Genomic DNA, 61297 nt, shown 5'->3' on the forward strand with positions numbered 1-61297 from the left:
CTGCAGTTCCCTGCTGCCTGGCAGGCTCACAGAGGGGTGCTTTGACTTGTTTGGGGGCTTGAGGGGTGGCTCCCCTGATGCTGGTGTGGAGGGAAGGTGTCCTTACCTCAGGATGTCCCCTCTTCCTCAGAGAACTCATGTCACAGGTGGCAATCAGCATCTGCATGTTCACCTACACATCCAGACAGTTCAGCAGCACACACAGAATCGCTGTAGTTCAGGAGTTTTCTTAATTGGAAGAAAACATTATGACATATTCAAGGCATCTGACAGATCTACCAGGAGAAATCTCTGTACCCTGTTGCTGCCAGGAATGCCCAATCAATGACAGGGACAGGCTCACTACCCTACCAAAGGGAGGAGAGGAGGTTTCTCCCTGAATCCAGCTGTTGATAACGCTCATTCCCAGGAGCAGAATGATTGATAACCCAGTTATTTGGAACCCACTAGTGGGTGTATTCTTAGAAACTAGAACCTCGTTTTCTCATGCTGCAAAATGTCATTTCCTAGGACTGGCTGCACAGAAATTGGATTTTGTTCCCTGCCTTCAGACCTAAACAGCACAACAGACTGATAAATATTGATTTTGCTTTTATATTTTAATTTTTTTTGGTGAAGCACCCTAACCTGATAATTGTTTGATTACAAATACATTAGAGTTGATCAGAGAGAGCAGCAGGACAGACTTTTATGATGGTGTAAGGCAAATCCCTTAGATGAAGGGGACCCTGTGGGAGGTTAAAAGCCCCACACCTGGATTTGCCCAGCTTCTTGACTGTGGCCATTTTTGTGTCTCTCCAGCACAGTAACCTTCATTCACACTTGCATTTGCTGGAAAAGTCCTGGGTATAGCTGCAGGGTGGCTCATTACATGGCTCATTACCGATACTATCCCTGGCACACAACCCCATGTGCTGTGCTGGGGGTATCCCTGCTGGAAGGATCTCCGGCCGTGTTCTGCTGAGCTGCTCCAGGACATTGTTTCACCTGATGGCTGTTGTCCAGTGTTGGGATGTATGGCTGTACATTGTAATGGTATATGGGGGTTTGTCTGCTCATTCAGCGATGCGTGTGCCCTGGAACAAGTTTTCCAAGAGACAGAGGTCTAGGGAGAGGTTTTCTCTGTGGAATCTGGAAGCCACGAGCTGTCTTGGAACATGCATCTGGGGCAGACACCAAATCCTTCTCCCTCACCCAGAGGTTCAGTGGGGCTTGGAGCAACCTGGTCTAGTGAAAGGTGAACCTGTCCATGGCCTGGGTTGGAACCAGGTGGTGGTTCAGGTGCCTTCCAACCCTTCTGTGATTCTGTGACCCCCACGTCCTTGTGCGGCAGTCAGGGTGCACATCCTGGGTCCTGTGTGTCACCAAGACGTTGGTGATTCCAGTACAAAGGTGTGTCAGCTCTGGGTGAAGGATCCTTGTAGCTGGCCACTGTCCCGGCTGGCCCAGGCTAAGGGACCACTGGCTTGTGCTCCAGCTGGGCAACTCGACCCAGAGAGCACCCATCACCCCTCACCTGTGCACCCACAGAAACCCCCATTGCATCACAGCCACCAAAAGGCCAAGGCACACTGTTTGCCCTAAACCACTGCTCTGTTCACTGTCTGGTAAAAGGGCCCTAAAGCAGGAACAGCCTTGTCTCCCCGTGCCTCTCCACCCCACACAGCATGCGCAGCCCTCTTGGTGAGCCAGGTTCCTGGGTAAGCCTTTAGACAGAGCCATTGCCTTTGCATGCAAGAGCTGTCAGGATGGAGATGTGTCAGTGGTGGTGAGCAGGCACCAGGCCCAGCCCACAGTGGTGGGAGAGGCTCTGGAGCCGGCTTGGCAGGCACATGGGCAGCACTGCTGCTGGAGCCAGGGGGGCTCTTCAGCCAGGGATGGGATGGGATGGGACGGGACAGGACGGGGTGGGATGGGATGGGATGGGATGGGATGGGATGGGATGGGATGGGATGGGATGGGATGGAGTTGCAGCAGGTGGAAGTGTCCAGAGGCACGGAGCAACCCAACCTGCAGTGCTGGGGTCTGCACCAAGGTGGGTCCTTGAGGCATTGCCAGTGCTGCACATCTGCATTTGGAAGCGCATCAGTTGTTAAAGACACTGAGAGCATTTGGCAGGATTTCAACCCAAAACTTCAAGCCAGTGTCAGTTTGCAGGGTGACGATTTGCTGGCTGGAAGCAGAGCCATCCCTCAGTGCTCTGCAGGTGCCCGTGGGGGGGGGACAAGCCCCAGCACTCCGGGGACATCCCTGGCAGCTCCTGCGCTGCGAGCGGAGCCTCCCAGCCAGCAGCGGGTCTGCTCCTGCCAGGGGCTCTGCCGGGGGCTTCGCCAGCCAGAGCTCTATTCCATCCTTTCCCTGGTCCATTCACCATGCCTCCCGCCTCCTCCCCCTCTCCCCGTCCCTCCCACCCTGCCTGCTGGATCCCCAGCAGTCTCTTGACACCTTGGGGGAAGGCTGGGAGGTGTAACCATCGCCAGCGAGCGAGGAAGAGCAGGAGAGAAGGGAGAAGGAAGCCAATAACAGGGAGGTCTAGGAAGGTGGTGAAGGGGGAGGGACGGGGCCACTCCTCCATCGGTGGGACTGCAGATTATTTTGCATGGATTGTTGAAGAGAAAAGGGAGCTGCATTTGTGAAGGGACCAAAAAATAAACAGCTCACTGCTCGGGTAAGTGCCAATGCAAGCTCCCCGGCTCTCATTGTCATGCTGTACATCGATCCCCCCTCCCATTTTGCTTCGTTATAATGGGTTTGATTCTTATTAGGATTATTTGATGCATCAGCTGTATGCTTCAGTTGCTGGAGACTGAGCCTCCCCGGTACGTGTGTGTGTGTGTGTGTGTGTGTGTGTGTGTGCATGCGCGTGCATGTGGGAAGATGCCCATTCTCTGGATATACATTGACACATTTTTCCAGCTCTCAGTGTGGTGTCTCATTCGCAGTGTTACCCCAAAGCGTGCTGTGCACACACACACAAATGGTGTTGGCTGCTCCTGCCTTTAAAATCCACTCACACACACAATTATTGATGCTGAAAATTAAACGGGGGGCTCTTAAATCACAGTCCTCAGTGGCAGGGGGCTACTTCTCTTTATCCTGAGCCTGACACGTTCAGTATTATGTTTTATAGCAAAGCTACATTTAAAGATCAATTCGGCAGTAGTTATTGCATCCAAATTACATGGTTGTCATGGAGATGGTACAGAGAAGCTGAAGTGATATGACTGCATCTGGACTGGAGTGGGGCTTCGCTGCCGAGTGAGATCCTGCCTTGCCTCCTGTGTCTTTTTGTCTCTGCTGGGTTACAATTTCTTTTAATCTTGAATGAAGCGGTGCCGTATTAGAGGATTTAGAGGTCGAGCTGCCGGGAAGGGCGTGTGTTACCCCCACTCAGCACTGGGTTATTATCATAATTGTTCTATTAACATCTGCATCTCCCTGAATTTCTTCCACAAGTCTGGGAAAGAGGAAGGCGTCAGAAGGACAGATAGTTTTCTGAACACAGCTAGGGCTGGGAGTACTTTCTAAACGGATACCTGCCATGCCCACACCTCCCTGCCGGCTCCCACACCTTGGGGGACAAAAGGGAAAGGATGCTCTGATTTTAGCCATGTTTATCTTCCATTTTGCTGCCTCAACTTTGAGGATTCAAGGAGCCAGTCACCTGCTCATCACTGTCAGGGGAATGGCTTTTTTCTTTTGTTTTGTTTTTTGTTATTATATTTGTTTGCTTTGCAACTGGTAATATGGATGTGTTGGCAGTTGGGAAAGAAAATCCATAATTTATGAGAATGAAATTTTCCTGCCTAAGGCTAGCTAGAATACAAAGAGTATATCTGTGGGAAGGGCATGTTATATGTTACAGATGTGTATTTCTCTAGCGGCTGGGAGTAAATCACACTATTGTGCTCATCTTCATTATTTTGGGTGTTAGGCTGGCTTTAGTCAATATTTAATCTAAGCTCATTGTGTGCTCACACAATAAACGTGCAATTTGGAGCCTAACTTTGCATCTCTAAAATGCTTTGGGAATGCATGTGGCATTGTCTCCATAAATGCAATTTCACCCTTTTCTGCGAGACCAAGCCTATTGTGGCATGTAAATATAGTAAAAGGCACTGGTGGAAGCAAGCCCATCAGAATGGCAGTGTTTCTCTAATTGTATCACTAAACATAAGACAGAATTAATTACTAGGATAAACAGAGCTTTGTAGCTCTTGGATCAGGATAATATTTGCATGGAGTTCCAGGCCTGCATTATAGTAGCTGGCATTATGGCTTAAATTCCCCCCATGCCAGTAGATAATGTTTTTAGCCAGGAGTGGAGCATATTATCATTATATACTTTTGCATTAAAAATATGTTAAATCCCCATGTCCTTGTCAAATTGTCCATTGCAACTGTTCCAAAGTCTGTGATTCAACCAGGATTTTCCTTAATGTGATTTTTCCCATGCAAGTCCAAACGAACAATGGATAAAGTCTGGAAGTGGGCAGCCAAGTCCAGAGGGGATGGCTAATTCACAAAATGGATGGTCCTCATTTTGTGTCTCTTTTCCCCCTAAAAGTTAGGCACAAGTGGAGGTGAAGTGGGTAGTTTTCCCTGGGGATCCCCTTGGATGTGTGAGGCTGGAAGCCAAGTAGTTCTGCATTAATACTGAGTTCACTCCTGTCTCAGCTCCTTATCACTCTTCAGCCCACCCTAGGATGTAGCTGAGTTATTCTCTGGGGAAACTGAGGCTTGGCATGGTCAAGCGACTTGTCAAGGTGACAGTGCCAGCATTGGGCAGGGGACACAGGAGCTCTGCCAGGAAGAACCTCTGTGTGACCACCAGGCCTGTTCAGTGCCCGGATGGTCCTGCTTGCACTGGAGAGGTGGTGATGGGAAGCAGTAACTCCAGGTCATGGAGACCAGGTGGCTGGGGTGAGGGTGTGTTTGCTGAGGCCACTCATGAGAGCTTCACAGAGGGTGGCAAGGGGGAGTCAAGCAGTTTCAGACCAGCTTCTGAGGTGCCCAAGAAGAGGACTTGCTTTTCTGACCTCAGGGTGTTCTACTTATGTGGCCCATCACGTGGCTCTTCACATGAAGCACTCACAGGTGTCTTGGCTTTCTGCTCTCCCCACTGGTGCTGCTCACCTCTCATCTCTTTGCTGAAATACTCTGTATTGCTCTTCTGGACTTCAGCCTACAGTACCATCACTTCTCTGCACTCCATCCCATCACCCAAAACCTTTTTGTCCTCTTCCTCCATGGGTTTTCCCACCAGTGAAGCTCCCTCCATCCAGCAGTGCCACAAGTTTCCATGCCATGGTCTGTATGTTCTGTGCCTGTCCTGAGGCACACAGCGCTGGGTATGTCGGGCCACCATGTCAGAGGGACTGAAGTGAAAATTCTCCTTTGAAATCTGAAGTTGCCGCATGTGGTGTCTGTGGTTTTGCACAAAGCTGGAGCTGGTGCTTGTTGCCAGAAGGAAATGGAATTCCCTGTTCAGCACAGGCATCTGTGCACGGCCCTGCTGACTCGCACAGGTTGGTGGAGTTGCCAGAAGGATGTTCCCTGGGCTGGGAGGGAGCTGTGGCTACTGCCAGCAAAGTGCTGGCTATGGGCGGAGCGATTCCTGCTGAGGGAAAAGCTTCCTTGGAGGTTGTGTGCGAGCAGTCCCTGGAGTGGTTGATCTCCTGGTGGAAGTGGCCACATCCCTTGTGGGTGCTGCTTGCTCTGCTGCCTGGCAGTCTCTGCTGTGGACACACCTCTTTGCCAGATTTGCTGGGGGTGAAAACATCCTCCTCGCCCTTTTGTCAGGGAAATGCCTTTCCCAGGGACGTGCTGGGACAGGGTTCATGGGAGGCTCAGTGCATCCAGGCTCTCAGTGGCGGGATGGAGCCACAAGAGTGGCTCAGGGGTATATTGTGCTCAGGAGGCTTGGGGTACTTCCCTGTGGGGGTTACAGTGTGAGAGGGACAAGGTCAGCTCTGGCTCCCTCCCTGTTTCCTGTGACCCTGGGGAGGTGACTGGCAGGCTGGGCTCACTGGGGAGAGGCACCTGTCCAACCTGGACATAACCACCTCTCCCTTTGTCCTCACAGCTGTCCTTTGTGTTCCCGCAGGACCTCCAGAGGTGGCTGAGATGCTCAGGGAGATCCTTCCCTGCAGTCCATAGCCCGACCTTCCTGACCCTGGGCAGCACCCAGCTCTGCTCGGGTCCCAGGTAGGGACACGGGTGATTCCTTTAGAGCAAACACTTCCCATCACTGAATCAGCCCCAGTGCTCCCTCACTTACACCAGGCAGGGCCAGAGAGAGTGAGGAGCTGCAGGTAGCCCCAGCAGAGATGCTGCAGCTGAGCCCAAGCCCCTTCTTGTGCTCTCCATGCTTTTTCTGGGCTCTGGGCCTCAGCCTGGCACTGGGCACATGGTTTGTCACCTACCTCTTCACCACTGCTGCTTATATTTCCTCCACTCCTTTCTCTTCCTCCTTCTCATCACCTCCCCTCGTGGTTTCTCAGCTCAGTGGTTTTGAAGGGCCTGGCTGGTGGCTGTGGAAGAGGCAGGGCTGGCAGGTGGCTAAGGCTGTCTGCTGTTGGGTTTTTTGAAGGAATAGTGTGTCCCCATGTCCACATGTCCTGGCCAGGAGCTGTGCTCACACTGGATCCCAAAAGAGGAGACCACACCTGAAGGGATCTTCCCAGCACCACTCTGAGGGGCGCCACGGGAGCTGGTCAGGGTGTCACCTCTGTGGTGCCACCAGCCTTGCCTCATCTCCTGCTATGTCCTCTTCTTCTCTGAGACCTCCTGGTTGGCTCCCGGCAAAGGTGGTGTTGGTGGGGTGCCCTGACATTGCTGGCTGCTGTAAGACACCTCATCAGGCCCAGGAAAGGCTTCCTTTCAAGCAGGATGAGCCCCGGAGTCATCCCAGGACTTTCTGCTTTCCTCTACAGCATGGGACATGAACTGGTTCTGAGGATAATCTCGCGAAGCCCCAGTCTGGCAAAACCTTGTGCACTGGTTTTGTGTCTTCCTCTCTCCAGCTCTGACACCTCCACTCTGCAGAGGCCCCCAGTGTCTCAGGGAGCTTTTCCTGCATTGTGGTCATGGCAGAGACCATGCTGAGGACAGGGCCACTCTGAGATCTTCTGGATGAAGTGTTTTCTGGGCTGGGGGGCTCGCAGCTGGATTTGGTGTCTTGTGCGGTCACTGCCCATCCTTGTCTCCCCTCCAGGCGATACAGCTGAGCCCCTCGTGTCGCTGCAGCCTTTCTGTGGCTCTGGGATGGAGAACTGAATTCCCCCTCAAAAGACAAAACCTAGGAGAGCAAATCCCAGTGATGTCCCCTTTCTGGGGGTTAGAGCATGTGCCTCTGAGCTCTCCTGATCCACATCAAGTGGGAAAACTGACATCAGACCCAGTGACTGGTACGCTTACGGTTCACCAACCGTACTGAAAAGCCAAGGGAAAATGATGTGAGCTCAGTCTCCTCTCTGGCTTCTCCTCCCCCGTGTGCAGTTGTCTCTCTATTATTTTCTTGATATGGAAAAACAAATTTGACCCAAATATCTTTTTCTTTTAAATCTTTAAAAATTTGTGAGGTAGTAGGAAAATGCTGTGATACCAAACTAAATTGAAGGGTTGCATTTTTTGTTTTCTGTATTTGCTTACATGCTCCAAAGTCAAGGCATAAAGCTCAGTTCTTGCAACTTTTTTTTTTTTTTTAAATCCAGCTCTTCAGTGGTTTCAGCACAAGTGCATCACAACTCTAGGTAAGGTTTAGCTGACCTATAATCCCAATTTTCAGCAAGTGAACAATTTTTCCAAAAAATTTCACACAGTCCTGGGCAAAAGCCTCATAGAGGTGGAGAGGGAGTTCCCTGTGGTACCTTCCAGCCTTCCTCCAGCACCTGATCCAGAACTGGCTGGTCTGAGGCTGGCTCAGGGAAGCATCCAGGTGCTGCCATATACAGAGCAGGACTGCATCCTCCTCCACAGCAGGGCCTGGGCACGCTCACAGAGATCTCTGCCCACTCTGTGCACGGCCGATTGCTGTTGGCTGGTGCTGGACACAGAAGGAAAGGATGGTCCTGGTCTAGTGGCAGGTGACCCTGCCCATGGCAGGGGTTTGGAATGAGATGATCTTTAAGGTCCCTTCCAACCAAGCCATTTTGGGGTTCTGTGGCACCTTCTCCAGTCCACCCACAGCCTCTCCCGTTGCTTGTCCTAAAGCAGCGTCTCCTCACCGCACATCCTGGCAGTTCAATGAGTGTTTGGACAACACTCTGAGGCACAGGGTGGGACTGTTGGGCTGTCCTGTGCAAGGCCAGGCGTTGGACTCGATGATTCTTGTGAGTCCCTTCCAACTCAGGGTATTCCATGGAGGACAGACCTTGCAGACTTGGATGAGTGCTGCGCTCAGTGTGACATGAGGCACCACTCCCAGCACTGAGCTCACCTTGTGTGGGGCTCTGCTCCTTCCCAGATTCTGCATATTTGCTCCTCAAACAGGCACTGGTGCTCAGACTGTGGGAGTGATGGCACTGAACTGGGACCCTGGAGCTTTGGACACTTCCTAGGAACAAAAGCAAGCAGGCTGTGGATGCAGCCTGCCCAAGCAGGACACAGGCACAGGGGGAACAGAAGGGGTTTCTGGCCAGAAGGGGATACACGATGCAGGGAGATTCTGCTAAATTAAAAATATATATTTGTCTTTGCTGGTACAACAGAAGCTAGGGGAGCAGGCAAGAGGAAAGCGAGAAAGCTTTATTTAATTAGATTATAAGGCCCCAAAGGCTTCAGACTCATAAAAAAAATGAATTGATTTTTGTAATTGAGGATGGGGTTTCTGCCAAGTGCTGCCTTAATGAGTATTTAGGTTTTGCCTCCTAAGTTAGCAGCACCAGGCAAGGGCAGCTATTCAAGCCACTCCTCTCCAGAGTCTTGAGTTTGGAAATAGGAGCTGCCTGCCTGCAGTTGGGAGTCTTAACCTGCCTTTCCAGGAAAGGACATTATGTGTCCTTTCAAGGCAGTTTATCCAGGTCTCTTGGTATTCTCTCAACATGAAATCCCTCCCTCTTCCCCAGACCCCAGGAGGCAGCTTTCTCCATGCATGGGTGTGGAAACTGAGGCAGCAGATAATCACAGGGTTGTTTTTCCTCCCAGAAGTAGAAAGAATTAATTTGCTGCAGCAGCTGAGGCAGTTTCCTTTGGTGGCTCCTTCCTAGGCACTGGTGGAACAGGTGTGGGGCACTGGAAGCCCATCCTGTGCCACCCCTGCCTGGGAAGGTGCCTCTCCTGCAGGTGATCCTTAAAGCACAGCACCTGAGCACGATGAAAGGGTGTTTGGTGCATGCACAGCTGGGACCTGCCTCTGCAGGACACCAGGGAGGGCATTATCCCTCAGCCCAAACCATAGGACTGTCTGGAAAGAACAAGAGATTTTTATCTCAGGCTTTTGGACCTACCTCCTTTCTCCCCTACACTCTTCCTCCACAGTCTTTCCATTTTTGCACCCAAGAATCGGGAGAGTTCTGTGTGCAGAGGTGGCTTCAGGATTTCCTGTGTGCCCTCATTGTGAGAGCTGGGAGAAGTCCAAGAGGAGGTGACTCCAAAATGCCTGTCAGGAATGTTGGCCCAGAGCTGCCTGGGGATCAGGAGCAGAGTAACAAGCCCAGGTGAAAGGCAGGAGGTTTGGATGTGCAGCAGGATCACAGCTTGATAGCAACACCTAAACTGCAGATGTGTTACTATTACTGCCATCAGAGCAGGGGAGCAGAAAAGTGGCCACAAAATTCCAGCAGCTCCTGGTAGATGTAGGGAAAGATCCTGTAGGAGAAGCCTGTGCCTTATGACCTGGATGCTTCCTGAACGCAGAAGGGCAGGGAATCCACTGCTCTCCAGATAACAGCAAACTGCAAGGGGTACACCTTGGGTCCTTGGGACCTTGGGGACACTGTCCCTTTAATTCTGCACACCAAACCAATCAGAGATTCCCAGTGTCAGACACATGGCTGCAGTTTGCACACTTGTCTCAGGCTGCATCCCCCACAGCAAACCCAGCTGCCACTCCTCATGTGCCACTATGTCATTGGGTCACCGCTGAACCAGGCTGAGCAGCTCTCACCTCCTGAACCTATTTCATCTTTACAGCACACTTATTTCTGGCAGGCCCCTCTGGCCTCGCTGTGCTTCAGGGAAGTCTCAGTCCAGCACATGATTCATCAGTTCCCCACATCATTGTCTGATGCCCAAATGTAGTGATGTCTAAGAAGCAGGAGAAAAGCCCTGAGAACATCTAAAACAGTCTGCTAAGAGGCATAATGACCCTACTGCAGGCGGGTGTAGCAGCTCTGCTCTGTAGTGCAGGGCATCTTGGAAGTCGAGAGAGCCTTTTGGTCCCAGAGCAGGTGTAGTTAAAACACTGTCCTGGTGCAATTACGTCATCCTGATGTGCTTTTTGCTCTTTTTGTAATTCCCCTGAGGAGAAGCAGCATCCTTTTCTCTATAAAGCACCTTTACATCAGTTTAGGAGAGTGCCTGTTGGAGTCCTTCATCGGAAACGCCACTCCTCTCACCATGCTTATCCAGCACATCCATTAAGGGCAGATCCAGCCTCTGCACAGGAACTGCAAAATGGCTCCACAAGGGTTTCACTTGCACTTTCTGGACAACTTGCTCTGTTTTCAAAACAAGTCAGCTTCGACATTTCAGGCTGCTCAGAGCCATTCATGCTTAGGGAGGCCAGATCTGGCCATGTCACAGTAAGACGTTCCTGTGGAAGTGTTTGCAGCCCAAACATGTTTGGGAGGGCTGGGCAGGAGCTTTATGTTTTTAATGTGGGTGTTTGCAGCAGAAGCCTCAGAGCTGGGGCTGCTGTCCCAGGCTGGGGGTAGAGAGCAGCAGGGTGAATTCTTCTGCTTGTGACACAAACTTCTAATGCAGATCAGACACAGCATTTCTGCTGACTCTGAACCCTGGGGGCTGAGCTCAGCTGGAGATGTCTACACTTGGGTGAGCTGAGTCTCACTCAAAGTGCTTTTCCATGTATTCAAGCAAGTTCTGGTATATCCAAGTTCTGAGCAGCATTTCCTGTACTGTGTTAAAGATAATGATAACTCAACACATCCTAAAGGAGCAGCGAAATCCTGCTTTTCCTCTAGTGGTTCCATCCTGGTCTGTAAGTTCTGAAAATAAATATGCAGTCATATTTTCTGCCATTTCTACACCCTGCTGACTGCAGCCTGGGAGACTGAGCAGACAGCACATCACTACAAAGGTGTGAGGGACCCACCAAAAATGTAGGTGTGCTCCAGGCCATTTTTCCTTGAGTGAAAGATGCTGAAGAAATGAGAGAATGGTCATGCTACCTGCAAAACAGACACCCTTTCCAGAGAACAAAATGAGTGTGACTCCTCCAACATGGAAGAATGATGAACTGGTGATGCCTCCTTGGTTTTGTACAGCTGACAGGCTATTTTCAGAAGGTCAGTGATCATCTGTTTGCCTTTGGAAGAGGAAGATTTACTTAGCCCACACTTATTTATAGGAATGTTTTCTGCAGTTTTGAAAGGCAAAGTGGAAATTTTGGGCTAAACCACATTAAAAATGGCACATTAAAGAGTATTCACTAAGAAAAGGGCTGATGTTCACATCCTAGTCTGAGAGGTGGCGAGTTTCCTACAGTGTTGTCCTGTCTGTTCCCCTGTAGTGGCTTCCTCTCTCCACTTTGCCTCTCAAATGTCTTGGTTTGGTCCTGGTGACGTATTGAAGTCCCTTCATATTAGATCTCATGTTCCCAGGCTGTTCCTTGCAGCTCCTCTGGGCAGACAGCTTTATGCCCAAGTGGAGCTGCTGACTTTAGTGGAATTGCCATGTTTCGTGCCCTGACACCCTCTAATTTCAGGCAGGGAAGTTTCAGCCCTGTTGGCTGTCAGCAAATCTTGGCTGAGTCTGTGTTTTCAAGCCAAATTAGTGCATCTCAGTCTGATTTGGGTGAGGGAGGCTGTTCTTCCTTTCCTTCACTAAGATGAAAATAGAAAGTCCCCACTGGTGTGACAGTTACCCAGCTGTTCCCCTCACAGATGGATGACTCGCCTCAGGTCCGAAGTGGACACTGGTTGATCCCATGTTATGCTTTGCTTGCTGAAATCAGTTGGAGCAATAAGTCCTATCTGGACTCTCCAGCAGCATTTTCTGGACTCAATGCCTTCTGGGCCTGAACATCTTCAGCAGTCACGGTCTCTGCTACCTATCCATGGGTGCCTTGTACCAATGCTCCTGGTTTGGAGGCCAGCTGGAATTGCAAGGCTGACATGGTGACACTCAGGAGCATCCAAGAGTCTTGAAGTAGGTGTTTGTCTCAAGTCTCGAGGATGTGGGGACCATCATGATGTGCACAGAGCTGTGTTGGCAAGCAGAAATCATGCTTAACTGATGGGCAGGGAGAGCCCTTTGGAGAGCAGGGCTGAGTCTCTGCTGGGCAAAACAAGGACCTTTCCTCTCTGCCAAGGGAGCCTCCTCACAGAGACTGAAGTTACTCCTTTTTACCTGGAGATGGTGCAGGGTGGAAAGGCAGACCTTTTGAGGTGTCTGTAGATGTGTATAATGACATCCACAATGCTTGCTCTTCTCTTTGTCAAAGGAGGATCCCCTCCTTCATCCTCCAGCTTCCAGCGTGACTGTGTCATTCACACTGATGCCATCAGGTTGTTGCTGGTGGTTCCCTGTGGATGAAGGAGTGCTGTGTGGAGAGAATGGGAGATTTCACACTCTCACTGACAAGTGAGGAGTTATCTGGTGTTGCAGGTTGCTGCACGTCAGCTTTGGACACCATCAGCTGGCTCCAAACCAGCTGTCTCTGATGTCAGCACCCACAAAAGTCTATTTGCTGTCTTCTGCCTCTCCTGACAGCTTTGGGGAGTGTTCAGGAAGACCTTGCTCCCTGCTCTCCAGGTCACACTGAGCTCCCAAGGAGCCCAAAGCCAGTGCCCAGCCATCTCTGCACGTTCTGGGCATCTGGACTCATGGTCCTCACATCCCTTGGGCTGGAGGCCATCTGTCTGCACACAGCTTATCTACCAGCTTCTGTGGTCAGACCATCGCCATAAAAGCCTGATGTCTTACCAGTCCTCATCCCTGAGCTTTAGGGATGTGTCGGAGTGTGGAGGGAAGTTTGCCTCCCTTCCAAAACTCCATTTCATTCTGCAGTACTGGTCTCCATCCCTCTGGATGTTTCTCCCAGGGGACAAGAAGGATGGGCTCGCCTGCTGCCTCCTGAAATCTTGCAGCGAGGCGTTGCATAGGATTAGTGTAGACAGACAGCATGGCAGGAATTTCCTTTTCTGGGGTCTGAGTCAGCTGCCAGCCCTGTTTTATTATTTTGGGTACTGGGAGAATGTGGGGAAGGAGGATCAATCAAAGGGAGGGAAAGAGAGGGGAAGAAGTTGTTTCCATTTATGGATTATGAGAAGCAGTTGCAACTCTTGTGGATTTTTATGGAAGGTAACCCTGGCTGTGGAGAAAGCTGGGTTTTACTGAATTCAGTTACAATGCTGCACAGAACTGAGTGGAAAGGCTCCATAAACAGCCAGGTTTTATAAAAAAAAACAACCCCTACAGACAATCAGACTATAAACTGCCCCTCCAGAGAAGGTGAGCACCAGAGCAGACGGGCACAGGTGAGGATGGAGCCAGCTCTGAGCGGAGCCTAAAACCCCTGAAAACTCCTGTCTTGAGTTGGACTCAACCCAGCATGGACTGATTACAAGCTGTTTGTTCTGCACTCAGGCAAGGCTGGAGCCATAGGGACTCACCTGTTACCCAGAACAGACATCCTTCTCTCAAGCTCTTCTCTGAGCTCTGGGAGCTGCCTGAGGATGGGGTGCCAGGGCACAGAAAGCCCCTGCCCCTTTTCTCCACCTTTTCTACCATGCCAGGAAGGAGCTGGCTGGGATCCTTTGGTGTCCCTGTCATCCCTTTACAGATGCAGGCTTGAGACCTGCGCCGTGGGCTCATGGCCTTGGGCTCCTGCAAAAAACAACCACCTTGGCCAGACACACTTAGTGTGGAGCATTGTCTTGGTGAGGCAGGAACAACAGCCCTGTGGAAGCTGCCCTTCTTCTCCTCCCCCCAGGATGCAGTAAAATTTGCCCTCCTTTGCTCATCCCTCTCTGGAGGCTCCTGGTATTCTCCAGCCACAGGAGGATTCCTGTGAATTGCAGTGGGTTTCTACAGGTGTAATCCACAGGGAGCCCTGCAAGGTCTCCAAGGGGGTCAGAGTTTGCTTCTGCAGCAGGGAGGATCTGAGGATCAGACAGACCCCACTGACTGCAGCAGGATCTTTGTCCTCCCACAGTCAAGCTGAGAGGCCCTGGATGGGGTTTGAAAGGAGCCTATTCCAGGAAGATTACAGGTCTGCCATGCTGTCTAGAGCACAAGGGGCATTCAGGTCCATGTTCATCCACATCCTGGACATTCTGCCTCAAGCTCACACTTCTTCTGGGAGACATAAGCTCTTTCTCCCTCTGCCTTGGCCCATTTTTTTTTGGAGGCTTGTGACTCCTACCACGTCACCAAGATGAAAAATGAGGGTGCAGTCACAGAACCACAGAACCACAGAACCACAGAACCACAGAACCACAGAACCACAGGCTAGGGAAGGTTGGAAGGGTCCACAGTGGCTCACCTGGTGCCACCTCCCTGCCCCAGCAGGGCCATCCCAGAGCCCAGGGCACAGCAGTGTGCCCACACAGCTCTGCAATATCCCCAGCCAGGGACACTGCACAGCCTCTCTGCACAATCTGCTCGGGGCCGGGCCCTGCCCAGGGCAGCAGTTCTGCCTCCTGGCCGGGGCAATTGCTGCGCTCAGGCCCTGCCCGGTGCTCTGGGGCCGCTGCTGGGCCCCGGAGCAGAGCCCGGGCCCTGCCCTGAGCCCTCCCTGCAGCCAGGGACACCCAGGGCTGAGGGCCCCTCTCAGCTGGGGCTCCTCTCGAGGCTGAGCAGCCCCGGCTCCCTCAGCCTGTGCTGGGCACGGAGCTGCTCCAGGCCCTTCCTCATGTCCACAGCCTCTGCTGGACCTGCTCTAGGAACCCCAGGTCCATCCTGTCCTGAGGAGCCCAGAGCTGGACACAGTCCAGGCTTTCATCCCTTTTCACAGGCTTGAGAGCATGACTGTTTCCCCTGCGAAGGAAGCAGTCAGATTTGCATGGTGCACACCCAGGGCTAGAGGAAGACTCAGTGCACAAAGTGCTGCACAGCCAAGACGTCGGTATGAGGGAAGGAACATGCAAAAAAAATACTAAATATATTCTTTCATTTTTCCCTGTTTTAATAACTGCAAAAGAGTGCAAACGGGAAAGCTGTTAAGGATTTTAAGACTCAGCTTTATTGTTTTCTATAAGCAAAAAAACTGCTGTTGTTTCCCCAAGATGAAGTTTAGCAGGAGTCATTTGGATCTGAATGTGTCCTGATTGCTCTGGGGACTCTAATAAAAATTCAAAATAAGGAGCTGTAGGATTTGGTTTCAAGAAGAAGTATGTTCCATGTACAGTGATTTCTGATTACCCAAAGGCTCTTTTTTTAGCATGTAGCTGGTTTATTTTAGTCTGTGGGATATGTTTTATCCACAGCCTCTTTTGCACATTGGAAGTGAAGGATGTAGGACCTGCAGTTTGCGCTGTCAGAGATGGATGGAAACCACTGGGACAGCATATTGCCCATGAGCAACGACCATCAGTACTCCAGGGGCTCTGCAAAGTGTAACTCTGCATCAGAGTGTGGCTGAGGGCTCAGCCCAGCCCTGCCCCTCAGAGCCTGCTCTGCAGCAGAAATGCTGCAAGTGACTTAGAACTTGGTGTCATCAGGGGGTGACTGCTCTGTACAGAGCAGGGGTTGATGTACAGAGCAGTCTGGTGCTGGATAAATCTTTGGTGTGCCCAGGTCTTGAGTTCACTAGGCAGTGGTGCTTTCCCTGTCTCCAGACTGTGACAGAGTGATAGAAGTAATAGAAGTTGAGAAAATCCAGAAAAAAGTAGCCGAAGTACTCAAGGGGGTGGAGAAGCTGTCTTCTGAGAACAGGCTAAGAAGGCAGGGTCTACAACCTGGAGAGGAGAGGCTGAGAATGATATGATTGAGGTCTTCAAAATCCTATAAAAAACAAGCCCATAGGAGAAATAAATGAGGATTTTCACAATGAGGATGGCAGAAGGTTTTTATTTTCAGCCATGTTGGAAGGGCAGAGGTCAAAGCAGAGACATAAGAAGGAAGAAATGTGCTTCAAAAAGAAGAACCGTGGCTGTGATCTCTCCATGTCTCTACAGCATTGTCTCCTCAAAGAGCCCTGACTGTGCCCATGTGCAGGGTAATGCGTGAAACCTGCCTTTTATAAATTCACTGGTAAGTCAGGTCATAAAAGCACATCATTCCTGTCCTGCAGCCATGCTGTGGATGGGGTCTCCAGCCTGTACATCAAAAGGCTGCTGGACACATTCCATTCCTGCTCACAGGGGACTTGGAGCACATGGTCCATCACAGCAAAGGATGTCACTATAGGCATTTTAGCCCAAGAAGTTAAAGATCTCTTCCAACCCAAACCATTCCATGATTGTCTTCACTAAGCTGGAGGGAACGGGATGCAGAGCAGCAAGGAAAAGCAAGGCTGCTGCAGGAAGCAGCCCAGCTCAGCATGAACTTGAGGAAAAGCTCATGCTTGACTAAGCAGCAGGATTCTTCTCCAAGCCTTCCTGTGTCCCAGCAGCCAAGTGGTTACACAAAACTGAAGTGGGAGCCTTTCCAGTTCCTAACGCAGGGAAGAAAATTAAAAATAAATCATTTCCCACCAGCCATTCAGCTTCAACAAAAGCTGGGACACTTCCAGAGCCAGACCCTGAAAGAGCTGCTGTGTGGTTTCCAACCCCTCACAAAATCAGGGCAAACGTTGCTGCATCTCTGCCCAGCCTCTTCGGGACCAGTGCTTCCCTGCAATGGATGCCAGCCCAGCTTCACTGGCCCCGCTGCAAATTCAGCATCATCCCAAAGTAGGTGATGAGGTATTTCTGCTCTCCTTTCCCCCCAGCCAGCCCTGTCCTGTCTCCTCCTGGTCCAGGGGCTGTGCAGGAGCCAGGGCGGAGTGGGGCTGTCCTGCATTGCTATCCTGTGGCTCTGGGAGCATCATAGTGGTGAGCTGGTGCTGCTGGAGTTCTGATAAATGAAGGTAATAGCAGTTGGCTTGCTGGGTCTGGCCTGCAAAACAGGGCAGCATGAGATGGCCACAGGGATGGGGTCCTCAGCCTCTGTCCCATCTCTCCCACCAAGCCCCAGCTCTGGGAAGGAGATGGAAAGGCCATGGTTAGCCACAGATCATGGACGCCTTGGCTTTCTTAGCCTCTTCTACAGCAATAATGTGGTCTTTCTAGCATGTACCCATGTTCTTCTGCTTACATGGGTCTCACAGAGCTGGTCTGCTCCAAATCATGGAGCTCCTGCTTAACAGCTGTCTACAACTCAGCAGGGCCACATTATCTGTCATTGTGACCAGTCCTGGCTGGGGTATGTGCCAGGTCATGCCCTTTTCTTGCCAGACCCTTTTTTGAATGTTAACCCCGGTTACGTTTGCAGGAGGCTGGGAACACTGGACATGCAAGGGGTGCCTGTCGCAGGTTGGGTTTGTAACCGGGCGGAAACACCAGTTTAGTGTAGGGGTTTGGTCTAAAATACTCATTACTGTTTATCTTCTGTGAGATAAGAATTAGGAGAAATGCAAAGCAGGCACCAAACTTGAAAGAATATAAGGAAGTTTATTAACAGACCTAAAAGAAGGAAAAAAAAAAATTATACCACCTTCAGAACTCTCCTCCTCCCCCCCACCTTTCTCCTTTCTCCCACTGACAATGTAGAAAGACAACCCTTGAGATGTTCAGTCTGTTTACCACTTCCATAATAACCTTGTTTAGTCCATTTAGAAAGAGAAGTCTCTTCTTGTTCGTGCTATGAAAACATTATCACAACAAGACAGCCGCCCACTTCCAAATATCGTTCAGTCCATTTAGGAAGAGGAGTCTCTCTGCCTGTGTGTGAGTCCCTTCCCCCGACTTGCAGCTTTTCCCACAACTGCTTTCGAGGGTCCACTCTTGAAGTTTTTTGGGGTACAATTTCAAGGTTGAGCCGTTCAGAAACAAAAACAGAGGCCCTTCTCCTTCCCTGGGAGCAAAGGGTCTTCATCATCTTCATCATTAGGACTATCTCTGGGAGCATCTCTAGGGACTGAGGTTTCTCCTTTCCCATTTGGAGCAAAAGTCCTCATCTGGTCCATCTCTCCCTGTCCAAACTTCTCATGAAATTACAGCTGCGTCAGCATCTGCCTATCTCAGCGCAGGTGCTTTTGCTTACGAGTTGAACACTCCACCCCCCAGATCTTCATGAAATTACAACGGGATACTCTGATATATCATAGCTTCACAACAGAATTTCAGCTTTAAGCATCTCCTCTCTCTCTTCCCTCAGGTTTTCAGCTCTTCACAGCAGTAAAAGGGTTAATCTCACCTCGGCCTTGCAGTTTTGCAGCTGGAATGTTGAATTTTTCTTATCGCAGTGGAGAGGGGGGAGAGCCGAGCCGCTCCGGCTGCCCACGGCAAGGCAGTGGGGGGGGTTCCACGGTTGGAACAGGTCCATGGCTCCAGGATGGCCGTGGCCCTGCCCAGCCTGGCCCAAGCAGGGCCTGGCCGGGCCCGCTGGCCCCCACACGGGGCCCGCAGCCACCTGTGCCAGCGCCGGAAACGAGAGAGAGCTTGGAGGGGGAGTTTGTCTGTTCTTAAATGTGGATCACAGAGGTGTTCACAACTTTAAGTGGCTTAGAGAATTGTCCATATTCAAACTGGCCAGCTGATAGGTTCTATCAGTTCCCAGAGGAAACTGTAAGCACCCCTCAGCAAGGACATCCCTTCCGGGACTATGCTTGCTAACCTATGACAGTGCCCACCCTATTCCAAGGACCTAGAGAAGAGCAATCACTTGAGAGGGTGCCTGAGCCTGCAGAAAGGGCAAGACTTGTGAAAATCCACTGATGGGAACCCACATACCACTTTTCAGAGAGTTACCTGCTTCAGAGAGCACTTTGCAAAGCAGAAACAAAAGGAAATTAGGAAGGACTTGGGGAATGTCAGCCTGCGGTCCAAGGCAGCCAGGCTGCACAGCTTTGGGATAGTCAGGGGAGCCCCAGAGGGACCTCTGAACACCTGTCCCTTGCCCCAGTGCCGCAGCGTGTCCTCTCCCCACAGCCTGGCTGAAGCTATGGCAGCTTCAGAGGCTGAGCTGCACTTTGGTGCTTTCCAAAGCAAAGAGAACGGCGTTAAGAATCCGGGTCTGGGCTTTGTCCAGAACTGGTGACCTTTCAGCTGTGTGCTGGAGGCAGATGTGGACAGTTGCAACCAGCTGTTCCACCATCATTTGTCTTCCAGTTTCTCCAAGCTGTGGAGAAACTGGAAGACAAACTTTGCTCATATTCCTTCCCCACACAGATGGGGAGGCAGCAGGTCACAGATGAGCTGTAGGGTGGGAGAGACCCTCTGCAGCTGATGTGGGGTGAGCTGGGAGTGTGGCAGGAGTTAGCTGCATGGCTTCAGTACAAGGCATCACCATGAAGAGCTGGGGTCAGAGCCACAGACTGTAACAATCCAACCTCCCAGTTCCTCTGGAGATTCTGGGAAGCCTCAGCCACTCATAACCTGTGTGTGCTTCAAGTGACTGTCACTGCAAGCAAAAATCAAGTAGTTGGTGACTTGTTGGGAGTTTGTCATGGGTTGCTACACCCTCATCTTGTCTGCAGACTTCGGGTGCACGCGGCAGCCCCCAAGCAGGTGTGGGGATGCAGTGGAGCGGGGATCCAACGGGAGACATACAAACCTCAAGGGTCAGGAGGCTGCAAGAGGCCCGGATTTCTTCTCCTGGCTGTACTCAGCTCCCAGTTTTGTCACACTGGAAGCTGATGGTCTTCCCAGGTCAGCAGTAGTCTGTGCACACATCCTGCCAGGGCTTCCCTGGTGCCTGTTCTCCAGCAGGAACACAGGCCAAGGAGGAGCATGACTAAGGCCCTAACTATTGATTCTTCAGCACTCCTCCCAGACCACAAACATTCCAGTGAGACTTCACAGAGGGTGAAACAGTAGTATAATGCTTAACAACTGTAGTAGTTTATATGTAATAAAAGTTGTTGGGGTTTTTTTTCTTATAATATAAATAATGTAAGTTACTTAAAGTTAGGAGGGATGGCTGGAACACCACACTTACTAAGGTTTGCCAACATTTCTTACTCAGGCCCATCTCCTAACTGCTTTTAGCTTCCTGTTTTCTGGTTGCATACAGCTGTGCCAAGCTTGAACTATTGGACTGGAATTCAGCTTGGGTCGTTCCTACTGGAGGTTTTGGATGGATGGCAGGGAGGTGGGGAATTTCAGCTCGAACCCTTTGGGCTGTTTATTAAAAAATTGACTCAAAACCCCTGCGTTTTTCATCACACATTAAGAAACAGGCCATCAAATCTTTGCTGGAAAGATTCCTCCAAAGATTGAGCAGTGGCTCGGTGTTTCTTGTCTTACATGTCTGTATTATACCTTCACTTTGAGAAAGCCAAAATTTGGCCCATTTTAGGCTTTCAGTATTTTTTGAGGTCATAATGTGGTTATGCTCAGGAGAGTGTTGGTAGTTTTCCAAATAAATTCCTGGAAGATGCTGCATTGGCTTGACCCCACTGCCTGTCCATGGGAACACCAAGTGCCTGGGACTGATTTTCTCTCCTGGATTTGGTGGGAAAGAGATTTACGGGTTTTCCCTCTTAATTTGGGATGGCTTGAGGAGACTTGGCCCACGTGTGTGAATGTGAGGACTGTCCCAGGGGCTTGTTTTACTCTCCCTTGGGAGGGCTCAGCTCCTGCAGGTGGGATTCTGGGCTACAGGAGGCTGATGTGCTGGTGACCTAGGAAGTCTAGGCCAGCCTTTCTCTTGTCAGGCTAGTGGAGAATGAAGCTTAAGGCCTGCAAGGGCAAGCCCAAGAGAAGGTAAAAGCAGATCCCTCTGCAGGAACTTGACACAGACATCTGCTGCCAAGCTGCTCTGCAGGCTCTTTCCAGCCATTGGAAAGCGGGTGGCACATCCGGACCCCGATTCACCCATCACCTCTAACAGCACACAGGCAGTGGTGTCCTGTCTTTCTGTCTCCATCGGCTCTATGCAAGTCTGGCCCATGAGCTCAGGCAGCTGTCTGTAGGGGACACGCCATCTGTGATGACCTGACATGCTCCCCCAGCCTGGGGTCACCTCAGGGAGACCCATCACTGTCCATCCTGCTGTGTGCCAAACACTCTGCAAGAGAAATGTTGCTCCATCAATCACTTTGATAGCAGAAATTTGCTTGAAGTTAGCTCAAAGACCTTTAACGTGGCTCTTGTTTGTTGGTGGGGCTGAGGAGGGTTGATGGGGGATCAGTCCATAACTAGGGTGCCTCACTCTATGGATCTGGTGGGTGCAATTGGACATTCTGCGGGCTCATTGTCAAGTTTCTCCTGAAACCTGCAACCACAGAGTCCCTTTGCTCCACTTTAACTCGTTGGGGGTGCTTCATAAGGAAAGATGTCAGAACCTCTGTGTAAGGAATACTCTTGCATTCCGTGTCTGAAAACCCCAGAGAACCAGAGCATGCTGAGGAAAAAGCACTTGCAGTGCTCTGCCAAGGAGTCATGGGATGGGTCTGGGGAACAACCTGATGAGGAGCAGCAGTAGGGTGGCAGGACACCAGCAGAATTCTCCTCTCTGGCCTGGGTCTCACTTTCTCTGCTCCCTTGTTGCAGGCAGGGCCCGTGCAGGGATCGGGAGCGCCTGGCTGCACCTGGTGCAGTAGGTGCAGCGATGCCACGCGCGCTGTGACAGCGAGGGATGCACACGGATGCCCGTGGAGAAGAGGTAAAACTGCCAGCACTGCCCCCAGGAGGGACCAGCCTCAGCTCGTGACTGTGGCCTGTGCAGCCCTCAAGGAGTGCTTCACCCCAAAGCCATGCCATGCGGGGCTCTGAACTCCCCAACCCATCACACCTCCTCGCTGCGGGGAGCAGGACATGGAGAGTGGGTTAGATCCGAGGTCCAGGATTGCCTGGGCTAGAGGACTGGAGCAAAGTCAGGCAGGAATTGGGGTTCCCATTGGAATCTGTCCCGCTCAGCAGCAGCTCAGCATGTACCTATGTGGATCTGCCCGTACCCAGGCCACAGAGGGTGTTTGGGTTGGAATCCCTCCTCTCCCTTGCTCAGGTGCAGAGGAAGCAGCAGCAGAGAGGGGCTGCTGACCTCTCCGCAGGGTGAGAGGAGCAGAGGCAGCAGTTCCGTGTCCCTTGTTAACAAGAACTGGTAGAGCCCTGACCTGGCCAAGCAATTAGTGATTCTACTGCTAATGAGAGCTTCAGCTCAGCAAGTGAGACCACCCAGAGTCTGTTGCTGAACCTGGGCACCCTCCTGGCTGCTCAAAGGAGATGGATTGCAGAGAGGGAAACTGAGGCAGGGAATTTGAATGATCTGCTTGAGATGTGAGTTAGGAACCAAGGTAGGGGGAGAACCCCAGAGTCCCATCTGCCTGCTGGCACTGATTAGCCAGGCTTCCTGTGCAGGTGAACAACAGTCACATCACCAAATGGTCTGGGTTGGAACGGACTTCAGAGATTATCCTCCAACCCCCTGCCATGGGCAGGGACACCTTCCACTACCCCAGGTTGCTCCAAGCCCCGTCCAACCTGGCCTTGGACACCTCCAGGGGTGGGGCAGCCACAGCTTCTCTGGGCACCCTGCACCAGGGCCTCCCCACCCTCCCAGGGAAGAATTTCTTCCTAATCTCTAATGCAGCCCTGCTCTCTGTCAGTGTGAAGCCATTTGCCCTTGTCCTGTCACTTTATGCCCTTATCAAAGTCCCTCTCCAGCTCTCTTGGAGTCCCTTTAGGTACTGGAATGGGCTCCAAGGTCTCCCTGGAGCTTTCTTTCCTCCAGGCTGAACAGCCCTGTGAAGACAGATAATGTTTTAACGGTACCTGTGAAGACACATATTGCTTAAAACCAAAATCAGCTGTTACAACAGCTCAGCCTGGGTGCCATGCAGAATACTCCTGCTTCCAGAAGTGATCATTTCTGGTGGCACTTGACTGCAGCTGTGGGGGATTATGACAGAGTAAAGCTTGCACAGCACTGTGGGGCTGAGGATGGTGCTTTTAAGACCTTGCAGGCTTTGCATCAATGGGCCTATTTGCCAATAAAGAGCCTTTTTATCAAAAAACTACTTGTCTAGGTGCAAAACGGTGTCCTTCCCTTGCCCTACAGAGAGAGCATCCCAGGGTATATTCAATCAGGACACTTTTGCCAGAGTTTTAGCTGGCAGCTTGTGACACCCTTCAGCAGTACTTGTGCGTTGGGAAAAGAGAAGTGGTGCTCTGGCAGGCAAGATGTTCTGCAGAAGTGCTAAGTCAGCAGGGAGAATCACACAGGTTGGCACAGCACAGCTGCTTAGAACAGTTAGAAAAGAATAAATCACACTTACTGCCTGTTTCACCTATTTCTCCTATTTCTGGAGGGCAGGGAATACCAGGGAGTAGCTCCCAGCAGCGAGTCTGGGAAATGCAGCCATGCCACATTCCTGACCCCAGCCCTGGGCACTAACAGCCTCCGTGGGACACATCCCCTGTTCTGAGGCTGTCTGGGGCTATGGAAGCAGCAGGAAAGGTGGGTGCCTGGGCCGCAGTGGCTCAGCACCACAACAGCAGCTTGGCCTCTGAGATCTCCCTGTGCTGAGTGAGGAGCACTGGGCCTTCAGAAGCACCAAACACCGGAATGATCCTTCCTTGCTCTTACACTGAGCATGTGAGAGGGGGTGGGGGCTTCAACCTGCCTTTCTGACAGCCCTTCCCGATGCCCACGCTGTGGTTTTTTTTGCTTTGTAGGTAGTACCGAGCCTGAGCTGAGCGCGGGGAGGGATCCCGTAAGCGCTGGGACAAGGAGCAGAACATGAGCGAGACCAGCCCCTTGCCATGGTCTGCCGCAGATGAGTGCGAGCCGCATTCCCCGGGCTCGCAGCCGTCCCCGCTGGCCTGCAGCGATGGGGACGAGCAGCCGAGCCAGCCTGCGGAGCCTGCCAGCGGGAGAGCCAGCCCCCGGCACGATGCTCAGCCCTCCCGGGCGGAGGGGGAGCGCGGGGACCAGCGGGACGAACATCTGGAAGCGGTGACAGAGCCAGGCGAGAGGCTCAGTGAGCAGGGACAAGGGACAGGCGTTGCCAGCGAGAGCGGCCGTGCGGACGGGGCAGTGCTGGCCAACGGGGTGGACGCTGCGCTGGCCGCGGGGCGGGAGCGGCCGCCGCTGCAGCCGCAGGACGGGGACACGCCCGGCCGGAGCAGCCCCGAGCTGGGGGACAGGGGCTCCCCCAGCCTGGAGATACCGAGCGGGGCCCTCAGCAAGGAGCGGTGGCACAGCGTCCTGGGATCCTCAGAAGCTCTGAGTGCTGACGAGGCGGAGGAGCAGTTCGGGTGAGTGCGAAGCCGCCGTAAGGTAGGCTCAGCCCTGGTTTGTGTGGGTTATTTTCAAGGCTCCTTGGTTCGGGTTACTCTGCCCCATCAGTGTGAGGAGCTGCAGCTGCTCTCATGGCTGATTGTGGCTTTCCACTCCTCTTTCTCTTTGGGCTTCTCGCACATTTTTCCCCTGTTTGTAACTTTTTACTCTTTTTTTTCTCTCTGGGCTTCTCACACAGTTTTTTCCTGTTACGAATGCAGAAAGCTGTGATTAGAGCCAGTGTCTGCCCACAGAGTCACTAAAGTGAAGGGGAAGCTTTTGGGATCTCGAGAGGTGCTGGTTGTGCTCACTTCGGGGGTGTCCCACTCGCAAGTTAGAGATTCAACTACAGCACTTATGGCAGAATTACCTGAGGTAACTTAGGACAAGTACAGCAGCCTGGGGATGCTGGAGAGCCAGGCTTGTCTGGGAGGCTGGTGTGCCCTGGAAGCCCCTGGCAACATGGCTAGCTCTGTCAGTCCTTGGGCTAGCAGGTGGGAGCTGTGTGTCTGAGAGTGGGCAGGACACTGAGCTTTGCTCTCCGTGGCATCTGTGGCAGGTGTTACCAGTGCCTGGATGACAGGGACAGCAGTGTGAGACAGAAGGTACAAGTGCCATCCAATTCTCAAGTGCCTGAGACAAACCTGCACATGTGCAATGCCCCTCATTCCCTGAGTCCTCTCTGCTGGCAGCCTGGCTCACAGGAGAACTCTCCAGGCTGAGGGACACTCACATTGATGTGGTGTCCACAGCTGATTTTATGATTCTGCAGGTTTCTAGACCTCTGTGGGACTCTGCAGGTTGGGGGCTTAGAGGGAATGACAGAGAGATGAGGAGAGGTGCTTCCCATGCCATTCCTGCCGGAGTGGTGCTTCCCTTTGCCACCAGAAATCAGCCAGGGCTCTATGTTGTAGCTACCCGGGGCTGATGTCTGCTGTGAATTTTACAGCCCTGCCTGTGCACCTACCCCAGGCCAGGAGAGAAGCTGCAAGCAGGAGGGGCCAGAGAAGAGCAGCAGGGGTTGTCCCAGAGGAGTATGGCCTTCAAAGAGCAGCTGTGAAGGGACAGGGTGGCCAAGGTGGACTGGGGATCACCTCCTAGCTCTAGCTCTAGCCTGTGCAGGCTCCATGCTGAGCTGTGTGTTCCGAGCACTGTCTGGAGCGTGGGCAGCAGAGCTGGGGAGCCACGCAGGGTGTGGGCTGACAGCAGGCACCCCTCCTGCTTTGTTTCTGTAGTGTTGAACAGGCTTCTCTGTAAAAAGCTGGTGGTTTGTTTCACTCAAGGGAAGCAGCAGCACTGCTTCAAAAAGCACAACTGAAGGTGTTTCAGAGGAAGGGTGTCCAGGGCAGGCTGCTGCTGTCTGGAGAGCTCGGGGAGCCTGTCCCTCCCCAGGCAGGTCCCTCAAGCCCCATGAGCTATGCAGTCAGGTCTTGGATCGCTGCAAGTCTCTCAGGTTTCAGGGGAATCATATTTGCTTGGTAGCTGGCTCCCTGGCAAAGGCTGCGAGTTCAAGAGGAAGCTAAGGGTGGTCAGAGAATGCTGCTGCAATCACTGGACATGCAATTATTTTAAGGTACTAGGGCATGAATTGGTAGAAGTGGCAGGCTGAGGATTTGGAGATGATGCAACCTGACTTGGGTCTTCATGCAGAGTCTCTGATCTCGTGCTCTAAACATATTCACTTGGATAGTAAATGAGTCTTTTGGGAAGCTGAATGCACGAGGGACAAGTCACACGCTATATTCAAAGCAGAAGGGCAGCTGGAAAACTTCTGGGACACAGCTGAAGTCTGGGAAACCACTTAGTGCCAGCAGATCGGGTTAGCTCGCTGTGTTCGAGCTTATCAGTGCTTTGACCACCTATCTTTAGGGTAAATGGCAGGAACGTGTGGCTGCTGTGGGCCAAACACAGCGTGGAGCTGCACTGCTCTGCCCTGCCTGCATGTACTGTCTGGCTCTCCTGGGTCAGTGTGGGTCAGCAAGGCCTGACCGATGGACCGAGGCACTGGGAAGTCATTGTCATCCTGCATCACCTCTGAGTTTCCCCAGTTTTTTTCCTTACTCCCCTTTGGGGAATTGCTGTTTCTGTAACAGCCCATTCTGGGTATAGGAGAACCCAGTCCAGTGTTTTACTAATGAGCAGTCAACTGTTTGTTCCTGATGACAAATCATTTGTCATCATCTGCACATTGCTACTTGTATAATGCATTTTCTCCCTGAATTTTAAAGTACTTTACAAGAAGGTGTTGAGTCTTGCTCTTCCCACTGGAACAGAGAATTAAAGGGGGAAGTCATTCAAGGCCATCCCTCCATGGTAGAGCTGGAGAAAGAGCCCATGATTGTCCTCCCAAAGGTAGGTTAGTGCATCTCTATGCAGGAAATGGTTGGTAAAGAAAAATCAGGGAAATAGAGCCAAAGATTTAGTGTTTGTGCTGCAGTTTGCATTAACTGAATCCCTTTTCCCCCTTTCTGGTTTATCCCATGGCATCTATTGTTTGTCAAAGCCCTATTTTCCTTTCATTGTGGCTGTGTTGCCTGGAGGTCTTTCACCTTCTTAGAAGCCCCCAACATTGGCCCTGCTGCTCTCAGGGAGGTCACAGCTCTGCAGTCCAACTTTGAGATCCAACAGTGAATGATACTCTCTACTTTTAGCCCCATGAACTCATGGGAAAAGAGCAAAATTTTTAACAGAGAAATCACCACCTTTTGCTTGTAGACACACTCAGCACCTGCAGTTTTGGGACTGCAGCTTTTGCCCACACATTTCCTCCCATGGCAACATATATCTGTCAAAAAATTCACATTCCATCAAATAAAGTTTCAGAAAAACTTTGCAGAAAGACTGCAGTGCAGAGGCAAGGAAGTCCTGGTTTCCATCATGTCCTTCTCTGGCAGGATCCACACTCCACCAGCACAGCAAGCTTGTGATGGCAAGTTCAACATGAGTCAGCAGTGCCCTGGAAGCTGGAAGGGACAACGGTGTCTTGGGGGGCATCAGGCAGAGCATCGCCAGCTGGGCCAGGAAGGGATTGTCCCACTCTGTTCTGGGCTGGGGCAGCCTCACCTTGAGCCCTGGGGCAGTGCTGGGCACCACAATATGAGAAAGAGCTACAGCTCTCAGTTTGAGACAAGCTGTTACAGGGTGTCCAAAGGAGGGACATGGGGATGGAGAAGGGCCCAGAGGGGCCACATGAGGAGCAGCTGAGGGCACTGTCCAGCTGGAGCAGAGGAGACTGAGGTCAGACCCACCCAGGGGCTGTAGCTCCTCCCAAGGGGCAGCTCCAGTCTCTGCTCCCTGGGACCAGGGACAGGGCCCAGGGAAGGGCTGGAGCTGTGTCAGGGGGATTTAGGTTCGATATCAGGGAAAGGTTCTTCCCCCAGAGGGTGCTGGGGCACTGCCCAGGCTCCCCAGGGAATGGTCCCGGCCCCAAGGCTGCCAGAGCTCCAGAAGTGTTTGGACACCACTCCCAGGCACAGGGTGGGATTTTTGGGGTGTCTGTGCAGGGACAGGAGCTGTACTCAGTGATCTTTGTGGGTCCCTTCCAACTCAGGATATTCTGTGATTCTGTGGTTCAGTGATGAGTTTTGCTTTATTACAACTCATTAACCAGTGAGAAGTGAAATACAAACAACCCAGAGCATGCAGCTCCATAGTGGCTCAGCTGCAGCAGGAGCACAGCTCCGTGTGCCTCGCTGTAAACAATAATCCAGCATTCCAGAGACGGCTGGGGGAGCAGCACAGGCAATCAGACCCTTTGTAGACTTACACAACTCTGTGATTACAATACAAATAAATATATGGCTCCTTGTTTCAGCAAAACAATTGCCTTCCCTGCTGTGTAATAAGTAGGTGACACTTCTCCCAGGAGAGGCAATGTCAGGTTCATTCACACGAGCAAGGTCTTTCCCTGTCTCCTACCTTAGCCTGGCTTTGCTTTGTGGGATGCAGACAGTGCTCCTGGGCTGGGGTAAGCTGTACAAAGCATCTCTGTCCTCTGTCTTCTCTGGGGCTGTGCAAGGAGAGATGTGATGTGCCTGACGTGTTGGTGCCCATTGAGAGGGACTTTTCACAAGGGCAGGTAGTGACAGGGCAAGGGGGACTGGCCTTAAGCTGAAGGAGGGCAGGGATAGATTAGATATTATAAAGAAATTCTTCCCTGTGATGGTGATAAGACACCGGCACAGGGTGCCCAGAGAAGCTGTGGCTGAAGTGCCCAAGGCCAGGTTGGACAGGGCTTGGAGCAGCCTGGGATAGTGCTCACAGCAGAGGGTGGAACGAGATGAGCTTTACAGTCCCTTTTAATCCAAACCATTCTATGCTTCTATGACCCATCCAGGAGCAGTGCTCCTGCCTGCTCTCTGCAGTCTGTCCCACACTGTCTTTGATGGGGCATTTGTAGGGACACTGACTTTCTCCCTTTGCTGTCTGCTGTGTTTGGCCTCAGGGACAAGTAAAGGGCTGGAATATGGAAGGTCTGTGGTGTGAGCAGTTAATAGAAATGATTCTGTACAGTGTATCGAAAGAGCAGGACTGTCTGCCTTGGGATTATGGCAGTGGGGGACCTGTTAAGCAATAACCAGGAGGTTATTCTGGCATTGGATCCAGTAGCAGGTGTCATATGCAAAAGTCTCCAGTTCAGAGGTCTGGCTTTTTACTGGGTCATGACCAAATAAAGGGCTGGCTGGGCCTCTGGGATTGCTCATCACAAAACTTTTTTTTCAGCTCTAGCATCTTGTAACAGAATTGGGAACCAAGCAGGTTATACCACAGAAAGATTCCAAGGGCCGTAATCCCAGCAGCCGTTTCTGCCTCTTCTCTTGCCTCCCAGCTCTAAGTGGAGCAGGGCAAGAATTGCCTTGACAGTATTTTCTACATTTCTCCTTTTGGTACAGGTTTGCCTGTGGAGATGCCAAGCTGAGCTGCAGTGACGATGACAGGGAGCATTTCCAATTCAAAGACATCAGGGATGGCTTCAGCTCGACCTTTGAGAAGATTGTTGAGTCTGACCTTATGAAGGGGACCTACTACAGCAGCCTGGACTCTTTGGACGTGCTCTCCCTCACAGATGAGACAGACAGCTGTGTCAGTTTTGAGGCCCCACTCACCCCACTGATCCAGCAAAGGGCCAAGGAAAGCCCCGAGCTCTTGGAGCAGAAACTGGCAGCTCAGCAGAGAGAAGCCCTTCACCACATGGCTGCTGATAAGCAAGAGCAGGCGGCAGCCAAGGCAGCGGAGGGGGACTTTGGGAGCCCTCTCAGACACTCAATTACCAGCAGCAGGTCAGAGAATGTGCTGAGCCGGCTGTCCTTGAAGAGTATCCCAAACGGGTTCCACGTGGAAGGGTCAGAGGAAGATGCCACCAAGATCATTAACTCCATCAGGTAAGGCAGGGAGTTTCTTGGGCAGTGGCTCCTTTTCTTATGAGATCCCAGTCCAGGTGCAAGGCTCAGTAGCCATGATTGAGTTGGAGCTGCTCTTTCACCCCTTGTGCTTCCTCTTGTGTGCTGTCGTGGCAGAAAGGCCAAATACCAGCAGGAAAATTTCACCTGCAAAGCCCTTGGGAGGCTGGGGATGGTCTGGTGCCCTCCCAAATGTCTCTGAAGTGCAGGGAAACCTCAAGGTTTCACTTAGGACAGGGTAGCCCTACAGAAGCCTCCCCAAAAGTTCTTCTGCAGGCAGTGAGAAGATCAGCAGAGACTTCATCCTCTGGACCAACTCATACCCAAACCATCACCCCTGGGAGGCAGCAGCTCATCTGTAGGGCACTTCCCTGCATGAGGAAGCCAGGTGATGAGCAACTGGGTCAGGGGAGAGCTGGAGAGAGGTCGTATGTCCAGCTGTCAGGCCAGCAGTGAGTCACACTGCTCAAAAACGCATGAATTGGTGCTGTAAGTGGCCTTGGGCAGGAAAATAAAGGGCTGTATCCACACCTACATGGTGCCAGCAGGGCTGCTCAGTTTTGTCTGTGGGCACAGCTGGCCGTGAGGCCAGCAGGCAACTGGCAGAGGAGCAGCCCACCAGTGGCAGCAGGTCTGGGCTGCCATCAACATGATTTGTACAAGTGCAGTTTCTTATCTTCAGCAAGTAACCCGAACTGAAAAGCATAGCTCCTATCCCTAAGATTTCTTGGATGTCCATGGCTTGGAAAGAGCTTGGTATCCCCAGTGGGGAGAGAGGAAGCTTAGAAGGTGTTGAGGCTGCTTACTTTGATACATTCTCATTTCTCAGGGGGAAGTCGCCCTCTCTCTGACCTTTTCTACCAGTTTGGAATTACACTGCACTGCTTCATTTGAGCTGAAAGGAAGGAGGGTTTGTCCAGTGTCCAACTCACAACCATATTGCTGTTTTTTCATACATTTTTTGTGAGGGCAAGAAGAAATCAAAATGTGGCATTTTCTGTGGGTTTCATCCAGCCTTGCTGCGGCTCCTTGAATGTTTCTTGTCTCTGCACAGTGACGCCAGCCTGAAGGACACCCTGTCAGACTCTGACTCGGACATGGGCAGCACGGAGCAGCTGGACCAGGGCAGCACGGACACCCTGGCCAACGGCTGCAGGGCGGACAGTGAGGCTGCCAAGAGGTTGGCCAAGCGCCTCTACAACCTCGAGGGCTTCAAGCGCTGCGACGTGGCCCGACAGCTTGGGAAGAAGTACGTGAGAGCCAGCCCTGTGAGGGAGTGACAGAGACACGGGCCTGGGGAACACTGGTCATGCTGGGAGGGCAGGAAAAGGCAGGAAGGGACAAGCCTGTGTGCTGGTTGGAGTCAGGGCTGCTGGAGATCCTCCCAGTTGAAACTGGAAGCCCAATGACCTTAAAATACGAATCCTACAAGCTGCCTGCAGTATTGGGCAGTGCCACAGGCTGCTGCCCACTAGAACCAAGAGTTTCCTGCCTTTGGGAAGAGCTCAGCAAGACACAAGCAATCCCCAGACTGAAGGGTTTGGGAGCCAGACCTGCCTCTGCACTGGGCTCTCTGCCACTCCCAGGGTTTTTCCTGTCTGCACCCCAAAATGTTCTTGCTGCAGAGCCTCCCAACCCAGTCTGTACGAGGGCAGGAAGGGTTTGCTGGAGAGCCAGGGACACACAGCAGGTCCAGGCTCTTCAGCTGGTAAATTTGCCTGGCTAAGGCAGAAGGGAAATCAAAAAATATTCAAAAGTGGGAGAGTTACAGAGATTTCTAAGAGACAGAGTAACAGTAACAAGTGTAGCAGTAACAGATTATTTTAGGATGCCAGTGGGTGTGAAGGCACCAATCCCCATCATCCTTCGCCTGGATCAGATATAACCTGCGTTGCTGGGATTTATTCTTTTTTTTGTCCTTGAAATGTCTCCCCCCTGCCCAGTTCAGCAGAACACACCTGTCCCTCAGCAAATACCCACACTTCCAGTACCAAGGCTTGTCTGTGCTTCCCACCTTAGTCCTGGGGCAGAAGGAGCCCAGGAATTGTCTCCTGGAGAGGCTCTTTGCATCATCTGGCAACATCCTCATTCTCCTCCTTTGCTGAGGTTCTTGTAGCAGGTGCACTGCTGGTTGCTGTTGCCTCAAGTGAAATACCCTTCTCCTTTCTTTCAAATTTGCCATGACAGCTCACTGAGGGGAGGAAGTTTGAAGCACTGGGTTTCTGAGTCTGTCCCCTTGCTGTTTCCTGCAGTCCTCACTCACACCTGCAACCCTCGCGCCTTGGGAGGCTGTTTGGTGACCCACATCTGGGAATTCACACAGCCTTTGAAATAAAAGTTTTGTTTTTATCAGCTGGATTTTGACATCTGAACCATTTCCTGACATAGGACCTAAATAGAGCTGCAGACTCTTGGATCACGCAGGTGGATTTGCAGAGCAGGAAAGGAAATAGGGTGAAGATAGGTATTTATAGGTAATACAGGTATTAAGTCAGTCTTGCTCACTCAAGACAATGTAAGACCAACCTATAGTGCTGGGAGCAGACTAAGTTGAAGTGATGCTTTCAGGCCAGCTCCATGTAGGAGGGCTGTACAAAAAGTGAAATTTTAAAGCTATTTACCTCTTTTTACCACTTCTTTTTTCTTTGTGATAATTGGCAATTTTCTAAATAAAAAAAGGTAAACCAAAGCCAAAAGCATTCATCATTGTCAAACAGGCAGAGAAGGCTTGATAAACAAGGAAATGCAGGTTGGATATCTCCCCACAGTTTCTTTCCATCTGCCTCAATTCTGTGAAATTAACCTAAAATCCAGAAATTACTGTTGTCCTCTGAAGGGCAAGTGTTTGGGCAACTGAACTCTCCATGGGAGACTTGTTCCTGCACTGGTCTGTGGCCCTGTCTCGGCTCCATCAGTGCCCACGGTCACATCTTGTGCTGGGTGGGGGTTGAACTGTCCCAGGCTGTGGAGGTGGCAGTGCCAGGCACTTCCTTGTAGGGTTTCCCAGAACTGTCCAGCACGGTTCCAGCATCGCAGTGCCCTGGGATGTGGGGTCTGTCAGAGTCCCAGCAGTGGGCAGCATGATGTGGGCACATGGCCTATTTGAGCCCCCAGAGATGAGATTTTACTCACACAAGCTTCTTATGGATCTGAAGTGACCCAGGTGACTGTGATGCAAAAAAGAGCCTGGACAAAACAGGTTTGGTCTGCAGGGCAGTGGGATTCAGGCTGTAAAACAACACACATCTGTCCGTGTCCAGCCACATGGGACTGGACTGGGAGAAAAGGGCTCCTGTGTTCCCCTGGGGTGGCTTGTGGCCCAGCAGGCCAGTTAGAGCTCTTGGTGCCTGGACGCTCCCAAAGCAGGCAGAGGCAGGGAGCATCAAACCAGGGTGTGAGGTGAGAGGAGGTCTGTAGAGGCTGTCTGTGTGGAAAGGGCACCAGCCAGGGATGACAGGCATGTCCCCACAGGAAATGACTTGCAGGGCCACCAGCCAGAGCATGGCAGGAATGTCCCCCTGGGAAATGCCTTGCTCTTCTTGTAGGAATGTCTCTGTCGTCATGGTGGAAGTGTCACCCATTCCTGCAGGAAGGGCTGGCACTGGCACAGAGACAGAGGAGGATCATTCCTGAGTGAGGAAACCAGAGAAGACATATAAGCCTATCTTAGGGTGGGACAAGGTCTTGCCCTGGCAACTGTTGTTATCCCATGGCCTGGGGCATGTTACCAGGCTCTGGAGCTCAGGGACAGGAGTCCCATCTATGTCACTGAGCCCCTGGAGACACAGGAGTTTGCTGTTTCCAGGGGTTTGGCTGCCTTCTGGTGTCTTGTGACACTGTCCAGCTCCCTTGGCAGAGCCAGCAGCCCCTGCCTGGAACTCGTCTGAGCTCCTCTGCTCCAGTCTCCAGCAGCATCCATCTGCCACAGGAGCAAGGTGCTCTGGTGAGAGCATGGGATGGGAGCCTCTGGGGGTGAGAGTGGGAATATTGCAGTGGGAGGAGGGGTCACATCAGCAGTGGGAGAGAACCAGGTGCTGGAGGAGCACAGGATATCCTCATGACCTGGCCAGCAGCACGGCACAGGAGTGCAGCAGGGCAGGTGTCTCTCATTCTCAGGTGTCTGGGGCTGCCTGTGGGCACATCAGCGAGGTCTTCCAGCACCATTTCAGGCCAGGAGCAAGTCTCCCTGGGTCTGGGATCATGTCTGCAGTGTCTTGCTGGGACTGGGCTGGCCAAGAGGCAGCATTCTGCTGTTCCTCTTGTGGACAGTGTCTTCTTCCCATATAAAGGGACTGACCACTCCCTCTTTAATTACAGTAACGAATTTAGCAAGTTGGTAGCAGAGGAGTATCTCAGCTTCTTTGACTTCACTGGCCTGACCCTTGACAAAGCACTCAGGTGAGCACTGGGATGGACAGAGCGGTGGGGTTTTGGGGTTTCCTCCAGGCTTCCCAGCACTGTGGGAGCCATCCATGTGATGGGAGCAGGGACTGGGGGGAGATCCAGGCTGTCATTCAATCTTTGGTGTCACATTTGGCACAAGGTGCTATCACCAAAAGTGGGCTTCAACAGTAGGGCCCACAGCCTGCTTCCTCAGGGTGGAGAGCAGCTTTCCCAGGAATCCCATCCCATGCAGAATCAGAGCAAGTGGGAGCAACTTCTTCCCTTGGGATGGGCAACCCATGCTGGTGCCCTCACACCAGAGGTGGGTCAGATCCCAGCTGGCAGCACATTTCCCTGCACAGCTCCACAGATGCCTTTGCATCCCCTCTGCAGCGACACAGGGGTGTGGGGCTGGGGGGAGGATAAATGACCCCTTTCCATCTCCCTCCTTAGCAAGGACACTGCTCAGCAGTGCATCTCTTTCTCTTTGCAGGACGTTCTTGAAAGCGTTCCCGCTGATGGGAGAGACGCAGGAGCGGGAGCGGGTGCTGATCCATTTCTCCCGGCGCTACTGCCAGTGCAACCCTGAAGAGAGCACCTCCGAAGGTACTGCTTCCTTCCCACTGGCTCTTGGCACACTCACAGGGAACCTGTGCACAGAGCTGGAGTGCAAAACCCACCACCCACAGCTGCAGCTTCTCCCTTTCCCTGGGATCCTGACCTGATCATTTATCCCTGCCCTGAGAGGGACTGGGGATGCTGGGTGCTGACAGACCCCCCCCAAAAAGAGCCAGACTCAGCCAAGGTCTGAGTGTGGGGTGCCAGGGAGCCTTGTCCTCCTAAATCCATGTGAGCTGTGCTGAAGGAGAATTAGATCTGGAGCCTGGATCAGTGGCTGTGCTTTGCTCAGCACCAGGGAGGTGGTGGGTGGTTCTCAGGGGCTGCAAATTACCCCCGTTGTGGCTTGCAAAGTGACAACTGACAATGGGCAAATGAGTGGCTGGTGCTAGCTCAGCCCAGGACCTTGTCCATTGAATGGAAAACCTTTCCATGCAAATTGAGGAATACTGTTGGCTTGCCCCGCACAGGAATTGTGTTCCACACATTTTCAGCTGCAGCAGAAGAAAGCACAGCTGGATAAAATTCTGGGCTCACTGTAGCTGCAGATTTTCTTAGCTGCTTTCAGCCTGTTCACATTATCTTTTAAAAGTGGATATAGTTTCTTCTGACATTTTTAGGTTAAGAGTTGGACTCCATGACCTTAGATGTCTTTTCCAACCTTCACAATTCTACACTTTCACCATTCCTGGAAGTGTTCAGAAGACATGAGGATGTGGCCCTTGGAGATGTGGTTTAGTGATGAACACAGCGGTGCTGGGCCACCGTTGGACTGATTTTTAAATGGGAGAGGTCATTCCTGGTGCACGTGGCCCACACACAGAGACAGGAGCATGTCCTGTAAGGTTTGCACTTACATGAATGGCACTACAACCCTGCTCACAGGCACCTGGAAATGCCCCCTGGGTAGGATCAGGCCACTGAGCTGCTCTCAGCTGGCACCACAGCAGTGCCAGGGATTCCTCCTCCACCCCCTGCGTGCTGCAGACCTCCTGCTTGTCTCCCCCTCACAGGCTCCCCAGAGGGCAGCAGTGCCTAGTGCTGCATGAACCCACCAGTTCCTCTGCTAAGCTAACAGGATGCTCACTATGCTCAAAAGAGAATGACCTTTTTGCCTTTATCAGCGCTATCCCAATAAAATATCAGTCTTGATTTCATTTCCCTGAGTTTGTGTGATGTCCTCCTCCACTGATCCAAAGATGATCTTCACTGGGAAGGGTCCCCCACCCTGCAGACATTAAACTGCAGGTTGAAATATCCCACAGGCTAAGTCCTGGCCCCTCTCCAACACTCCCCCATGAAAGTGATCCTGCAGTTCTGTTGCATCCATCTCCCAACCCTACAGAAAGGGCCCTGGGACCTAAGTGCCACATCCAGTTGTTTCTTGAACACCTCCAGGGATGGTGACTCCACTACTTCCCTGGGTAACCCATTCCAATGCTGGACAACCCTTCCAGTGAAGAAATTTTTCCTGATGCCCAATCTGGACCTCCCCTGGCACAGCTCGAGGCCATTTCCTCTGTTCCTGTCACTTGTTGCCTGGGAGAAGAGGCTGACTGGTTTTTCTCCCAGGGAGTGTTGTCCTGTTATTCCTTTCCTGCACTGGTGAAGCCCAGACATGGAAGAACTCTATGATTATGTTTTGACTCTCTGTGAGCTGGGAGAAAAAGTGGGTGAGAAAATGACAGGTTTTGGGACACCAGCTCCACCATGGGACCACGTGGGACATGATTTACCTGACCAAAGTGATACCCACAACCTCCCACGGTGACTTAAAAATGCACAATGGGAAGGCACCGTTGTTCTAAACCCAAAGCAGCTGCTTGTGACAGTAATATTCCAGGCCCTGCCTCCTCCCTGGTGCTCTCTAGGCCTTTTGTGAGGTCCTTCAGGGACCAGTCCATGTCCCAGAATGTGTTTGCATCTCAGTGCTGTGAGCTGGCCCATGGAGACTCATGTCCTGACCTTGAAAAGCTTCAGGACACCCCATGGCTTTGAAATAACAGCAAACTACCAGTTACTGGTGTAGGACAGGCGGCTGTGCTGTCTCACACAGAAGGAAAGCTTCCTGTAAGTTTTTTTTAAGTCAGAAAGCCAAAAATGCCACACTGATTTATAGGGACAATGTTTGTTGAACCACTCAAGAGCTTACAGACTGCCAGGGAACAATGGCTAAAGACCTCAGGACAAACCCCTGAGGTGACCAGGATCAGCTGGGGGCAAACCAGCCCTCTTTGGGTCTCTGCCCCACTCTGCAGTGGCATCAGCACAAAATGGAAATCATTAAATCATAGAAAGGTCTGGGTTGGAAGCAACCTTAAAGATCATCTAGCCCATGGGAATATGGAGTAAGATTCAGTGGGAAGTTTGGTCTTTTAAAGCAAAACTGCTTTGAAGCCAATTTTCTGGTGGTTGTTTTAGGAAAAGGTGTAGTCTGAGGGAAAAGAGGATGTCTTTGGGGTTTTTTGTGTTGTTTGGGGTTTTTTTTAAATCCTACACAGCTGAAGGAAGCAGGTATTCTTTAAGGTCCCCAGACACAGCAACTGGCCTTGGTTTTGCAACAGCTGGGCTGCCAAGGCAACAAACACCAGAACTGCATGAGAAGGGGAGCAATCAGCCATAGACAAACACCAGAAGTGCACGAGAAGGGGAGCAATGAGCCATGGCTGTGTGACTGTTGTGTGTTTCAGATGGGATTCATACGCTCACCTGTGCCCTGATGCTGCTGAACACAGACCTCCATGGCCATGTAAGTAGCCCTTGGAGCTGCATCCATCCTTTATTCCTTCCCAGGGCAGAGGTCTGTTCCCGTACGCTGAGTGTGTTGCTGGACAATTAAGACAGGTTGGCAGAGAGTTCTCTGACCTGCTCCAGGTGGGATTTTGGGTGCCAGGCCCAGACCTGGGGACAGCCCACACAGGAGTGTCACTGCCCGCTCCAGCCAAAGGCATGTGTCCTGCTGACATCGGTTATCCTGCCCAGGGATACTTTGTCCCTCCTGTTGCCCAGCTCAGCCCTGTCCCAGGAGCTCTCAGTGAGGTCTTCCCTGTCAGTCCCTGTGGGGTTGCTCCTTCTTGTGGTACAGACACCTCTTCCCAGAAACTGCTGCAAAGGGGCCAGTGGGTTCACACAGGTCTAGATTTGATCTTTCCTTCCCAAAACACGAAGTGAGTTCCAGCTGTTCCTTTTCCCCAAGATGTAACAGGCAGCCACTGGAGAGTTTCTTAGCAGAGAGGCCTCTGGACAAAGAGCAGAGCAAGCAGAGCTCAGTGCCCAGAAGAGTGGCTAGAAAACAGCAGAAGCTGTGAGAAGATCTCTCACCACCTTTTAGAGGCTCCCAGTAACCTGTCTCTGCACACAGTGGGATAGTGGTGGGATCTGTTTCGTAGTGCATTCATCCTCCATCCAAAATGGTTGGAGCCAAGTAATTATTTCCATCAAATCATTTCCTGCAGCAGCAAAAGCAGCATTGTGGCAAAAGGCAAACTATGTGACTTCGATCCAAAATAATCTTATTTTGTCTAGTTTTTTTAAGTAAAAAAAAAAATCCAAAACAGGCCTCTGGGAAGTTAGACATAATTGAAGAGACAAAAAAACCAACCTAAACCTCAAAAAGCTTGCCATTCCTATTCTTCATTGTCAAGCTGGCTCAGAGGCTTGGTAAGAAGAAATGTTCTCATGATATCTAGGCACAGGAAAAATAGCTTTCTTTTGACCAGGTGTGCAAATGCCTGAGCTTTTCTTTGAAAAAATCTTCTCTTTATTTTTCTGCATGTGTAACATTAATTTCTTCTTCTCCTTTTCCTCTTTTTTTTTTTTTTTTTTTTTTTTTTTAAATTTCCTTCCGCTCCTGGAACCTCTCTTTCTGCTCTTTAACCCTTTACCAGGTGGTAAGTGCAGTCATTCTAGTGTTTTGCTTTAAAGCACTGGCATTTGACTTGTTTTGATTGTGTTAAAAACAGTAAGGAATTCTGTTTGTCTGGAATCCGAAGTGATTGTGCAGTGTTCTTCCCTACTTAGCAAGCCATTAGCAGCTGATATCATCACATGAAATGCTCCTGGTGTAAAGAAACCTCCATGAACTGTGGTGTACCTGGGAATGTGTGACTTGACCTCCCACCCCTCCTTGTTAAAGATGCTGCCATGATACTCCATGTCACTTTTGATTTTACCTCCCCTTTTAATGTTGTGTGTGTGTTGCAGTGTTTTACTGTGCGTTGCCGGAGTGGGAAATGCCTTCGGTGAGGAACGGGGGTGGGTGTGTGTCTGTAGAGGGGCAGTTCCTCACAGCAGTGCCTCTGGCATGGTCTGGTTCACCATTCCAGCAAAGACCATGACACTGAGGTAATGACTGGCTTTAAAACAGGAGATTTGCACCTGGCCTTAGCACTGCTGATTTTCTGCTCAGGTGTGCTCAAACCCTGCTTCCAAACCACCCCGAAAAGTTTAAAGTGAGACATTCTCTATTCATGGAAGCACCTGGAGTTGGTTTTAAAAGCCAGCGGTTACCAGTGAACATTCCAAGTATGACAAGCATTCCCAGACTATACTTGTAGGATAATCCAAGTTGTTGCAACTTTCTGCCTTGCTCTGCTGGTGCTGTTTGAGCTCCAGGAGATCTTATGGCCACTGCCCTGCTCCATCTCTGCCCCAGGGAGACAAAGCTTGGGGATGTCTCCTTTCCCACTGTCACTTTTCTCTCCTGGCCATGGGAGGACAGTGACAGATCAACACCTTTGCATCACCAGCACTCATGGGTGCACTTTGGTCCTTTAGCAAAGGCCACCTTCTGGAGTTATAGTGGGATTTGTTCAAAAAGAAGAGCACCGAACAAAGCTTGAAATGGGATCCTGGGCAGGTCCTAACTCCAGGTGCCCATTGCTGTTAATCTTACAAACCCTGTGGTGGTGTCCTTAAGCTGAGCTCAGGGTTCAGTGTCAGCAGCAGAGCTGTGTTAGCAGCTCTAGGAGGGCTAGAGAGCTCCGAGGTGTGAGCAGCCCTGCAGAGTGACACCGGTCTGCCCGCAGCAGCTTTGTGTGGCCCAGGGCTCACTGGTACCCAGAATCTGCAGGCTGGTTCCCTGCAGGGGCATGATTTTGTTCCTGCAGCCTAGAACACATCCACGACCAGATCAATTATTCAGCAATTAGCTGCTTTTCCACAATGTGGCTGCTGCCCCAGGTGAGCTCAGAGGTCTCTTGCACCAGAGGAAGAGACAGATGACACAACAAGGAAGGCATCCCTTGGGATGAATATGAGTCCCAGACACGTACATGAGAAACCCCACAAAGGGCCTGTGAGACTGTTAACTTGTGTTATCTCACTGTATCCCCTCACTTCCAAAAATGCCTTGGCCTCTGCATCCAGTGCTGAATCACTACAGCAAGATCTCTTCGGGCACGAAGGCCAGTGCTGTGCACTCTGCTCCCCTGCCTCAGGGCAGGGCTGGGAGTAGGTGCCTTCTCTGTGCAGAGCAATTCCGTGCCTCAAGGTCTCAGGCAACACCTGCCTCACCTCCAAACTCCCTTCCTTCTGGAGGCTCCTTGCCCACCTTCCTTTCTCCACCCACACTCTGTTGTGCTGCTGGATTTTTCCTTTATCTTTTGTGGCTGAAGTTTGCTGGCCAGCAAGCACACAAATCTCTCCTCTCTGCTGAGGTCCCAGCATGTCTGCTCGTTTCCTGAGCTCTTCTGCAGCCCGTGTACCCAATGAGCACTGGCTGGCACGTCTGACTAATGGGACTCACTGGGAGAAAGCCACGAGGGCTGAACTGTGTTGTGCCACACCACATCCCCAGGCACTGCAGATTTATAACAATGCTTTACTCCTCTTTTTCTTGATCTCTCAAGGGAACCAGCTCATCTGGAGCTGGCACCAGCAGGAGGCATAATTAAGAGTATCAGACAGAGCTGCTCAAAGGCAGTGCTTGGCTCCCTGTGCAGCCCAAGAGTGTTTGCACACACAGAAGGCAGGGGGTGTGGGGGGGCATGGTGTGCTCAACCCAAGGCCTCACTCTTTCCTGGTGCTTTAATCTGCAGAGAAGACCCCAGGTGATCTGCAGTGCACATCTGTGGGCAGAGGTTTCAGGTGTCATCTCTTTCAGGAGGTTATTTCCATGCACAGAGGACACATCTCACCCTGCAGGACATCTCCTGTATCATCTGCTGCCACTTCATCCCCTGCCAGTCACTGAGGCCCTTCCTCTTCCTCACTGAGCCCCGAGCAGGGCTCTGACTCTGCTGTTCTGGGCCATCCTCCCACATCCTCCTGGATGGCCACCCTGTCCATACCTTGATGTGAAGCCCAGCAATGTCAGGATGCTGCTGGGATCCTCAGGACCACCGGTGGCAGCTCATGCTCTCCTCACTGACTCCACTGCCCGCTCCGTGTGATGTCACCGGGGTCTGCCCCACACACTGAGGGTGTGCAGGATACGATATAACAGGGCCCTAGAGACACCCATCTTTCTTTGTGACATCAAACTCATTTTTCTGAACCCTGTAATGGCCACTGACTCCTCCACACCTCTGCTCCATCCCTTTGGAGAGACAGAATTGCAGGGGAGGCTTGGGAAAAGGCTGCCTGCCTCGACCCTTGCAGGCTGAGGAAGTGAAGGGTAAAGGGTTTGGGAAGGCAGATGCCACAGGGATGCCAGGTGGCCTGGAAGCATCAGTACCAAATATTTTGGCATTAGCTGATGGTGAGTGTGTTCCAGGCTGTGAGATTCTCCCACTGTACGTGCGTTGCCCTCTCATGCTGCTGCACTCAAGTTCCCGCAGTACCAGTAGCTGGACCATTTCTTTTTGTAATGGCAATCAAAAATAACAGCTTCCATCAAGGACCAGCATTCCCCTGCCCAGTGCTGGTTGTTCCAGGTGCTGGCATTGCAAGCTCACACAATTTCACTCACAGCAGGCTTGGAGCCCCATCCAAACACTGTCATTTTACCAGGCTGAGTGCTTGTCTTGGGTTTTGAGACACAGAGCCTGTACCCAGGACCACTCCAGCAAGAGCTGGAGAGGCTATTTTCAGGTGTCTTGTTTCCACCATTAAAGAAGAGGTAATTTGAAACATTTGGATGCTGGCATGAGCAAATAAAGCAGAGAGCCCAACAGAAAATCAGATCAGGAGCCCTTTGAGCTCTTGGGACAAGCCCGGGCTCCAGCACTACATATAAAATTGTTCTTTGAAAGGAACTGAATACAGTCAAAACTCTGCACAAGTTTAATGAGCTGCTCCTTTGCCTTACAGAACATTGGCAAAAAGATGTCGTGCCAACAGTTCATAGCGAACCTGGATGGGCTGAATGATGGGAAGGACTTTGCAAAGGATTTGCTGAAGGTAATGTGATATAAATAGACAGTGGGATACTGTCATTATTATTGCAGTGCCAGGTAGTCCTGTTGGGACTCTCTCTGAGCCCTTCAATCAGCATTTTCCAGTTGTTTCAGGAGTAGAATTGTAATCCTCATGAATGTCTCTGCTAACTTGCAGTGAGCCAAAGTAGATCTGTTCCTTGGTGGTGTTTTATCCAGATTTGTGGCATATCTGCCCTCAGAGCATATCAGGGGCCCTTTTCCCCCAGCAGCTCAGATAATGCCCAGAGCAAGGTACCCCCCACCCCAAAACACGACCATCCAGCACTGAAACCTTTCTCTGCCTTCACCACCACGTCATGCAACATTCCAACACAACCAGTGCAGTACCATGGGATATGGTTAAACGCCCCAAAGGGAGGATTTTCTTCTGCCACGTGGTTTAGCAGCACCACTGCTCTCTGCACCTGCTGCAGGTCCAGCACCCTGACCTGAATTTCGCTGTATGGAAGGAGGTTGGAATGAGAGGTGCCATATCAGGGGTGTCACATCATATTTGGGGTGACATTCCCATCTCCCAGCAGACCTCACCCTATCCTACCCCTCTGCATGGCCAGGACCACCTCCACATTCTGCTTTGCTAGGCCATGCCTGCTCCTTTTCCAGTGCCCCAGGAAGTCACTGGAATTTTGCACAGAAGGAACTGGAAAAACTGATTCCAAAGTCATTCATTCCTCCCCTGATACTCAGTTCAAGCCTCCTCTGTTGTTTCCCCTAGTTAAGGCATTGAAGGTGTCATGGCATATCCCAGAGTCTTCTACCACTGTGTGTAGGCCAGGATTCACTCAGAACTAAGTGCAGCACCCCGGATGAGTCAAAAATGTCATGCACAGGCTCCTGAGCAGGGCTGGCTGCCTTCTGCTGCTGGTGTGTCCGGTCCAATACCCAGTGTGGCACACAGACAAGAAGGGGTCCAGCAGGACAGCAGTCACCCTGCTCACTGGGGAATGCTGCTCCAGGACAGTTCAGCAGGGAAAGTATCTCTCTAAGAATACAGACAGGGTGTGGAGGAGGAGATGCCTCTGCAAGCAGACACGACTTCCATGAGAGACACAGCTAATTCCTTGTTCTTTTTTCAGACACTGTATAACTCCATCAAGAATGAGAAGCTGGAGTGGGCCATGTAAGTATATGCTAAGCATTAAAGGGACAGTGTGTCTTTCCAAGTAGCTGGCAGGTCCTAAGGCATGCTTTCAATCCCAGAATATTTCCTGCCAAGCCCTTAAGTGCTGAAGTCCCTCTGTAGACAAATGGAGTTTATTTATGGCTTAGACACAAAGGCAGTTGGGAAGGTTGGTGACAGTCTGTGGATCCATGGCCCTCTTGGTTTACTATTACACTTGTAAAATGCTGGTTCCTCTCCAGGTGCTTCAGAAGTCTTTGCACAAGCAAAGATCTGGGGATATTTTGGTCACTGAGACTTTCCATCTCTCCCACACGTTTTTTTCTGGAAATAGTATCAGAGAATCACTTAAGAGGGAAGAGACCTTGTGATATCTCTAGTTCACCTTCTTCCTCAAAGTATGGTCTATGAATTTAGACCAGGATGCTCAGGGCTTTGTTCAATCTGATCCTGAAACCCTCCAAGGACAGGGAACCCACAGCCCCTCTGGATCCACAAACCAATACTTTATTATTCTGGGAGTGGCATTTTCTCTTGTCTCTGTTGTTTTGACTTCTGCCCACTGTCTCTTGTCCTTGTGCCATGCACCACAGTGAAGAGCCCAGATTTGTCCTCTCAATAACCCCCTCACACGAGGCTGTAGCCATCTCTTCTGTAGATTGAGCAAGTCCAATTCCGTCAGTTGTTTCTTACTTTGCAAGTGCTCCAGGCCCCAGGCTTCCTGGTGGCCTCAGCTGAAGTCTCTCCACCTTGCTGATGCCCTTTCCTGTGCTGGGGGCCCGGCACTGTTTGCTGTATCACGACGTGGCGCAGGGAGCGCAGAGCAGAGGATCACTTCTCTTCGCCTCCTCACTGTGCCGCTGTTACACAGCCCAGGATGCTCCTGGCCTCTGCTTCTGCCAGGACACACTGGCTGCTCCTGCTCATCCTGCTGACCACTCGGAGCCCCAGTGCAGCACTCGGGTGCTCCTGGCCCTCTTAGCAGGGGCCTTGTATCCCTCTTTTTTATGTCATCCCCAAGTTCGATGAGAGCATCTTTTGTAACCCTGAAACAAGCCTGGAAACAGCTGGCAGGGCGGACTCCATCACAGGTTCACACAGCACCTTCCTCAGTCCTTCTTCCCCTGCTCTGCCACCCACCCCTGCCCAGAGCACAGGCCAGGATCATCAGCGAGGTCCCCCAACCCCAATGTCTCCCGAGGGGAAGCGCGTGACAGACCTGAGGTCTTCAGCTGACTCGGTGGACATTCCTCTTCTCCTCTCTTCTCAGTGTTAGACCTTCCTTGTCTCCAGTGGGTCACGGGACAGAGCAGGACCTTCTGTGCCATTAGCCCCATCACCCTCTCTCTTCCACATATATTACCCTGACCGACAAAAGCGTCTGGAGACGGTTTGATCCCCGCTCCCTGGCTCCCTGGAGGAAGCGGCGGTGCCAGCGCCGCAGCGGGGCCGGTCGCCCGTGGGCTCTGTCGCGAGAGGGAGCTGCGGGCTCCGCAGCGGCAGGCGCGGGCTGGTTTATGTAAGGGCAGTTCAGCAGGAGCGCATCTGCCTCTGGATGCGGGCTGTGGTTACACAACGCCGCCGGCGCAGCTCCCTGCTCGGGCACACCCCGGGGATGTCACCCTGCCGGGGTCCCGCTGCCGCGGGGCGGCTCCAGCCAGCGGCGTCCAGATCCCTCCCGCCTTTCTTCATCCCCCTCGCTGTATCCCCGCATCCCCTCACTCATCCCGACCGGCCTGGGGCCTGCCTTGCTGCAGGGTGTCCCGCTGGGCTGCAGGCTCAGAGCCCTCGGCTCCTCTGCAAGGGGACAGTTGCCCCCTGACATGGGGGACCTGGGTCAGGGACTCCCTGGCACGGGGTACCTGGTTTTCTTTCAGAGACCTGGCATTGAGTCATAACCTTGCACAGCCAGGACCCGCTTCTCTCTGCTGCCTCTGCCTTGCATCCTTGTCCAGCCCCTTGCCCACAGATCCCCCCAGACAGGCAGGTATGCGACCAACAGCAAGGAGCTCAGAGGGGTGCAGCCCAAACACCTGAGTCCCACTAACTCCCCACCCAGGAATAGTATTTGGGCTCTGCCTGAGCTCCAGGACTCCTGTGGGTGCTGAGGGCTGAGACATCATCCTTCTCTTCCAAGAGGTATCTGATGCTTTGGCCATCTGCTTGCAGCAGGTGAGGAATGTGTTTTACTGCTCACATCTCAGCCAGTGGATTCATTGAGGGTCAGTCTTCAGCTGGGGTTTGGTCCCAATCTGATCTGCAACCTGAGGTGACCACTCATCCCATTTAGACATTGGCATGTATCAGACAGAGCAGGAAAGCCTTGTTTGCTCTTTCTCCTTCATGTCCCAGGGACACTGGGAACTATCACTTCCCATACAAGTTCTACTTTCTTTATGCCAGAGTAGGTTCATCTCCCAAATGTCTGCAGATCTTCTGTTCCTCAGAGATGCAGAGGACATTCCCAAAGGTATTTCACTGTCTAGGAGGCCCCAGCCATTGCCTCTCAGCAGTTGAGAAATGCCAGCGATACCTTGATCTTCAGCAAAAATCCTCCTTAAGCTCTGGCTTTAGGGCACAGAATTGGAGACTTTTCCTGTGGAATATTTGTAGTCCTCAGCATGGGATGTCTGCAGTTTCCTAGTGTTCAGACAAGCACCCAGCCCCTTACCTGTTTTGAGTGACCTCACAGGGGGAACATGGGGGCAAATACCTGTCACCCACACTCATCCCAGCTCAGACCACCGCTATTGGCACTCTCTCTGCTATGGTCCCAACATCTCCCGTTTTCTTCTTTCTCTGACCAGTCTTGTAATAACAACTCCGAACCCAAAGCAAATAGAGCTGCTTTGCACTGTGACCAAACCCACATCTCTTCCACTGATTCTCTTCTCTGATTTTGTTTCCAAGTGACGAGGACGAGTTGAGGAAATCACTCTCGGAGCTGGTCGATGACAAATTCGGAGCCAGCGCGAAGAAAGTGACAAGGATTGTTGACAGCAGCAACCCCTTCCTGGACATCCCCCAAGCGCTGAACGCAGTCACCTACAAGCACGGTGTCCTCACCCGGAAAACCCACGCAGACATGGATGGGAAGAGAAGTACGTGTTCAGGGATGGGGGGGAGAGGTGCCCCAGGCAGTCCCAGAGCCTTGCCTTGGCTCTCCTGATGAAGGCATTTCCTCACTGCATCCCAGGGAACACAGGAGAGACCCATAAGTGCCAGGACGCAGGGAAAGGAGGGTGTTTTGAGGCATTTGTAGATAGGGGTGTTTTCAGGAAGCCTCAGTCTTCCCTGCTCGCTGCCGAGGAATCTAACACAGACAGACCTGGTCTTCTGTCCTGTTCATGGGCATAATCTCAAATCCCAGTCTCTGAGCAATGGGGGAAGGCTGGTTCCTCAGCAGTTGTCCACTCCAGCCCTGACCCTGGGGACAGTTTGGCCTGCCAAGCTTTGCTCCTGTCCATGTCCTGCCATTTGCTGGCTGGGCAACAGAACACCCCATAGCTCTGCTACCAGCATCTGGCATTACAGGAAAGGTAAAGGTATTCGGGAACTGTTAATGAGCAGAGATGAATTAAACCTTGGGTAATTCCTTTTGCTAATTGATATGATTGTCCCAGTCATTGCAGCTGATTAAAAAGTCTTGAGTAGAGATTACCACCAAAAGCCTCCCTTGCTTCCAGCACCTTCTTAATCAGCTGTCTTGTGGTGATGTGGATAGCTCCCCTCACCTCCCACCCCTTTCCAGCTTCTGCCAAGCTCTCTGTCCCAGGTGCATTGAGATGGTAATGCTCCCTCCTCAGGGGAACAGAAGGTGCCTTATCCAGGGTACAGCTGCTCAATTCCAAGCAGAGGAGCTCATGGAATGTCTCTGTTCTCCAAGCATTTAGTCCATGGAGCATGAACCTGGGTTTGGAGGAGCAGAAACTTCCTGCAGGTGTCCACTGACCAGTTCACGTCTGCTCTGACCTGCTTGTGTTCATGCTGGGAGGCTGCAGAGCCCTCAAACACCTGTCCCAGCAGACAAACCACTCATGAGCAATATCCTGGAGGTGTGGGAGCTGTGGGCCTCAGTCAGTGCCTGTGATAGGTCAGGAGAAGGGTTGGGTTTGCCTGGAAGGTCAAGCAGCACTGGCAGACATGTACAATTAAAAATTCTTCCTTTTTTAGCTCCCAGAGGAAGAAGAGGTTGGAAGAAATTTTATGCTGTGCTCAAAGGGACCGTCCTTTATTTACAAAAGGTAACCATGGGGAACTCTCCCCTCTGCTGTCTCCAAAGCAGTCATGCAGTCACATATCCAAGTAGAGGTGAATCCATGTCCTAACCCATGTGTGGACATCGACAGAGCTCCTCTAGAGACCCAGAGCTGGAGGATGATCTCATCTTTGGTGGTGGTAGTGTTCATGCTAAGGGCACTATTCCCACCTTAAAGGGAACCCTGAAGGAAGAAGTATGAAAGAGGAAACACAAATTTCTGCAGAAGTATCCCAGCAAGTAGGAGCTATTGGGGAGGATGAATGAACAGATGATGTGGAATAGGTGAAGTAGGGTGTTGGTAAGAAATGAAATAGGAAGGTGAAGAGGTGGAGCATCTGACCAGTCTTATCCTGCCTATTGTTTTATTTGCTGGCATAGATCTGATTATGCACAGCTTTATTGAGTCTGGCATAGGAAGCCAGCTGATGTAATCTTTTTGGGTTTCACTTAAGCTTTTGATACTGTCTCTCACAGGATCCTTCTGGACAGAATGTCCAAGCACACAGCTGGACAGAAACATCATGTGGTGGGTGAGCATTGGCTCACGGGTTGGGCACAAAGGGTGACAGTGACTGGGGTGACATCAGACTGGTGATCTGTCACTAGTGGGGTTCCACAGGGCTCCATCCTCGGCCCTGTGCTCTTCAACATCTTCATAAATGCCTTGGACACAGGATTCAAGGGAACACCAAGTAAGTCTGCAGACAATACTAAACTGAGAGGAGCTGTTGACTCCCTCAAAGGCAGAGGCCCTGCAGAGAGACCCCGTCAGATGAGAAGCCTGGGCAATCATCGACTGTATGAAGTTTAACAAAGACAGTGCTGGGTTCTGCAATCCTGGATATACAGACTGGGGAATGAGAGGCTGGAGAGCAGCTGTGGAAGGGCACCTGGGAGTCCTGGTTGATGACCAGTTGAATATGAGTCAGCAGTGCCCTGACAGCCAGGAGGGACATCTGTGCCCTGGGAACATCAAGCCCAGCATTTGGATAAAGCTCTCAGGCACAGGGTGGGATTGTTGGGGTGTCCTGTGTAGGGACAGGAGTTGGAGTTGATGATCTCTGTGGGTCCCTTCCAGCTCGGAAGATTCTTGTGATTCCATCGTTCTATGCTTAAAGTTCATGTTCTTCAGGACCTTGATGATTTGGGTCCTTCCATGGGCTGTCAAGTGACACTGTCTGCCTCTCTTCATCTCTGTTCATCACGTAGCCACCTCCAGTCAACACAAGTGTAATTCCCAGGTCCTCATGGGACACAAAGTCACCATGGAATAGCTTCCCTGAATGCTCTAGCATTCAGCTCTCTGGCACTTGGATGCTTGGAGGATTTGCTGGAAACCCTTTTCTGAAGGAAAATCCAAGTGGATAGGGGCTCACTTGAATGTCAGTGCGAGCCAGCCCAGGATGCCCAATGTCTGTTCATCATCAACAGCATAACCCACTGAACCAGGTCTGAACTACCTGAGCAGCACACGCTGTGCAGTAACCCATTGAATTCACCTTGCTGGAGCAGCACTCTCTGTGGGTAGATGCTCCTGTGTTATCTCCAGCATGCTCCAGCATTATCTCCACAGCAATGAGAGTAAACAAACACTGGATTATATAAGAGAGGTAGAAAGATCCTCAGGGCAGCACGGAATTATGACTCAGAGCTCATAGCATACCACAGTGGCTCTCGTGTTTCGCCAGGTCCTATGGCACATGTCAAAAGGCAGCAGAAGTCTGGCAGCAGTGGATCCTAACTCCCAGCGTGGGTTGGTCTTAGCCCAGTGGTGTTTTCACAGCTGTGCCATGCTCTCCTGCAGCAGAGGGAAGCTGCAGCACCCAGGAGAGCCCAGATCTCCTCCAGCCCTCTAAGTGTGGTGTTCTTCAAGCCAGCAGCACTCTTCTCATGCCTCAATCCTTGTCTCATTACACATCTTCACATGGAGCCCACCAGAGTCCTCATGCTGACCCATGGGTTATACATGAGGATTTAACTTGTACAGTTACCATCAACATTTAATTGCATGACACTTTTTCGGGGGGGGGGGGGAAGACATTTCAACTATCACAGAACCATTTGGATCAAAATGAATTTTCCACCAAGGACTTCTCTTGGGATGAGTCCGCTGAGGGGCATATAAATTGGGAATGAAATATACTTTCAGGATGGAATTTTCTTCCCTGGCAGCAGAAGGAGCTGTGAAGCCAACACTGAGTGTCATCGCTGCTGCTGGGGCAGAGGCTTCAGGGCTCTTTGCTGTACAAGGCTTGCAGCAGTAACCATTCATTAACAGAGGTCATTATGTTTGTCCGAGGTGGTTAGGATTTAAAAAGAGCAAGGATGAGGATGACGTGGCAGTGAGGAGATCAATGTTCTTATCTCAAAGACCTTCAGGATTGAATGGTTCAGAGACTGAGGGCTTTCTTTACGGACAAGGACTGAAGAAGCAAAACAGCCAAGATTTGACTGGGTTATGAAAGTGTCAGATAAATAAGAGCCATGACTGATGTGTAATTAGCAGGAGGGATCAGAACTGCCAAGGATGCCCCAAGGAAGTAGCATTTGGAACAACAACAAAAATAAACCGAAGGAATGTTTGGGCAAAGGATTTGGGCAAAGAGGGGTTTCTTACTCGTGAGCTGCTGCCAGACTGTATTATAGTCCTCTCCAGGGAATTCCTTGGGCTTGGCTTGGCTGTAGACAGTGTCTTATCAGGCTTGCAGAGACAGGACAGAAGGATGAGAACATGAAGACAAAGTCCTTGCCCTGTCACTTGCAAACATTCCCAGCACCACAACAGAGAGTGGATAAACATCCACCTGCCCCGTGGATCCTTGGTGTCATTTCTTGCCTGTGGAGTGGTTTGCAGAACAAAGGAGTTGCACAATACAGGAAGGAAGTGCTGTGCCAGCCTCACAAGCTCTCAGTGGAAGACGACTGCAGATAAACATAAGGTAGAACCTGGCTTGAGCATAAATTACTGGGAAAAGGTTTTCTGATGTGAAGATAGAGGAGAAAGTACCTGCTTCCAGAACCACCTGATGTCATGGAGCACAGGTTCAGCCTGTGCCACTTTTCTGCTCAGACCAAATTAAGGATCTAGGCTTTAATAGTAAATTCACAGAAGTTGAACAGGGAACTCCATTTGGTTTTGAGGAGCAAGTTGAGTATAAATAAGACTGAGAGGTAGAGGGAAGGAGGAGGAAAGAAGACCAGGGTAGGTAGATGTATAGAAAGGAGGAATGGCCAGACACAGAGAGAGGTGGACATAGCACAGGCAGAAGGGTGGGTGGGCAGGCAGAATTTGGTCTGACAGAAGCAATTCAGGCAGCAGCCATAAACCTGCTAATGAGGAGATGTCACATGTCATTGACTTGCTGGTGTTAATTGCTGGATCAGCATGTTCCAGCACAGTCTGCTGAAGCAATTGCTTGATCCCCTAAAGGGATGCAGCAGAGTCTTGAGGAAGAAATGCAGGCTTGGGAGCAGGGCACACCTCTCATGTGCACTAATCTGCTCTGGGCACTGACTCACTCCATGGCCTTTGGCAACTTACTTCACCTCTGTGAAATGGGGATAATAACCCTTAATCACCACACTTAGAGGGGGGTTAAGAGAAATGATGGGGAGCTATAAAGCATGAGGTGCTTTTATACAGAAGTGCTGGAAAGGGTGCAGGTCTTCCCACAGGTTCTGCCCCCAACCAGGAAGGGGCTCCCAGTGCAGCCTTGAGCCACAGGTGCTATCCCATGCAGGCAGGCCTTTGCCAAAAACTCCTGACTAGACTGAAAAGGGCACAGGGGTTCATTTTCCTAATTAAAAGGTTTGTTTAGCCTGGTAGATGTAATACAAAGAAAAGAAAGAAGAGGAAAAGCTACTCACAAGCCAGAGCATGAGGAATATCTGTCGCTCCATGTCCAAATTCCCAGCACTGCCCAGGGCTGGTTCTGAGGCCAGAGGAGAGGGCAGCAGAACTGATACACTGGGCTCTTCCACTCCATCCAGGTGCCCTACAAAAGCAGGCACAAGAGGTAGATGCCTTTTCTTGGCAAAACAAGCCTTGACATTAGCTGTGGATCTGCTCACAGGGGTGGGCACCACGGGACAGTGACCCAAAGGCACCAGGATCTCCCAGCATTATCAGCCACACATGCCATTGTGACTACCTGGCATAGGGATGAGCCTTCTGGAAGAGCCATCCCAAGCAGGGAGCCTCCAGCACTGTTCACTCCTGCAAACAGCAAGGCAGAAGGGAGAGAGAACCTGCTTCCTTCAACCTCACATTGATTTACTGGGCCCAGCATTAGAAAAAGAAGATTTGATTTTTTTTCTTACACCAACATGGATGCCTGAGAGCCTGAAATCCATGGAGGCAATACTTGATGATTCCATTCAAGATGAGGATCTGCATTAGTCAAAGCATGCGGCAGCTGTGGCAGTTTCCTCTTGTCACACGCCATTAAGCTGGGCTATTTCGCACTGTATTTTCAGAAAGCTTATTTTGGAATAAGAGATCATGGGCAGCACAGTCAGATTTATTCAAATCCAGAGAGCTTCAGCCTAGAAAAAATATCCCAAATTGAAGTCTCTCTACAATACATGAGGCCTGAGCAGCAATGTCTTCCTCAAGCAAATATTTCTCTTACAGTGGGGTAACACATTAGGTCTTCACAAGGCAAAGCATTTGTTTTTCTTTGCAAAAGGGCTGATGGCCCATCCTGCTGGCTACTGGAATCACCATGATGGTGAGGTCATCTGCATTGCCCACCTGAGTGTCTCCCTGAACACAGGATGCCTGTAGCAGCCAGCCTTCCTCTGCTGAAAAGCCAGGGCTTTTCTTTGGGATTCACCATCCCCAGGAACCTGTGCCAGACATTTGTGTGTGGGCCCATGGCATTTCTTTTTGTACCAGGCCAAGTTTCATATGATGATGAGCACAGTAGGACAACCACTCTCCTGGGTGGGATGATTGCTTTGAAAAATGAGAGAATAAGCTTATTTCAGAAGCTTATTTCCCACCAGCAGCAAGAGTCTGAGTGAGCCACCTCCTTGGGCTGGGGAGTGCTGGTCCTCGGTGCTCTGAAGAGCAGCAGAGGGGAAATCTTTCTGACCCTACACCACAGTGATCATCCCGGAGGCTGCAGCACAGCTTTTCCCTGAACAGCTGCATTTGTACCACTGGCACACGGGAAACAGAAAATAATCTTTTTGCAAATCTGCACAACAGACCAAGTTCTGGCTTGGGAGCTAAGGAAGGCTTGGGACATACAGACCATCATCACCAGGCAGAGCCGCCTGGGGCAGTCAAGGAAAGCAAAATATAGAGTGCATTAATCCTGTAGTACTGTAATCATCAGGGCAAGGCAGGGCCTTCCAGGGACACCCTGTCCTGGCATGGCCTCTAACACGGCTGGGCTGGTGGTTTGCTTTAGCCAGGGCCAGGTTCTTTTACATCACCTATCCATTCATCCATCTGTCCATCCTTCCCATCCCACCATCCAACTGGCTGAGCTGGCAAGGGTGTGGAGTGGGAGGCAGGATATTGCGTTAGGTCACTGGGAAGGTGAAAGGGTAAACACAGGACTGACTGAACTTTTTTTTCCTAAAAAGTGCTGTGTCAAGATCATAATTTCAGAATCCCATGTTGGGTATTTTCTACCTTTTTATAGAATATACATAGTTACTGCTACATTCCTTACTTGTGTGAAGTTGCCCTTCAGCAGAGAAAGTAAAGCAGGAATACAGGAAATGCTGCTGCAGTTTGCAAGTGCCAGTCTAATGAATTACAGGGGAGACCATGCCAAGGGAGGACATGGACTAAAGGGAGACCAAACCTGGTTCAGGGGGGCCACACTCAGACTGGCAACTGCCCACCAGGCCCCACACCTGTTCATAGGTGCACTGGTTGCAGGGATGCTGCTGTTCCAGGGCTACTACCTTCCTCCACACAAAGCTGTAGTGATAGGACAAGGAGCAATGGGTTTAAACTGAAAGAGGAGAAATTTAGGTAGATACACAAAAAAAAATCTTCCCTGTGAGGGTGGTGAGGCCCTGGCACAGGTTTCCCAGAGAAGCTGTGGCTGCCCCTGGAAGTGTCCAAGGCCAGGCTGGAGAGGGCTTGGAGAAACCTGGGATAGTGGAAGGTGGCAGGGGGTTGGAATGAGATGAGCTTTGGGGTCCCTTCCAACCCAAACTGTTCTATGAGTCTGGGAAGCTGCAGTACCAGGGCAGGTGCTCGTTGATATCCACTGTCCATCGGGAGTTGCATCCCAGTTTGAGCTCTGCACTGTGGGGGAAGCTCTGCAGAAACCTGGCCCTGCCTTGTGCCTCCCCACAAAGCCTCAGGCGTGTGCTGTGTTAGAAATAACTATTGATAATTATGTTTAAAACTTTCATCTCCTTCTTTACATCTTCCCAGTGAACTTAATGATGGAAGCAGTTGCCAGATGTTAATTATTATCATTATCAGCTCCTAGCATTTACTGTACAAAGCAGTGCTTTTCCTGGTCTCGGCACTCTGTGATTATAGCGCGGGGAGAAAGGCAGGTTCATTAAAGCAGCCCGCAAATGTTAGTGTTGTCATTATCCAATTAACGTTCCTCTTCACAGGATGAATATAAACCTGACAAAGACCTCTCTGAAGTGGATCTGAAAAACGCCATCCGTGTGCACCACGCCTTAGCCACAAAAGCCTCTGACTACAGCAAGAAGTCCAACGTGCTCAAGCTGAAGACAGCTGACTGGAGAGTCTTCCTCTTCCAGGCCCCGTGAGTCCCAGCCCTTCCCGCAGAGCCTGGATGGGCAGCCTGACCTCCAGCCCCTGCCAGACTCCCTCTGACCTTGCCAGATTGGCTCATGCATTGGGGGGCACACTGGGGGGGAGGAAGGGGCTGAGGGTGATTTCTGCAGGGCTGTGCAAAGGATTGGGTCATAGGTCACGGTTTCTTGGTAGCTTTGTGCCAGTCCTTGAGGTCCTTCCCAGCTGTCACCAAGACAGGCTGAGCGGGATGGGCTGGGATGTACAGGGTTGAGTGAAAGGGCTCCTCTTGCTGACTTCTGTTGGTGTACTGCAGAAGGGAGAACATCTGTGTGGTGCAGATGATGATTCTGCTTGTCAGCTTTGGATGGGGAAACTGTCTAAAGCTCCTTAAAGGAGTCTCCCCAGCCAGGGTAGATGTTTAATCTTAGTCCATTGGTGAGGAATGTTATGGTGTCAAGTGTGATGGAGTCATCTTCTGTCTCATGTTTTCCATGTCTTCTGCTGAGAGAGGTGACATTGTCTGTAGGTGGGGCTGGGGTACTAATGTCAGGTTAAAACTTCACATCTGAATTTGTGCAACAAAAACCTGCTTGAAGGCTTGGGGGAGCAGTGTTTGAACAGATTTGATCAGGGACCTTGGACAATGTCTCACAAATGCCATAAATGAGGGGTCCATCCTGCTCTGGGGAACTTCTGTTGTGTGGCTCTCACTCTCCAAAGGGTGGGACATCCTTGGCCCTGGCTTCTCCACAGCTCCTTGGGAATACAACCAGAGCTGATGAAGAAGGCAGGACTGCCCAGGCTTTGAGAGGCAGACAGCAGCCTCATTAGGGCACCATAGAGGAGCCAGTTAGACAGTGTCTCCCTCTGTTCAGAACCCAGCACAGAAAGTGCATCAAAGTAAGGCCCTCCTGAGCATGGGTGGCTCTAGGGCTGTTGTCAGCTGGCTGGGCCTGGTTCAAGAGCATTTGCAGACTCTCTCTCTCTTTGCCCCTCCTCCATAACAGAAGTAAGGAAGAAATGCTCTCCTGGATCCTGCGAATCAACCTTGTTGCTGCCATTTTCTCTGCTCCAGCCTTCCCAGCTGCAATCTGCTCCATGAAGAAGTTCTGCCGCCCGCTCCTGCCTTCATCCATGACCAAGCTGTGCCAGGTAACACGTGAGAGAAGGAGTGGTGGAGGGGTGCCCAGTGCTCAGCAAGCCCTTCAGCTCAGGCTGAGTTCATCTGCAGGTCCTGCTGTTCCTGCCTGATGGACACCCTCAGGTGCTCAGAGCAGCAACAGGGGAGTGGAGTGGGCAGCTTGGACAGAGGTGGAAAATCCTGGTGTCTGGCCAGTGCTTCCTTTGCAATGGCTATAAGCAGCCCTATGCACACACCTGCCTGTGTGGCTGTTGCTTCTGGCTTGTCTATTGCTCTTTGTCCATCACATCCCAGCACCTTCCTGTTGCCAGAGTTGAAAGAGCTGAACAGCTCCAGAGTTGATGCTGCAGAGCCCAACAGCCCAGGTTTGGTTTATACCATGGCACCCTCATGTTTCTGGAGCTCAAAAGCCACAGACAAAAGGGATGTCTGAGCTCCAGTCAGTAGGGAAGGTTTTCTGGAAACAAGGGGGCACCAGGCTCAGCTAATCAAGAGCAGCTGCCATCCAAAGAGTAGCTTTTGCTTCCCTGTCCAGGGAAGGCCCAACATGCCTTAGCACTTCCAAAAGTAGGGACACACTGCCACTGTCCCCCAGCAAAGGGGAGGACAGCCTGAAATGTCAAGGCAGAGATACAGCTCCTGTCTGCTGAGACAGATTGTGGCCAGATGTCACCTTTGTCAGAGCCCAGATGGGGAGGGTACTTCTATCTCCATAAAGAGCAGGATGAGCAGCTCTTGGGACAGTGCTGCTTCTGCCTGGCTGTTACAGGATGCACGTTAGAGGAGCATTTTGTGCTTATGATGCCAAAGATGCCTTGGTGCCAAAGAAATCCACTCTTGGCACTGGAGATACCCGAGTTTTGCTCTCACTCCAATACCTGTGTTTGAGCTGCTCCTTATCAGATGAATTTGTGAGTGCACAATGCACCTTTGGCTCCAGCACAGTAGCTGAGCTTGTGCCCTTGCAGAGAGAGCTCCCCTAGCCACGGGCAGGTGGAGTACTTGGGTGCTGCACTCCCACGTTTTAATACCTGACACGCTTCTCTCGGCAGGAGGAACAGCTGAGGTCTCATGAAAATAAAATGAAGCAGATTGCAGACGAATTAGCAGAGCATAAATTACATCCTGTAGAGAAGAGCCTCAAGTCAAAAGAGGCTGAGGAATACAGGCTCAAAGAACATTACCTAATATTTGAGGTAAAGGAACTTTCATCTTTTCTTTGATAAATGGTATTTTGGCTGATTAAGGAGAACAGAACTCTAGAGGAGGTGCTGTGAGTCTGGGAGAGCGTGAAAGGAGAGAGAAGGACAAGGGTTCCCAAGCTGGATGGGTGTCTTGGGGCAGCAACAAGCCTCACTGTTTTGCACTGAAGCTAAAAATAGAAATAAGAAACATTTCTTTCTCTCTGTGATTTCTAACCAGAGGAGGGGAAAACTGACAAGAGAAAGAAAGTCTGCCTTTGCTGTGCCAAATTTTGACATTTCCTCAGGTCCCAAGTAAGAGAGTGGTTCAGTTCTCAGGGTGCTGCAGTCTTTTTCAGCAACATCAATAAAAAGCAAAGGGAATCCCTGGGACAGTTAATCTTGTTTTGCTGCAACCATTTTTGTAAACAAAGCCAAACCCAGCATTACAGCTGATTACAGACCCTTTGAGGATGCATGTAAATAAGTTTTAACTCTCTGTAAAGTATAAGAAGCATTTAATTGTGGGAGAAATGGGATATTTTGCTCCAGTGAGAGTTGAGCAGATGGTGTGGGTCCTGCACATAGGTGTCAGTGGGAAGGGACTGCTGGAGGCCTCTAGGCTGGCTTCCAGCAGGAACTTGGATTATTCCTAGTCTTATTCCTAGTCTTATTCCCAGACTGAGTGTGCCAGTTAGTGGCCGAGCCTCAAAATCTCTAAGGATGGAAATGTCCCACCTCCCTCATGCCAGGGCTGCACCATCCTTTTGTGTAACACCCAGCCTTACTCTCCAAAGCCACAGCTCCCAGCTGCTGCTTTCCTTGTCTTTGTACCAACCTTTCAGACAGTTGCTGCTGCCTCCCTTTTTCCAGCATCTGGTTTTGGATGCCTGCAGAGAAGTCTCTATCTGAACTTTTCTCTGGACTGCCTTTTCAGTCTTCAAGGAGAAGTTGGCACTTCCAGGGCATAATTCATCTCTTCTGTCTTATGAGATATGCTCCAGAAATGCTTGTTTCTTTGTGCTGACAAAGAAGCCAGCACAGGCTGCCTCTGAGATGTTAAGAGAAGGGATAGGTATTACACAAGTCCTCAAAAAGACCTCATCTAGCACTGGAACAAAGGATCCAGGCAGAGAGGATGCCTCCCTTTATGCTGTGCTCTGTGAGGAGCAATGGGGGCACAACTCAGCAGCAATAACTGAACCACTGGATGGAAACAATGACAAGGAAAAGTATTTGAACCAATCAAGGGGAGCTCCTAAATCAGGAAGCAGCAGATCTGTTGATCTCATTTTGCCCCCAGTATCCTCCTTATACAATCACCATGGCAGCCAAGACCTGCAAAAGCAACTGGAGAGTCCCACACACACCCATACACACCTTTCTCCTCAGACCTTCGAACAATCAGTCTTTTGCACTTTTGACCAGGCACTGTGCTGCAGTTAAATCTGTGGGGTGTGAGTAGTGGGATGCTGATGGTATAGGATGGGTTTTCCTGCAGCAGCAGATGGAATTGTTTCTGCTTGCCGCACACACCGTGGCCTGTCCCTGTTCCCAGGCTCTCTGTTCCCTCTTTCCCTGCAGAAGAGCCGCTATGAAACATACATCAACCTGCTGTGCATGAAGATAAAAGTGGGGACAGATGACCTGGAGAGGATTGAGACCAGTTTCTTCAAGGTGGAAGCCGACGACATTGCTTTGCGGAAGACGCATTCCAGCCCTTCCTTGAGCCAAGGGCACATGTCCCTCAGCTGTAAGGCAGAAAAGGACATTTTAGAGCAGAACACTTAACAAGGAACATGTGCACAGGGGGATGAACCGGCGATGCTCTGCGCTCCTGGACTTAGATTGATGAGCACAATTTTACTTAGGAAATTATATGAGCAAAACTGTAGACATGTATGACATGGGGATTGCTCTAGTGAAAGAAATCAAAGAAGCTTTAGTTGACACTCTCTGACAATGCTCTGGCATTTCAGCATCATCTCTTCTTCATTCCCAACTGCACCAGTGGCTTTTCTTTCCCTCCTGCTGCAGCCTGCACAACAAAGGGATATGCTGGTTCTTCAAGGGCTGGGTCACTCTTTCCTCCACCAGCCCTGTCTCTCCTCCTTCCCTCCCTGGAGTCCCCAGCGGTTCATGGTCACAGTCCCCGGCAGTGCAGGAAACTCAGCCGAGACGCCGGTCTGTGGCACCACCAGCGCTCCCAGAGAAGGGCACAGGGTGGCAGGGGCACGTCCCTGCCCCGAGGGGAGCACGGCGCGACAGGACGGGTGTCATGAGCTGGTCACCGCCCGGGCGAGAGGCGTCTTCAGCACGGCACGTGGGAACGTCACCTGCCCGCGGCAGGAGAAGCCTGAAGTGCCCTCTGTCACCTTATCCTTTTTATATATATATATATATATACATATAAATATATATAAATAAATATATATATATAAGGAAACTTTAACGTGGGTTTTTAACCTCAGTGTGCAAGTGAAGGCAAGCTGCCTGGGGAAGACACTAGGGATGTGGAGGGTCTGACCAGCCCACCAGGATGTTCTGAAAAAATGGAGTAGCTATGTACCTTTTTTTTTCTTTTTCTCCTTTTTTTTTTACTCGAATGGAAATCCCACCTGGCTTTGCTGTGAAACATCGCTCTCCTGTTCCTGCTTATTCAGACAAACTGCCCAAGCAGCTGCTAATTTGGCAACCACGGGATCCACCGCTCTGGGTTCGAGGCACAACTGGAGCCGTGCGCAAGCTCCAGTGGAACCTTTGTGTGCAGGAGTGATCCCACCTGCCCGTCCCTGCTGTACTCCTCCATCCTGCGATGCACATGCTGTACTCTTTTAAGTGGGAATTGTGTTTCTGTTCCTTTCTGCTGTCTGTGGTCCAATGATTTACTGTTGTGCTGAAGTGATTCCTCTGCATTTCCATGCCACGACTGTCCTCCCACACTTTATTTATTTCACTGTTTTGTTTGATCCTTTATCTCAGATCGCTTTTCTTTCCCCTAGGTGCATTCACAGTAATCAAGTTCCAGTTTTGAAGGATCTTGTAGCTGCTAATTACAGTCATTTATTGTTTATATTTTGCAGCATTTTTTAAACAAACAAAATAAGATTTATTTGGACCTTCAATGTTTCAGAGCTATGGACTACTATTTTCCATGATGGTTCATGACACTAAAAACCTCTTCCCAACTTTATCACTTCTTCTTTTATCTCTGTTTCTTTGTACAGTTTGATAGTTTATTTGAAATGATGCACTAAGAATCATGTAAAAAAAGAATAACAATAAAGCTGAATCTGTTGGTAAAGAGAATTGGTCTGAAGCATCGTTCCACCACGTGCTGGACTGATCCCAGATTTCACAGCACCAGAAGGCCAGGCTGATACAGATCTCCACCAGCACGTGATGCAGAAAAGCTGGGATCCTATGGACAGACAGCACCAGAAAACATCAATCCCTTTCCACAAGTGGGTACCAGCCCACCCATCCTCTTGGATGGTTCTGGAGCAGGTGTGGATAGATGGATTGCTTTGGGAACACATTCAAGTAACTCTTCCCTCTGTCCAGTGCATCCCAGGTGTGTCTGTCCACATGCAGCCTACAGATCCCTGCATCAGCCCAAGAGCCCTGGAGATGTTCTCACAATGGTTCCCAGAGGAGTCTGTGGCTGTTTCTCCAAGGCATCATTGCTTTTGTGTCAGGTGTTGTACAGACACTCCTTGCCTCGAAGACCTCCAAGATGTTCCTACTCACATGAAGTGTCTGGCGCCCAGACTCCCAGAGTGGAAGTCCAGAGGAAAACTGGACCCAACTCCTTCTCTCCAAAATCCCAGGTAGTATTTTGTACCTCAGTCTTCCCATTCTGAGCATCCCTTCCAGCAGGCAGTGACATCTGCAGTGTGTTTGAGCTGCCACCAAGAGCAGCTCAGCCCCCTGGTTGAAGGTGGCAGTCTGCCATCCTCAGCTGGGAGTAACTGGCAGAGAGAAGCAAGATCTTGCAAAGTCTCCTCTGGGCAGCAGGGAAGAGACTCAGAGCCATGAGACTCACCACCCAATGGATGTGGGAAGGGGCAGCAGCTGATGTCAGACAACGCTTGGCAAGACAGAGCGTTAAACCTGCAGTTTGCCTGGTGCACAAGTCCTGCTCCAGGTGCACATGCATGTGAAAATGCTTTGAGAGCATCTTTCCTACACGAGGCCACAGCCAAAAATACCTTGTTTGACCAATCCACAGCCTCAGTTCGTGATCTGGAAGAAAATGGGTTTTTTCCTCCCTTTTTTCCCCTCCCTGGAGGTCAAGCACTCAACCACTAGGAGAGAAGAGGAGTATCTCAGAGGAATTAGGCAGCCACATCCTTTTCTCCTCCTGGAGTTACTCAGATGCACTTTCTGGCACATCCCCAGCCTGTGCCAGTCCCTCCAGCAGGCACCACGACTGCCTCGGGTCTCACACAACCTCACCTGGCAGTGGTGGTTGAGCCTGACCTCCCTGCCAGGCCACTTCTCCTGGGCACAACTCGATGC

General features: G+C 51.1%; 1 protein-coding gene across 1 annotated transcript; it reads left to right on the forward strand.

Annotated features, from left to right (window-relative positions):
• Positions 1 to 24009: 24009 nt before the first annotated feature.
• PSD2 (pleckstrin and Sec7 domain containing 2) lies at positions 24010 to 58567 on the forward strand (the record flags this gene model as incomplete). The annotated part of the gene is made up of 14 exons (XM_082291283.1): positions 24010 to 24527; positions 29442 to 29930; positions 31003 to 31197; positions 34266 to 34346; positions 34825 to 34937; positions 37640 to 37698; positions 42201 to 42290; positions 43405 to 43448; positions 46359 to 46549; positions 47622 to 47692; positions 54304 to 54461; positions 55462 to 55606; positions 56648 to 56791; positions 58361 to 58567. 14 exons carry the CDS (start codon positions 24010 to 24012, stop codon positions 58565 to 58567), a joined length of 2505 nt encoding a protein of 834 aa, XP_082147409.1.
• Positions 58568 to 61297: the final 2730 nt, after the last annotated feature.

Source organism: Coloeus monedula (genome assembly GCF_965178545.1).
Source record: "Coloeus monedula genome assembly, chromosome: 15".
Taxonomy (NCBI): domain Eukaryota; kingdom Metazoa; phylum Chordata; class Aves; order Passeriformes; family Corvidae; genus Coloeus; species Coloeus monedula.